The 72,089-nt window shown below is 40.2% G+C and overlaps 2 protein-coding genes, 1 long non-coding RNA gene and 1 pseudogene across 4 annotated transcripts; 2 read left to right on the top strand and 2 right to left on the bottom strand.

The window, feature by feature from the left end:
* The window catches only part of LOC144463848 (uncharacterized), a 1,938-nt pseudogene extending 77 nt beyond the window's left edge, over nucleotides 1–1,861 (top strand).
* A 2,265-nt stretch (nucleotides 1,862–4,126) lies between these two features.
* rell2 (RELT like 2) lies at nucleotides 4,127–14,639 on the top strand. Its single transcript, XM_033633489.2, has 6 exons — nucleotides 4,127–4,268; nucleotides 9,543–9,752; nucleotides 11,056–11,118; nucleotides 11,924–11,987; nucleotides 12,514–12,690; nucleotides 12,776–14,639. The coding sequence occupies exons 2-6, from the start codon at nucleotides 9,557–9,559 to the stop codon at nucleotides 14,496–14,498; spliced, it is 2,223 nt and encodes a 740-aa protein (XP_033489380.2). The 5' UTR covers nucleotides 4,127–4,268; nucleotides 9,543–9,556; the 3' UTR covers nucleotides 14,499–14,639.
* A 7,777-nt stretch (nucleotides 14,640–22,416) lies between these two features.
* LOC117261435 (F-BAR and double SH3 domains protein 1-like) lies at nucleotides 22,417–57,698 on the bottom strand. 2 transcript variants are annotated; one of them, XM_033633835.2, is made up of 21 exons: nucleotides 57,577–57,698; nucleotides 52,736–52,833; nucleotides 52,533–52,578; nucleotides 49,770–49,843; nucleotides 48,729–48,873; nucleotides 48,346–48,482; nucleotides 47,503–47,566; nucleotides 41,904–42,032; nucleotides 40,475–40,597; nucleotides 39,543–39,638; nucleotides 38,297–38,413; nucleotides 37,973–38,077; nucleotides 34,126–34,281; nucleotides 32,014–32,142; nucleotides 30,210–30,293; nucleotides 27,829–27,973; nucleotides 27,566–27,666; nucleotides 25,035–25,148; nucleotides 24,786–24,936; nucleotides 24,627–24,682; nucleotides 22,417–23,324 (listed from the first exon to the last, which is right to left on the bottom strand). In XM_033633835.2, the coding sequence occupies exons 1-21, from the start codon at nucleotides 57,595–57,597 to the stop codon at nucleotides 23,274–23,276; spliced, it is 2,142 nt and encodes a 713-aa protein (XP_033489726.1). In that variant the 5' UTR covers nucleotides 57,598–57,698; the 3' UTR covers nucleotides 22,417–23,273. The 2 variants fall into 2 exon arrangements, with proteins under 2 accessions (XP_033489726.1, XP_033489727.1); XM_033633836.2 differs by lacking the exon at nucleotides 24,627–24,682.
* A 3,553-nt stretch (nucleotides 57,699–61,251) lies between these two features.
* Nucleotides 61,252–64,863, bottom strand: LOC144463881 (uncharacterized). Its single transcript, XR_013491877.1, has 3 exons — nucleotides 64,813–64,863; nucleotides 63,312–63,434; nucleotides 61,252–61,611 (listed from the first exon to the last, which is right to left on the bottom strand). It is a non-coding gene; the product is annotated as an uncharacterized LOC144463881 (long non-coding RNA).
* Nucleotides 64,864–72,089: the final 7,226 nt, after the last annotated feature.

Raw genomic sequence — 72,089 nt, forward strand, 5'->3', positions numbered from 1 at the left:
AGGTACAGTGGATTATATTGATGAACAGTGGGAGCTGCATTCACATGCTCTGACTGTAATGAAAACTGAAGAGACATAGTCACAAAGTCAGCACACTTAGCACTGATGGTGCAAGAAATATGATCACTGCTGGGAGACATCTGCCTTTTGAACACGTCCCTTGTGTCGCCCCCAGTCTCCAGCACTCTGTCATAGTATCTCTACTGAACAGTGCATTTGACAATGTCCTGGCCAAATGCAGAAAAGCTGTGGGCCACTTCAAACACAGTCCAGCAAGTGCTGCAGAATTAGAACAACAAGAAATTGAACATGGACAAAAGAAGGAGTTGCTCATACAAGACATGCCAACCAGATGGAATTCGACTCTGGACATGATAAAAAGTGTCCACAGAGCAATCGGCCAAGACTGCAAGAGCAGGAAGACCAACCTGTGCAGCACTTGGATTGACTACAAGAAAGCCTACGACTCAGTGCCACACACCTGGATACTGGAATTTCTGGAACTGTATAAGATCAACAGGACACTAATAGCCTTCATAAAGAACTCCATGGGAATGTGGAAGACGACCCTAGAGGCCAACTCAAAGCCGATTGCCCGAGTCAACATCAAATGCGGCATATACCAAGGGAATGCACTGTCACCACTGCGGTTCTGAGTAGGCCTGAATCCCCTCAGTCAGATCATCAAGAAGACTGGCTATGGATACCGATTGCAAAGTGGGGCAACAATCAGCCACCTGCTCAATGACCTGGATGACATCAAGCTGTATGCCAAGAATGAGTTAGAAATCGACTCACTGATCCACTCTGCCAGGATCTACAGCATGGCCATAGGGATGTCATTTGGATTAGACAAGTGTGGCCGGATGGTAAAAAGATCAAAGAGAGGCAAGATGATCAGAACTGAGGGAGCTGACCTACCAGAGGGCAATGTAGGAGATATCCAGGACAGCTACAAGTACCTTGGGATCCTGCAGGCTAACGGAAATCATGAGGAGGCTGCGAGGAAGTCGACCACCACCAAATACCTCCAGAGAGTAAGGCAAGTCCTGAGAAGTCAGCTGAATGGTCAGAACAAGGTCAGAGCCATCAACATGTAAGCATTGCCAAGCCAGTCATCAGATACCCAGCTGGGATCATAAGCTGGCCAAATGAGGAGATTGAAGCCACAGATATCAAGACAAGAAAGCTCCTTATCATGCATGAAGGGTTCCACCCTAAGTCCAGCACCCTGAAGCTATACACTAAGCAGAAAGAGGGAGGCCGAGGATGAGTGAGCATCAGAGCCACTATCCAGGATGAAACATCTAAAATCCAGGAGTACATCAAGAAGATGGCCCCAAAGGATGAGCTGCTAAGTGAATGCCTCAGACAACAGAAACCTGATGAGAGCAAAGAGGAGGAGGTGCAAACAACATGGAGGGACAAGCCCCTACATGGTGCATACCACCGTCAGATAGAGGAAGTGGCTGATATCAAGAAGACCTACCAGTGGCTGGAGAATACTGGGCTGACAGACAGCACGGAGGCACTAATCATTGCAGCACAAGAACAGGTCCTAAGCACAAGAGCCATAGAGACTAGGATCTACCACAGCAGATCAGACCCATGACCCAAAGATGCCCCTGAGACGATTCAGCACATAGTGGCAGGGTGTAAGATCCAAGCAGGATCAGTGTACATGGAGAGGCACAATCAAGTGGCTGGGATAGTGTGCAGGAACATCTGTACCCAGTATGGTCTCGAAGTACCCAAATCCCAATGGGACACACCACCAAAGGTGGTTGAGAACAACAGGGCTAAGATCCTGTGGGACTTAAGCTTCCAGACTGACAAACAGCTGCTGGCTAACTGGACATAGTGGTGGTGGACAAACACCAGAAGAGGGCAGTGGTGGTAGATAGGCAATACCAGCTGGCAGCAACATCACCAACTGTTAGCAGTGGCGTAGAGCTGCAAGCATTAAATTTGGGGGCAGCACAAAAGCTGTAATCACCTGCAACAGGGGCAGAGAATGAGGACTGAAACAGACAGGAGACAAGGCAGTATGTCTTTACTTTGAGCATTAGTAGCAAAAAAACAAAAATGCAGCACAACACTAGAAATGAAGACAAACAAGGACACTCGGGCAGGAACTCTGTGGCAAAGTCATGCCACGTCCAGGCGTCATGTCACTCCCTCCCTCTCTCCTTGCAGTTCTTGTACTCAAACAACTGAGGTTACATCCAGTAACTACTATTACTACCAGTGAAAAACCTGGTCTGTTTTTGCAACTGTGGTAAAAGAGAAGCTGATGTTTATTGAAACTTCAGTAATATCTGCTGCCTTAGGTTGGACACACAGCACCACTCAAGGCAAAATGTGATGTTATTGGTATATTTTCCTTTTTTCTTAACATTTCATGCCTGTCTCCTAAGTCACTGAGGAGGCCTTGGGTTGTTTTGTTTTTGTATTATGCAAAATGCCCTCCATAAACCTATATTATTCATAGTAATTGGCGTAGATGTTTCCAGTCAACTCTGTCAGCTTCTCTGAATTTGCACTAAATTTATGCTATTTTGTCTATTTTGCAAGTGTTGGTTGACTTTGGACGATGGTGGCGTGTGGCTACGAGTCACTCATCAGGATGAGGAGATCAGCTCATCAGTCTGTAAACTCTCCTTCTTATGACTCCTCTTAGTTAGCCTGGTCGATATTTTTTAAATGTAAACACCAGTAAACATCAAGGGATGAAGGAAAAGCCACAGCATAGGCCTTGGAAAATAAACTGGAAGGGTTCCATGCCACATCAGTTTCCCACTGAATGTCAGGAAGTGTGGTATCCTTTGATTCACTGAAACTTGGCTAAATCAAGGCCAGAAGGAGATAAGTATGTACTTTACGCTGAATAAGGACTGGTGTGACGCTAGAAATGTGAGGTGCTATCCTGTTCCTGCTGTGGATTACTGCTGTATGCCATTCAAAGGCAACTGCAGAGCGTCGCCGGCCATATTCAGGAGGAGGGACAATGCATCTTGCTGGGGTCAGGATGTGCGGACAATTAAACTGTTTCACAACCAGAAACCATGGATCACCAGAACCATCTGAAAACAAGGAAGTTAATAAAATAGCAGCCAACAATGTAAGAAGATCCAACAAAGAACTACATTACAGTGCACAAGTAAAAGGAGCTGATGGGATCACATTGCACTGGAGTTATATGTTGTACAATTCCATATAACAAGTAAATGATTGATTGATTGATTGAATGTAATAATAATAAAAATAATAATTACTAATTATGTAACATTTATATGTAAATTAGTGCTTAGAGTTTCCAGACTTGCTGTAGTGTGTGTTTATCTTGACTGGTTCTGGTAATCCATGATTTTTGGCTGTGGGAGGACTTAACTGTTGTTTTGGGTTCAGTTGCTTCTGTTGTTTTGCAAATGAAATCCACCAGAAACTCAGAAAGAGAGTTCATTGATGTCATCGGTGACATCGACGGTGGTGTCCTGGAACGTACTATACTCTGATTGGCTCAATCTCCATTGTCACATGGGGGATGTTTCAGTTTGTTTACAAACTACGATACATCCCCCATGTGGTCTCAACAAGATGGCCAAAATAATTTATGATCATTATTACTGCACTATGAATTATCACCAAACATTTATTTGAACTGGTGATGTTTGATAATGTATGATGTTTAGCAGCGAGTGCCAATGATATCATTGCTTAACCAGCCTAAAACATTTGCTGGTATGTGTATGTATGTGTGTGTGTGTGTGTGTGTGTGTGTGTGTGTGTGTGTGTGTGTGTGTGAGAGAGGGGCGTTATTGGACGCTGATAAGCCAGCAGGAGGGCAATACTGATAAGCTGCCATAAGTTAATTCTCAGTCTGCACTGTGTGTGTATGGATGTGTATATTTACTTTTTGTAGATTCATAATTTCATGTTATATGACACATAATTATATACATATATAAATCTTTATAATATATGATGTACAGTACCTATGAGTTTTGTTGTTGTACCAGATGAGGTTCCCTTGTTTTCTCTTTTCCTTCTCACACACTGTCTCTGTGCCTCAGCATAGATAGACAGAAAGGGCGGGCCTAAGGGGAACCCTCCTGTACAAGAGGGGCTCACACTGTCCGCTCTTTTCAGCCTCTTATCCAACACACACATTTTTACATTGTTTATCAACCAAATCTCTACAGCTTGTTCTTGTATTTTTTGTTGGCACACATGTTCGGAAGCATCCACTGTTGACCAGCAGCACAATGGTAAGGACTATCTATTTGTCAGCTATCAGGGATAAAGAAAGATGCTGCAAGGTTACAGTATTTTTCAAAGCTTGCATATTTGTGTTCAGGAATAATTGTCAACTGATGCTGGGCACAAACTTTGAATTTGTTTTCTTCTTCTGTTATCTTTGCTTTCGTAAAGTGTACCAGGCCTACTGCCCTTTTTGTTTACTGTGTTATACAATATTTTGCACATATACTAGTCAATATTAATTTGCTTGAGCAATAACTGAACCTGCTGTGTTTCAGATTTTTTTTTTTTTTGTAATAGAACACAACACATTTACTTGGGAATATGCACCTTTTATTTAACGTCTTAAAATTACATTTTGACACAAAAGTTAGGAATTAACTAAGGCCTGGTCTTAGGGCCCTTATTAGTTCTGTTGCTAATGTCCTTGAGTGGTGCACATTCCCAAACACATTTGCATTTATTCAAACTGCAACAAACCAAATAACACACAGCGAACCTGGAGGTTCAGGGTTCCTGTTGGTCTGGGGCCCCCCGGGGCAGCTGCCTGCTTTGCCCTAGTTGATAATCTAGCCTTGACCACACTGTGTCTCTGATATTGCTGTGAGATGTGTTTGAGAGTCTGTCAGACATAAATAAAACTTACAGTTTCATTTATTTCATTCCACTTGGGGTGTCCTTGTTCCTCCTCTCAGCTACAGACCCCTAAATTGTTGAATCCACTGTTGTAGTATCAACTGCAGCCTTCCCAGCTGGCACTGGATGTCAGTATGACATCAGAAAGATAATTGACTCTTACACTGGACAGATGGCAAATTTGGTTGGAATGAAAATCTGGTTGACGATATCTTAAATGTCTAAGGACATTAGAATGTCATGTGTTGTCGACATTATAGGATTTTGTAGACACTGGGTTTTGTTCTCCATACGTCATGACTAAATGTCGTGCAGAAGGGCACGGATATTACAAACCTAGTTTATTCATCTACAAATAATGATAAATCTAGTTTATTTATCTACCATTTCTTTTAATTGTACTTAATGATGCTGTTTCGACAACAATGACTAAAATTATGGCAAGAGTCCTGCAGATGTTCAAATCAGGGACCGACCCCTTAAGTAACATGTTTTGGTGTTGTCAAGGTAACATATGTGCTGTCCCATTCTTTATACCATTTCGAGCCCTTGCAGCCTCTCATACTCCAGTCCATGAGGGTTCAGGGTTTAGGCCTTAGGGTGGAGATTGGGATTGGGCCTGCGACTGGAAGGAAAGGAGTTATTGCAGGGCAGGAGGGAGTGGCTTGAGTCGGATGCTGCTTGATGTTGCCAAATGGAACTCTTGAGCTCATGGTTGTGACATGGGAAGTCTTGCACACAATATGCTTAGTGTTCAAGTAGTTAAATCATGAGAACACTGCTGCAAGGCAATGGCAACATGGATGAGTCTAGAGGCCAACCGAGTAACAATTTAACAAGCTAGCAAGCAGGTTAAATAATGTAGGAACTAGGCCTGCAAAGGCATAAAGTTAGAGTCTCAGGAAATTGCAGGGTAGAATCCAAACGCAGATGCATGTGGAGGCAACCGGAACAGTTCAATGATTTATTGAAGGGATTGCTTACAAGATGAGAGTCCAAGGGTAGGCAGGAAAACATCAGTCTGGTAACTGGTGACAGGAGAACACGATAAAACACTAGGAAACTAACATTGATACTGAGAAAAAAGGCTTGAACGCTACAGTGGGGTATGAAGACGAACTGCCACAGATAAGAGGGAACACACAGACTAAAGACACAAGGCAGAAAGGGGTAATGAGGGATAGGTGAAACTAATCAGAGGAATAGGTGAAACTAAGCAGGGTTGTGTAGACAATGACATAGGCAGCATAACACACACAGACAGGAAGTAAAACAAGACATGACAGATGAGGAGAGTGACTACAAAATAACAGAGGAAACAGTGTACAAACAAGGACCCAGGATCATGACATGTAATGACAGAGGAAAAAGATGAGACTGTTGGGAATATTAACTTTTTCCTCATTCCTCGTTATCGAGAAAAACTCTACACAGCTAATTTTACAATATTAACTTACTATCCACTTGACAAATGAACTTCGATGCCCTCCACCATTTTTGAAACAGCAGCAGTTCACAACTCGTGAACTCCGAACATTTCAAAAATTTACACTTCTGGAGTTGTGAATACCACAAGAGTGGGGCATTTATATAGACTCTTTTCTTAGAACATAGTAAACATGACCCCATTTGAAGGCAGCAAGAGTTAGTGTTACGGCAGGGGTCCTGACCTTGGAATCTGGCTACTCTTCTGAGCTGACTGATCTGTCTGGCATCAAGACATAAAACAGTGTTTTATAGGTTTAAATAAAATTGACCAATGAGCGCCATGCGGGGACTATCGATTAGCTAATCAGCACAACAGGTGGGACTAACACCATTGTCATGCTGCTTTCAAGCTGCTGTTGTCAAACGTTGTCAAGGACTGCACTGGAACCAATGAGTAGTGATAACAACAATGGTAACCACTACAGAAAAAATAGATGCTGCCATTGAGGCTGTTGTAAATTGACATGTATTCTCAATATCACCCAACATCATAATTTGTTAAATATGTTTGCATGACTACACATCAGCGTGGACTTAAAATAGGTTAGATTCAGGCAGATATGTTGGTCTCCAGTGACTAGTTAGGGAAAATCAAATCCCCTTCCCTCGCAGGAATCAGAGTGGACACAATGTTAGACTGAAAATGGAAATGGAGTGTAAAGTCTTAGCAATTCTGTCTGACAGTAGGCAATGTTTGTACTATTATGTCTCATAATTGCCTGTAAACCACTGCAGTTCTGTTTTCGAGGCAAAAAAAGGCATGTTACACAAGACTTGTTCAAATGCACTGCTTTCTCTCTGACTTTCTCTTTCTTTCCCTATTTCTTTCTCTTTTTCATCTTATATAAATGTCTTTTCAAAATGAGGGGGCTTGGAACAACTTAACCTACTTACAAGGTTCATTGAAAAGGGAAGTCTGAAGAGGTCAAAACTCTGTTTGTGGCCTGGACTGGAGATGCACTAATGTTCTTATGAACTTAGTTTTAGATACAGTCAATCCCGTGTTGATTAGATTTAAATGCATGTGCCACATAATGGTTCATGTCACAAACAGCAGCACAGACAGTACTGACTATTGTCAGAGCCCCTGTGAAAGTTATAATTCATTCCCATGCATGCCGCACTTTTTTCAGCTAATTAGAAGACTGGAGTATAACATCCAAATCTGTATTAATCACTGATATCACTGATAATTAGAGCAAAAGTGTAGAATAACAAAGCTAATGCTAACCGTTCCATGTAAATGGATGGAAGACACTAAAACACTTATTAGTCTGGGAGGTATAAGTCAACAAAAAACATAAATATTGGTGGTCTACCCTAGTCTGACCCTAGTTAGCCAAGATAACTAGCAGACTATTGGGGTAGCTGATAAACTCAAAAGTTTCACAAAGAAAAGCTAATGCTAGCCATGTAATGTAAGTGACTGGAAGCTGCTAAAAAGATTATTTTGGGAGGTGTAGTCAAATAAAAACACAGAGTTGGGTGGTCTAACCTTGTTTGCTAGTTCGTCTAGTTAGTTGGGTTTTTTTTTTTTTTTTACCAAGGAGTGTCCATTGGATAGATTTGTTGAAGTTTAGTCCATGGCAGCAAAACCTTTGAATGCGAGTGTTTGAAAGGGGGGAAAAAAATGGTAGCTAATGTTACTTGAACTGTAAGGATGATCTGTAGTGTCAGATCAAGTATGATCTGATTACGCCCCCACAATCCTGAGTAATAGTTTGAGCTGCCAAATGAGCTGTTTCTGAGCTAGTTTTTACTTTTTTTAATGGTTGTGAACATTGGTGGCATGGTGGTGCAGTGGTTAGCATTGTCGCCTCACAACAAGAGGGTTCCTGGTTCAAACCCCCTGGGTTCCCCTGGACTCGAACCAGCCTACATGTTCTCCCTGTGTCAGGTTTTCTCTGGGTGCCCCAGCTTCCTCCCAAAATCCCACAAGACATGCAGGTTAGGTTAATTGTTGACCCTAACTTGCCTGTAGGTGTGAATGTGAGCATGAATGGTTGTCTGTCTCTATAGCCCTTTTTGAACAGGAATTGTGCAACTTTGCAGGAAAGCCCAATCAGTCTTTTTTCAGCATTGGCAGTAGTAAAACAAAATCAGGGAGTGCGGCAAAATGCCGCCTACCTACTTTCGCATGAGCAAGTCACAAAACATGTAGCTCAGCATGTGACGTACTCAGAGGGAAGCCGTGGCTGGTCAGTCCTTCTGCGATTCTCTCATAAGTTGGCCCACTCTTCGCCGTCCCTGTCATCTGATGGTTAATAGCCTCCTCGTTTGCGAGGACAAGGAGGGCACGCAATTCCTTGTCTCCCCAGTTGCTCATCTTTACAGTGTCTGTCAGCTTTGTGTTTCCCTCTTGCTACTAGCTGCTCGCTAATTCCTGCTATCAGCTGTTTCCTGTTTATCCACTGCCAGTGGCTCACACGTGCAGTGTCATCAACAGCTCCTCCGTTGCAGAAGGCCGCCTCTGTCTTTTTAAACTAAAAGGGTTCCGCCAATACGTCTACACTATGAGGCGGAAAATTCAGCACCTCGATCAACTCTGTGTGTCTAAACACTCGCAGCTTGCCGGCAAAACAGCCCAACATTCGCGGAAAATCTGGCAGTGTAAAAGGGGCCTGTGTGTCAGTCCTGTGATAGTCTGACGACCTATCCAGGATGTGACCTGCCTCTCGCCCAATATCAGCTGGCGTAGGCTCCAGCACACCCGCGACCCCCAACATATAGTTCCTAAAAAAGGAAGACAAATGTAATAGGTAAGCTGAAGGCTTGAAGATGATTTGAAAAGCCTGTACATTTTTTTAACTGACACTACATTTCTGTCTCTCTTGATCGAGGTTGGGGATGGGAGGTTTTACTACAGATAAGATGGCTTTAATCCACCTTATTGTTCTTGTAAAACTCTTCATCACATTTTGTAACTTTTGTCCTCACACTGACAAAATCCTTCACAGCTCAACTGCCAGTAACATCAATAATTATTATTCTGTCACTAATGCTTGTATCTGGTGATCTTACACATTTCCCATTTTCATATCTCAGTGATTATAATGTGTTTGTAATATGTGGGTGGTATTAACTGCTGTATAATGTGAGTGGCTGTCATTCTCAACTTTTTTTTATCTTATTTTTATTACTTTCTCTCTATGACTCAGACTGAACCTACGTTATGACTGAATTAGAAGCCTCAGGGGTGGGGGAAAATCCCCCACCCTACATTATCTTTGTGGTGGTCTTCCTCTTCTTCCTCACTGGACTGTTTGGCTTCCTCATCTGCCACCTGCTGAAGAAGAAGGGCTACCGCTGCCGCACTGGAGACATGGAAGATGAAGATGAGGAGGAGAAGCTTGGAGGAAATTCCGACGGTGGGTTAAGAATATACAGGGTGGTTTACAAGAACCTAAAGGGGAACTCCACAGCATTGACGTTTAATGATTAGTTTACTAGTCTCAGGAGTGCTATTTAGCCTGTGAAAACATTTGCATAGCGTTTTCTTGGCTCTGGAGGAGCTCTGTAATGTCAAAAATATCCCCAGTCATCTCATCAGGGTTATCTTGGGCTTGTAGATCACACATTTACAGCAGAAGGTCTGTGTGGTAAAAAGAATTGGCAGTTGCCAGGCAGGGAGGGAGCATGTTACTCTAACTGCACTTACATACAAATTCGGTATTTATAAAGAAAGAAAATACTGCATTCTCTTTAATCATAGCTCCACTTAACAACCATAATTCTATATTGTCCACGATATACAGGCATTAAACATTTTCCTTCAGAATTAGAGAAAATACTACTACCTGTGTTTTTTTTAGCATTTGTGATCCTCAACATTTAGACCATTTGTTATCTTAGTGTTTCTTTCCATCTCATTCTCTCTCCCACTCGCTCTTTTTTCACCCACACCCTCCTACAGAAATACACAAACACTCACAAACCTATGTGGTCTACTTTGAGGTCTGTATCACAAGTACTCTCACACACAAAGTTATTCAAACAGACACTCACTTTGATGCATAAAACTGTCTATGCACATGTATGAGCATTCACACGCTTGTAAACACACAAACACAGATGCATATACAGCTGAAGAGTGGAACATGGACGTCTCTGAAAGGCATAAGTATTTGAAAAAAAACTTTGCCCAAATACCGTAGTACACAACACACAAATATCCATCTCACCAAAGTATACACTTGTACTCAAAGTGGACTTTTTGCAGTATAACTGTCTGTGAATGTTTAAAAAAATCACTGCATTGAAAAATTATGGTTAAAAAAAAAATAGCAGCATGTATTTCCCGATCCTGAACAGTACTATATTGGTGTGGATAATCCACTGATATCATGGTGATCAGTTTTCATTGAAGCAGCTTAATATCAAATAAATATTCTCGATGAAAATTGATGATGTTCTGTGGTTGCACCACAGTAAAAAGGACACTGTGTGTCGAAAGAAATGTTGATATTAGTCAGAACAATCTCACTACACTAATCTCTATTGTACAGGGGATATCTCATAACCTCTCATTTGTGATTGTAAATTCTGCAAACCTGAGTGAATCGTCCCTCCAACCAGTGTTGGTTGACAGACAGTTTGGGTGTGGTGTTTGGACAAAGGCACTGCAATATTTAAAAGCTGTGGGTTTGATTTGTTTGTTCTGCTTTGTTTCAGATGAGGATGAAGAAAACCAGGACACAGTGGAACAGATCCTCAAATGCATTATTGAAAATGAAGGTGACAAAAGCATTGCAAGATCAGTATTAGGCTTGGGCAGTATCTGTTTTTACTGTACATATACATTCCTGAAATTTCACCAGTGTCTTGGGTACATGACGTTATCTGTGTGCAGCGCTTATTGACTGTAAAGAGACTAAAATAGACTAAAAAGAATGGACGTAGCTACCATGACTTAACCCCTTGCTTTGTTGACATTTTGGCCATGGCCATCTTTGTTTATTTATCTCTAAGTCACGATATTTAGGTGAGAGGTTGGCAGTGAGGACACTGTTGGGAGACAGCCTGTCACTCAAAGCAGCCCAACCTTAATTATGCTTTTTTTTTTTTTTTTTGTACCAGGCTATAAACATGTTTATTTCTATTTTAACATGGGGGTCAATGGGGATTGACTGGCTTCAGAAGGCAGCCTCAAGTGGCCAATAGAGGAACTGCAGTTTTTGGCACAATACTATCACAACAACTCACTTGTTTTGCTTATTAAAGAGAGAAATACAGCCGTACACCCTCTGAATCCAAGTTTCCATCTTTCACCAAAGACTAGCTTAATTGCCCTGTTAACTCATGATAAAACACTTCATTCAATCTTGACAGAGACAAAATAAAACTCACCAAAACCATCTTAGTCTTGTAAGTCGTTTAGTTAGTGATTCCACTGTTCCAGTAATCACCAATTGTTAGGATGTCTAAACACCCTGGTATACGGTAATACTGCCCAAACCTAATCAGTATGTATCAGCAAATCCATCTACCAGTACACGGTTAGCACTACTCTTACTTGGGTTCTTCCATTTGTCACCTGTAGCTAACATGGAAGCTTTCAATGAGATGTTTGGAAACCAAAATGTCTGTGTGCGCCACGACCCCAGGTAAGCTCATTCAACAGAGTCTATATTACTGTGACAAATTATTGTTTGTTGACTGCATAAACAACATTTAAACTTTTTAGTCTTGAGCTGGACAATGTCTTTAATCCTCTGAAGTGAATGTGAACAGTGTGGTTTTACCTGTAGCTTGAATGTTACAGAACAGTCACATGACACAACAGTTTCCCATTTTTGACTTGTATATGCACATAATCAACCACTTTTAAACCAGCATTCAGAGACTTTGCATGTTCCTTCTTCCACACAATGACTAAAGTGAACAATTTGAAATTTAAAAATGAATCAAGTCTAACAATTTATTTTACCTCATTATTACCACTGTAAATAGTCTGACCAACTAAATCAATCGATTTTCTCTACATATCCGATCAACATACAAATGTTTGCCTACATGCAGCTCAGAGAAGCACAATTCCTGCTTTAGAGTACACACATCACATATTATACACACACCATGATAATGAGAATAATAGACATGATTATACTAATGATAATGTTGTTGTCCAAGATTGCGCAAGGAGTCCATTGGTGGTGTTCCTTCCCATCACCACACAGTCCACTCAGGCACCGACCACAACACCTGCCATCTCTGTGCCCAGGTCCGAGCTAAAAAGGGCAGACGACATAGTCGAACGCCACGCTTTAAACAACGACCTGGAGAGCAGACTGTCTTCTCTGTTGGCAGGTAATAATTAAACCATTCATGCACAGTGCATGTTGGGAGAGAGTAGCAGAAATATATAATCCTGAATTTATCATTATCCCTTCAGGTTCAGAGTGACCCACACAGATAAGAAGCCTCACGGAAGTCCTAATCCAATGATCAGTTCAGGGGACCAGCTGGACCAATCCCAGGACAGTGAGGAGCGGAAGGAGGGCGGGTATAATCTGAGAAGCATGTTCAAGGATGCCCGACCACCTTCAGAGGGCTCCAATGGGGTTGGCCCAAATGTGGGGAAACGCAAGAAGAGTGTAACCATATTTGGGCTGAGGCGGGGCAGCGACCCCATTGGCATTAAAGGAGCAGAGGGGACAGTCAGGGAGACTGGAGGTTTTAGATTCGCTATTCAGAAGCAACCTGTAGTGCTGGAGGAACTGTCGCAGGCAGAGAACACTAGAGTCTCTCCTGAACGTGGTACTAAACCTGGTATCAAACCTGAAACCGAGCCCTCAAAGAATCAGTCACCTTCTTCACCTCATCGTGAGGCTAAAACTTCAGGTTCCGTTAATTCTCCCTCTTCTCAAAGTAAGGATCAGGCCCGTGGCTCTAAGTCTACTCCAGAGGATGGCTCTAAAGATGGGCCCAGTCCTGAGCCACGTACGAACCTTATGATCAAACCTTCTGTTGGGACTACAGCAGCTTCTGTCCCCAGCTCTCTTCCCATTCCATCCTCTGTTTCATCTGGACAGACATTTAAAACAACAGAGAAACAAAGAGATGATAAGGTGTTAAACAATCCAGAGGCATATGATCCTGGGCCACTACAAACCTCTACACCCATTGCCCCAATGCCTGGATCCATTGCAGGTATCACTCCTGTCAGTCCTACTGGCCAACCTGAACCCTATTCTGGCTCTGGTCTTCCACTTACCCAAACCCCCTCCAACCCAAGCTCCAGCCCAGATCCAGAATCAGGCTTTGGTGCTAGCTTAGCTTTAATAAGCTTAGGTTCATCCCCTCCATCTTTAGCCTCCTCACTAAAAACTCCTATCTCACCCGTGGCAGTCACACCAAGCCCCAAACTAAGCTCAAAAAGTACACCATCAGAGTCACTCACTGCTAGCCCCAAACTTGACACCATGCCAGTATCACCACAAAACCCCTCTTCTTCTCCAGCTGACCAAAACCCGTCCTTTGGAAGTTCTCCTCTTCTGAATTTGAAGTCAGAAAGTGTGATGTCTGAAATTTCGATGACCAAAGGGGAAATGGTTTCAAGTCCATTACCTCTAAAGGAACAAGAGGTGAAAGGAGCTGGAATCATGAAGACAGAAGAAAAGACAGAAAAAGTGAGGGTGGGGATTCTCAAGAAAGCTGAACTTTCACCAGTTGAGGGAGATTCTAAAGGCTCTGCCCTTTACTCTCCCACTGATCAGCTTTCTAAAGACAGACTGAGCCATTTGCCTTTGTCACCTTCCAGTCCACTGTCCCCCTCCTCACAATTAGGGAGCAGAATAAGTAGTGTGACCATCATCAATGCCAGTCCTGAGAGCAAGAGAGAGTTCTCTGTTGTCACTATGGTGGAGGAGAAAGAACCCTCTACTTCAGTAAAAGACCAGAAAGGAGAGACTTCTGAACTCAGGGATGAATCAGAAAAAGCAGGAATTAGTCCAGCAGTTGGTCTGGGAGGAGAGGTTCAGGGTTCAGGTGTTGGACAAGCTGAAAATCAAAGTAGAGGGCCTCCTGGAGCAGAGGTTAGGCCAAGGGCGAGCCAAGACAAGGACGATATGGTGGAGATGGAAGATATTGGGGACTGCAAAGTGATGCAGGTGTAAGAAGCAGAGAGGGTGAAGGAGGAGTTGGAGAAGATGGTGAACACAAAACAGGACTAATAGGCAGAGTCTAATAGTGACATGGTCCAGAGTTCAGCTTTGATAATCCAAAGAAAGAAGTGATACCAAGGGGTACCACTTAGTGGACTATAGGAAGGGAAATGTAGTAATAATGAAATTAAGTAATTATAAACACGGCTTTGATTATGTAACCACAGCTGTGAAAATGTTGCAGTGAGACTGAACTGGCTGGTAAACTGACTAGTCAGCTGATTGATGAAAAATCATCATATATACCACTGCTAGATTGAAAGGATGATATGATAAATGATGCATGTTTTACCCTTTTAACACAAATCACTAATACTTTAGTTTACATCATGGCTAATCATTTTGCAAACGATGCCTTTGTGTTTTTTTGTTTTAAATGTTTTTTTGTACTCTTATTCCATCCAGAGTTTAGAGCCATGTTAGCGGCTCTGTGAGGCTGTATGTAGCACCATGGACATCAGTGTTTGCGCAAAATGCTAATGTCAGTATGCTAACATACCCACAATGACAATATTAACATGCTCAATTTTAAAAGATGTTTCCAGTATTGGAGAAACTGTGATTTTGGCCTGATTAGGGGGCTACATGAAAAGTCAGAGGATGACCAACACCATTACTGTTACTCCTGAAGGAAACATTACTGTCTGTACTAAACTGCATGGCAAGAGTTATGTTAGGATGAAATCCTTATTTTTTTATCCTATATTTCCCACACTTGCCTATATTTTGCAGAGGCTGAGTTTTCCTTTGACTAAATAGTTTCACATGTGACAAGCTGACTGCTTGGTTGGCTGATATATAAAGGTGCTAAGAGCTGGCAAGTTCTAATCTCATCTATTGATCCTGCTGATTGTGAATCAAGATTAACAGCACAAGCACAGGGGAGCAACAGTCGCTCTATGGGCAGCTTGGCCAACAGAGATATATCAGTTAAGTGAATTCGCAGCAAGTTCATGTAACACTGTTTCAACCCATGCTATTCTGTTAAAGTTAAAGTTCCACTGACTGTCACACACCTGAGTGTGTGAAATTTGTTCTCCGCATTTGACCCATCCCCTGAGGGAGCGGTGAGCAGCAGCGGTGCCGCGCTCGGGAAGCATGTGGTGATCTAACCCCCCAATTCTAACCCCTGATGCTGAGTGCCAAGCAGGGAGGCAATGGGTCCCATTTTTATAGTCTTTGGTATGACCCGGCCAGGGATCAAACCCACGACCTCCCAGTCTCAGGGCGGACACTCTACCACTAGACCACTGAGCTGTAAATTAACTGGCATGTAAAGTATGCTGCCAGGGGCATACAACAGTCTGTTCAGTCCAAATGTCCTCCCTTTTTCTCCAAATTTGGAATGACCATTTCTCTTATGTGAATAAAATTCTTATGGATGTTCACAAAGCCCCCCATAAACCCACCCTGGTTCCCTGTTCATGCAAGTGAGGAAATATGGACTTGATCCCTCACTGGTTTCCCACCATACAAACACTAGCAGTTGTTTTGAACATGGGTCTTGTGGTGGTGGGCAAGCTTATACTATTGTAATCAGGCACTTCCACTGGTAAATATACAACATTTCCTGTATACCAGTCACAGACTAGTTTTTTGGAATTGTGAAATTATTACATATCCAGTAAAATATTGGCCAATTTTTTTAGTCTTCTTTGTCTGTTCATGCCAGTTTGTAATATGTCCAACATAAATTGAATGCTTACCAGGAAAGTGCGAAACAACAGCAAATGATTGCCATAATGCAAAGTACAGCCATAGACTTTGTACTCTGTACTGATGATTGTATCGAGCAGTGCATATCCAGGGATGACAGTGTGGCTGCCCTACATGTGAAATAAGCTGAGACTACAGAGACCTTCCACAAACTTCCACAAAACAGCCTCTGCAGTCCTTAAAGCTGTGACATTTCAAAGTAATTTATTTGAAGGTATGCTGTGTATTTTGAAATATAATGGAGTATTTTAAAGTCTAACTTTTAAAGCTTCTACAGCAGATATGGGACATGTGATATTGTACATATATAATTGATCTCTCCATTGATTTGCCTTCTGTTCCCCTTCATGTGTTTATACAGTAGAACTCAGTAAGACATGTGACACAACATTATATGCATCATACCTGCAAAACTATTTATTTTGACGCACTTTTAAAAAAACTTAACTCCAACACTGGAGCAATCTGGTTACAGGCAGTAACAACTGTCGTTCAGTTACAGGTGTGTGATGTTACACATGGAGTATATACACAACTTCACCTTTCACCTTTACTGTGCATTATGTCTCTATAACAAAGCCATTATACACTTTGCAGCAACAATTTAAAGGTGTGGTCCAGAGTGTATCATGTGTAAAGCTGTGTCCAATTTGATGACATTTTAAGGGAAAATTACATGTTTTTACAACCTTGGTTTAATTTTGTGAGTTTGTTTATTTTTTGGAGAATGACTGAAATAACAATAAAATCTTTGGACAGGGCAATGGTATTTACACGAGATTTGGTTTTATAAGACTTTGGTTTTGTTTAAATCACTCTGACTGCTTATATAAGCACCAATCTAACCTAAGAGTGGTAGCTAAAATTACAAAAAGAAGATCCAGTTTGTAAAAAACAGAAATTTTCTTTTAAGTAGCTTTAAGGAGCTCCTTACTCTCCCGGCAGAAGAAGAGATCAGCCGCCATATAACAGTGGTGGTTAACGATTGTTATTTCCATGGTAATGCCATTGTTATTGTTTAGAAAGTGTTATTTAGATGTCACATTAGAGGCCGACGCTGTTATGTTACATGTCATGTTACTTTTCTATCTGCGATGCTGGCATGCTGTCTGACATCACACACTGAAACAACATGATGATGCTGTTGTTTAGTTCTGTGTAAAAATGCAAAGGTGGCATAAAGAAGGGACTTGGTAGCGTTCCTATAGAATATAATGGCAATGGCAATCTCTCTGTAAAATGGACTACTGAAATAATTTTGCTTCGTGGTTGGCCATGCAGATAGTTTTGATTTATATGTGCTCGGGCTGTCAGATACCTGTCCCTGAAATTTTTACCACCTAAAAAGTGAAAGTGAGTAAAATTTCCATACCAGATAGAATTAGGATTGAGTAAGAAAGTGTGTATGTGATTTATATAATTTGAGTGAACTGAACCTTTAAGACAGCAAGGCATGTTTGTCAGTAGAAACACCATGGTAACATCAAACACTAGAGGGGAATCTGAATTTGTTAAGATTTGCTGGCGTTCGTTCCAGTATACAACCGAGCCTCCTGCCCTGGAGACTCCTTCTCAAGACACCGGCTAGAACAGAAGGAGTTCATCACACACAGTTCAAAAGGTTTCAGGTCAGGGGTCAGCATCATTTCCTGGCCTTTATGGGAAAGCAACCATGGGGCCTGTAGTCTGCTGACCCACTTTCCTTCTTACTACGTGTCTTTCTTTTACCCTCGAATTTTTTTTTCAACCATCCTCTGTTTGGCTGTCTGACCTTTTTTCTTTTTTCTCAAGCTGACATGTGGACAGAATGTCTCTATCCTATAAAGACCAAGTTTCAAAGTGTGATCATGAAAGATTGTGTGTCACCCTCTGCTGGTCACCAAATGCATCACGCCCTCCCCATCAAAGTGTATTTCCATCCTCCAAACTTCACTTTTACAGTAAATATGCTCCTAAACTTCTGAGCAGTCATTGACATATTTATTCTATTAATAACAAGCTGTTACCTTTCCACACAACATGTGCTCATGTGTTAACCTGCTGGAGAATCATTTACAAGGAAAATTATTTTGTACATGACTAGGGGTATGTGTTAAGAGGACCATGTTGTTTTGTTTTTTTTACCTATGCACTATATCAGAAGCCATCTTAGCACTATAACAATTAGCTAAATGCACCATGTATGTACACTGCATTGCAAATATCGACTCATGTATATAAAAGTCTTAATAGTGCAGCAATTGGTAGCCATATTATTCAACACAGACCTATGAGAAGCTCTGCATCTCGATTTTCTCCCCTCCAATAAACTGCAGTTTAAATGTGAAACTTTTAAAAGTTGAGGTCAAAGGTCATTCCTGACAGTTTCATGCGGTCACCAAGACATGGAGTACCAACCAGGTCAAGTAATAAGGTTGTGCATGTGAAACCAAACAGGTGGTTACTGAATACCATGTTTAGTATATTTACTCTTGACAGCATAGTTTCTACCCTTCTTTTCAGTTTTCTCAAAGTATCTACATAAGACTACAAGGGCCAAGAAAAAAAATCATTTGATTGAAAAAAATGTTTGACACAAGCTGACATGCATTGGAAAGAATATCTTTAAAAGATTATCTTAACTTATTTAAAGGACGAACAAGATTTTAAGATTTTTTACAATGCTGAATATTGATGGTATTTCTAAATTCTGCATAACCTCTTGAGACCCCAGCTTTTGTTTGGTATGCATTTTTCTCTTAGCTATTTGGGATGAAAAGTACCTGATGATTATAAAACAAGTGAACAGTAAGTGGTTTTTGAAGGGAAAAAAAGTCCTCATATGGTAACAATGGGTTTATCTTCAATAGTCACACGTGCATAATAGGAGAAAACTGATTATTTCAACACCTGAACACCGTTGTGCAAAAAGAAAGTTACAAAGTGCAACATTTGTTCAGTGTTTGTCACTCTATGGGTTAGGGGACACTGTTCAAGTCTAAAACTATTCAGAAGTGTTTATTTCAACACCTGAACATAGCTGTGCAACAGCAACACTGCAAAATTCTAAGTACATTAATTTTCCCTGCTCCATAGCTCCATAGGAATGTCCTGTTTATGTGTAGGAACAGTCCGTCACACCTAATTGGCCTGTGTGAAATGCTGCAATAATAAAATAATAAAGTGCCAATGTTCTCAAACAAGTACTTCCCAATCAACAGCCTCTCGGCTTGTTACTATTGATAAAATTGTTTAAATGTGTTCACAATATCAACTACAAACAATAATTCAACCATAAAATTTGATTAGGTTTTGTACCTTGTCTACTTTGGTGTCGGGATCAAGATGGCACATAAAAGTGTCCACAAATGAGGACAACAGGTCTCAGTTAAGCAGAATAAAATATACAGTGCAGCATACCCAAAACATAATGTCCTGATATGAGGATGCAGGGGGAGGTTAAATCAAGTAGAATCAAAAAATGAACGTACACATTGTCTGGTAATTCTTGTGTGAAAAATAAGCCAGTAAATGGTTTTAGCAATAATCTGTGTCCTTTAAAAGGAACTGTGGCCTAGAAGTCAGGAGGTACTGCTGCGTACTAAATATCCTTGGAACTAATTCAGAAGTTAATTAAGTTACAAAGCAAAGTTAAAAATCCAGCAAATTTTGGGCCACTAGCTCAGCTAGTAGAGCAGGCGCTCCATGCACAAGGGTTATGTGCAGGTTTGATTTTAACCCTTGGCCCTTTGCTGCATGTCACCCCCCTCTCTCTAAAATCTCTAAAATTTGTCCCATCCAATAAAGGCAAACATGCTAATAAACAAATAATAAAAAATAAATAAACCAAAATGATCAAAAAGCTTTATGTTGAATCTCCAGAGACTGACTATGGTTATAGTATTATTTTTAAATTACATATTTGGTTAAAGATCCACACTGGGACTGTCACGCTTCTGAATGTTTCAATGTCACAATCAGCCCAAGGTTTCACACACCAGCAGCATGATGTTCAAAATGTATGAGTATTGACATTAAGGAACATGGGGCTGTTGGTTTTTTCTCCACTTTTCAATTTAGTTGTTTGTATCTTTGTTTGTACTTTAGGTTGACACAACGACATCAACACTGGTATCTTCTCGGCTCGTGAAAATACGCATTTTGTTTTTTGACAGATGGATACATATTAAACACATTTTGGTCAGTTTGTAATATATGCACCATGTTGCATGTTCCATTATAAATGCAAAAACAATGTGACAGTTCTACCAAAATGGTGAGATGTCCAACATCACACAGAGCAGCAGCTATTAAACTAATCATAATGAAGCACCACTGAAAAGTGCAAAAGCTACTCATTATTCAGCCTCATAAAATCAAGGGGTTTGTGATCTCCCTGTGGGTGTTGTTTTTAAAGATGTTCAATGTATCTATCCTCACTAGCAGGGCCTGGAACATCTGTACAGACATGTAGTGATGTGAGAGACTTGTAAATATGCAGATGTATCATAATTTACTCTAATGGAATAAATATCAGAATTTTGCTTTTCAGACCTGTGTGAGTGTGTATTTTGTCCTTGTTGAGCTTGATGACATCAGTCAAGGATCCAGGTAGCACTGAACTGTATAAAACACCAGCACGTCATATTAATAGCCGTACTATGGGTGTAATGCACAATGAGCCTCTCCAAAAAATGTGTTTAATTAAATCCATAAAACATAGAACATAAAAGGGGACACCACCTTAATTAAGAATTCCAATGTTATTTCCATGGTCTAGGAATCAGTATCAATCAGTATTTGTGAACATGAGCTACTCTCTCAAAGCCAGAAACAAGGGAGTAAGTCTCAGACTTGTGATGTCATCAAGTATAAAGTCTGAAGCTGCTCCACAGACACTCACTTAATGCACAGTTAGCCATTTAATCGGACTACTGTCTGCATTACTGAATACAAGCACAAGAGGGGAATGTATTTATTGATGGAAGTATGTCTGACTACACTGGCAATAATATGGCCCCTTTCAGCTTGTTGGTACTGGACCTTTTTCCGGTTGACCTATTACATCCCAGACCAATCAACAAACAAGTTAGCCATATATTTCAAAATATTTAACCCTTTCAGGTGACACAGCATGGATGGTCTCTCCTTGTCCATCCAAAAATGCATGGCTGTGGATGTAGATTTTGCCATGTTGTTAACAGCTTCTTCTTCCGTTACACATTTAATGCTTTTGACTTCCAGGTCAAAGCCCAGTGCGGACACTGGAGCATGCGCAGAGCACCTAGGCCAGTTTGGGTCTGATTGACTGTATATATATATATATATATATAGGGCCTTCTGTGCGGAGTTTGCATGTTCTCCCCGTGTCAGCGTGGGTTTTGTCCGGGTACTCCGGCTTCCTCCCATAGTCCAAAGACATGCAGGTTGGGGAAAGGTTAATTGGTGACTAAATTGTCCATAGGTGTGAATGTTGTCTGTCTCTACATGTGCCTCTCGCCCAATGTCAGCTGGGATAGGCTCCAGCCCTCCCGTGACCCTCAAGAGGATAAGCAGTTAGAAAATGGATGGATGGATGGATGGATGACTGTATATACACGCAGGAGTAATACGACCCCATATCATGTTATCTGGGTGTGTTAGTCTGACTTTGAGAAATTTGATTTGGTACAATTTCAGTCCAACTAACATGTTTAAATATTGTTTACTTCTTTGTGACCTTTGGCAATTGTTCTATTAGCTCTTTGGTTTAACTGTGTACTTTAGTAATGCAGGACGAGGCTGTTCAGCAGAGAGTGAGGGCTTTGTGAATATAGTTTGTGTTCAGGTCTTCATCGTGCCTTTATCCTGTGAGATTTAATTTCAAGTTGATATCATGAATAATGATCTGATCTTGAAATTAACAATTTCATTTAGTTATCTTCACAGAAATGAATGAAAGGCTAAGATTTGGCCTGCTGTGAATAATTTAAATCAGTTTTCTTAAACCCCTTAAAATCAAGAAGGACCTGTGAAGCTTTGGTGACCCCTAGCGGGGGTCAGGTCAGGATTCACAGGTTGGGGACCAGCGCTTTAGAAGCAACATTAGTAAAGCAGGTTAAATGGCAGCCAGCACAGCAGGTAAACATGAAACAGTGCAGTTCAAACTCAAAACAATATGCTTAACAATGTGTGATTTTCTTTGTAAATATTTCTTTATACTTTGTGGCTTTTAATTCATTACTAAAACACTATTCAAAAAATATTTAAAGAATACTACAGTGAAGAGAACATGTAGAACACATCAATTTACATCACAATAGTCTCATTTCTTTTACAAATAAAATATTAAAATCTGCAGGTAGTGACTTCAACAGTAAACTTGCTAACCCAAATAAACATGGTACAGTACAGTTACAGTACAATATGAGAATATATGCTATGTATGATTGTTTAAAAAAAAGCACAATACAGACAGAGAGTTGTAGAAAAAAGTTACTAAAAATATCAGGAAAACAGGAAGCAGTACTCTGGGGAAATAATCTGCTCTGCTTAACACAAACTGCAGTTATTATGTTCACTATTTGGGTTCATTGTACAGTTTATTAGTTGCTCTGCACTGTTGCTAAGCGTTGAATATTATATGAAATTAAATATATCACTTAGTCAAGGGTCATCATCAGTTTACTCAATGATAGAGCTCAGTTGCATGTAAAGAGACAGCTACACGCCACTTGACTTTTCATATGCTACAATTATAAATATTCATTATTTGTTTCCCAATATGAGATGTTTTAGAAATTAATTAGAATTCTGATTAAATGTAAAAGTGTCACATGGAGGGTGGTTCAACGGATCTGAAGTAAAGTGACTGATTATGCTACTTGCTGTAAATTCACATCACCTTATAACTTATAAGCTGACTAATGGGAAAAACCTAACAAATACTGACAAACAAATACAAGTTGTTTATTTAACACTACAACAAAAGGCACAACAGTCATGTCTGAGTCATGTATTCTTCAATGTAATCTCAGTGACTCCAGTCTTACGTCAAGGCTGAGGTGAAGGCTTCTGTGTTGGAGGAGGAGGAGGTGCTCGACACTAAAACAGTACAGAGGGAGGAGAGAGATGTGTTGATTATCACTGATCCCTGTCAGTAAAAAGATCATTTCTACAATTACCTGTATATTTAGCATTTACCAGTCTTCATTTATCCATTTTAGGGATGCACTGATTGCAAAATTCTGGGCCATACCAATGATTTTTGAATAACATTTTGGCTGATGGCCAGTACTGTCAACACAGATTTGTGGTTCACAATGTAGCATTATCAGGTAAATAATAGGGTGTGTCCCCTGACGTGCTGATGCTGAGTTTACTGTGTCCCTTGTCCCGATGGCATCCCAGGAAAGATCTCTGTTCATCCCAAATATGTTTGCTATTGTCCCCTGGATGATGGGATGTTGTTAGTCTCAAGTTCTGCTTTCTAGCCTGTGCAAAATTGATGTGACACAACAGAATAATATCGCCCACTGCCATTGGTGAATGCCATCTTATCTACCAGACAGGCCGATGACAGTCAACTCAACTCAACTCAACTCAACTCAACTTTATTTATATAGCACTTTAAAACAGCCACAGCTGAAACAAAGTGCTGTACATAAATAGACAAAGCAACACAGGGACATAAATCAATTAACAGGAAATGAATACTAAAATAATTGTTTATTGTTTTTAAAACAATTTAAAAACAATAAAACAATTTAAAAACAATAAAACAATAAATAAAACAAACCGTAAAACACTAAAACAGAGGCAGAGTCTCATGCGGAGTTGAAAGCCAAGGAATAAAAATGGGTTTTTAGACGAGTTTTAAAAATGGACAGTGAGGAGGCTTGTCTAATGTGGAGGGGTAGGTCGTTCCACAATTTAGGTGTGGCAACGGAAAAAACTCTGTCCCCTCTGAGCTTCCGTTTGGACCTCGGTACCTCCAGAAGCAGCAGATCGGCTGACCTGAGGCACCGAGCAGGAGCGTAGGGGTGAAGAAGCTCAGAGAGGTAAGGTGGGGCCAGACCATTTAAAGATTTAAAAACTAATAAAAGAATCTTAAAATGGACTCTAAAGTGCACAGGCAGCCAGTGGACAGAGGCCAGGATGGGAGTTATATGCTCCCTCTTATGTACTCCAGTTAACAGGCCTGCAGCTGCGTTTTGCATCAACTGGAGACGTACAAGGGAGGACTGGCTGACTGAAAATAAAGTGCATAATACGGGTGATACTGATACGGGTGTGTGGCCGATAAATCAGTGCATCCCTAACCATTTTGTTATCGAGGGCATTCTATGATATGCCCAAAACTATTCATAAATATACCGAATATTATTTTGTTGAAAGGGCACATACCGGTCTTAGTCGACCGCTAGAGAGATCTGGAGAATTGTGGTTGCTGCCTGCAGACTCTAATGGGACAACACACACACACTTAGCTATCTCATGTCGGAAATAGTGGCATTAGAATGCAAAAGGAGGATGAGACAAAAACTCTGCTTTGACATTACTCACCTACTGAGTTGTCTGTGAGCTTTGGAGGAAAGACCTGCTGTTTATCCTCCGCACAGCCAGGGGGGGTAGCACTGAGTGCTGAACTACAGCCAGGGTCAGGAGAGGTTGGGATGGGGGGAGAGAAGGGAGGCATGGTTGGGGTGGGGAGAGGCTGGGTTGGGCAGAAGTCAGAGGGTAAGTGAGATAAAGCTTTGCTTTTAGTGTCATGTAATATTTTATTCATGAACCATTAAGGGAATACAGTCTCACCTCCTCGTCTTCCCTTTCCTCCTCCTCCCCTTCATCATGGACGAGCTCCACCACCAATGATGGGAAGACACCGATCCGTCCATTCAGCTCTCCCTCCCAAAAGCCGTCATCCACCTGTCAAGCAAAACATTCACACAGGTATTGCAGTGGGATACATGAAATGAAAAGGTAACAACAGAAAAGATGGTGTGACAATAACCAAGTCCAGCACTACCTCATGAATCCATTTATGCCTTCCACAAAATAATCTAAACTCAAGGTCCACTTACTAGCTTTTTTTTTCCAGAGCTTTCATCCACACCTCATGGCCTTCATCACAGAATAAAGTTTACTCAGTTGTAATCGTTCTGTCATGTGATGACAACTGAATTCCATCACAACTGGGAGCATACTTCGCTTGTAAAGACATTGAGATGTGGCTGAAAGCTCATTTTAATACTAGAGCCAGTAAAAACTATGAGAGAATATTTCAATACAAATAATCACAATGAGCACGAAGTCATGCTGAGACTGATAAAAGTGGAGCCTGGTCTACAAACAGCAATAGATAGCTGAAGTAAACCCAAGCTGTGTTCCAAAAGTAACAAAACCATATTCAAAATTTCAATGATATTTGTAATTAAATAAATAACTTAAAAGCCTTGCTCAACAGTATGTTGTGTGGTTAACAATCTATAGCATGTCGTCTAAAGTGCATGGCACAAGTGCATGTAAGGCGTGTCCAACTCCACTTTTGCTGGCTAAATGGAGCATAATCTGGGTGCAATGTAAGACACAAGGGGCAAAGGGTTATATTTACCGCATTACTGTCTGCTGAGAGTAATGCAGTAAGAGCAGTAATGGTACTGCAGCAAATATGGTGGGACATTTGAGCACCAAAAATAAAAACTGCAGTCATAAACTTGAAAGAGGAAACAGAACTAAACTGTAGCTTCAGAAATTATCAGCAAAGCTATGCTGCTCCTTCTGCATAAATGTGCAGTGTCTCTCTCAATGAGGAGTCTGACAGCAGCTCTGCAGCTCTGCTCTCTGCTGCGTTCACATTTTCCTCATTAATGATGTATTATTTCACCCACCTGCAACCCATCCCCTCCCTGTGTGTGTAACAAGCAGAGTGAACACGTGTTGTGAACCTATGTAGGCACATCTTATTATCTGAATAATGTGCCCTTTAAAAAATAGGAAAAAACTGTGTCATTCTGACTTTAGACCAGGTTTTTGTTGGTAAGCTGCTCAATCGCTTTCTGCTGCCTCGATATAGCAATATGCCAACAATATGCCTGACTACACCTCATTTAAGACCTACACACCCATGGCCACATTGCCTGCTTGGGTGCTGGCTGTGAAAATGTACCTGCATCGGTCAGAAAACTAGCAATGACAACTCTCTGTGCTGTGCACCGCTTTGCACTGGGTGTAAGATAAGATCCATATGTTTAGATAAGTAAGTTCTTTAAAACAAAATCTAATATTGTTGTTTATTCAGACTTTCTTATTTCGGAGGCCACTTCCAAACAGCATTTCCCATAAGCCCTAGCCATTGTTGGTAAAATGTTAAAACTCGACTAAAGAGGAAAATCCATCTGACACTGTCTGTTACAGCAGGACAGATAGGACTGAACAGTTTAGAGGTTTTCAGAGGAGCTGGTGAGTTTTCTGGATATGGACAAAACCAAGTTGTGATGACGTTAAGTGTTGCTATTTTTATGGGAGCTGCAGTTTTTTGCATGCCAAAAAAAAATCTATCATTATTTTACTTTGTTAAATTCCCAAAGATTTTAACTTCAAAAAGCACACCTCACACTTCACATGAACTCACTTCATATTGTGAGACAGACCCGATGAAAGAGATGCTGAGTGAGAGATTCAGTTGAGTTACAGAAGCTAGTGGAGCAGAAACGACCCTGAATGTAATCTATATGAGCAGATATTTGCATATGTATGCAGAATCTGTGGGCAATAGGACGAGCTTATGATATCAGAAGAGCTGGTTTCTGTTTGCAGTCCAAGTAGTACTGACCAATCATGTTTGAGCGAGCTTTAAACAGTCTGTGTGGAGAGGTGGAACACATTGGCTGAAATGCAATATTAGAACCCATCAACTATTTACTGAGGAAAATTTAGCTTTATACCTTTTTTTAAATTCTTCTGCATTCATATACAGAAATCTGTTCGTAAACAATGAGAGCAGGAAACAATGACCAGCACAGAGAAGAGGGAGTCTTGGCCCAGTGGCTACACCACATCTCCAAAAATATGAGCTGTTACCACCTGAGGCTAAATTGTTGTCAGACCAGGAGCCATTGGGTTCTGAGATTTGCCCGGATGTGACACCATGACTTCAGCTCTCTATAAGCCTGACAGCTGAATCTGACGTGTCAGTGTAGCTTGATAAATCATTTTATAACTTTACAATTAAGTGGAGCATGATGGATTGTGAGCATGAGGGATTTGTTGTGTCCTCTTAGTTTAGGCAGCAGAAGACTGCATTTCTCTGATTCAGCCCTTACATTGGCATAGATAACACACACCTCTGCATGTCGACAGCGGATCAGGTGAATCAGTGCCCCCTCCTGGAAGGACAGCTCCTCTGCACTCTGGGCCTGGTAGGAGTACAGAGCTCTGGCTACACCTGACAAGGGATTCAAATCAAACTGGATTGTTAACAAACACACTCACATGACATCATCAGCTTATTATGAATCATTTGTGCATACACATTACATGTTTACATGTGACTTTGTATCAAATACAACATATAATTGATATATTCAGCTGTAACATACACACTGACCTCTGCTCCCTCCCCTGTCTTTATTCCCAGTAGATGACGTGGAGCTGAAAGAACTGTCCAGTTGAGCAGCATCCTCTGCTGGCAGACACAGAAACTGCACATAACGCTCAGGAACATACCCCACCTGACCACATGAGTTACACACCTGGACAGAGACAGGAACAGGTATTATAGAGACACAGGTGAGTCACTGGAAAATGTGCAAATAGACTACTGCACATCCAAAATAATTTCAAAATAAAGAAATATGTTTTCTTTTTCTTTAAAGCTGATAATGTCCTGATAAGTCAACAAACAGCAGAGCCGCCATACTGAGACTATCTCTCCACTCCATTACACATTATATATATCTGGAGGATGACTGTTTGTGCTTCTTGTGAGCTTATGCACTCAGTGAGTCCGGTGCTTGGCACAGATATGGAAAGTCAGCAAACAGTGGTTGAGACCATTTGTAGACATCCTGGACCTGAAAGCTGTTCACCTCGCACTCTACCTGCTTCTGCCAGGATTGAGAGTTCACAATGCCATTGTCAGGACCAACAGCACAGTGACAGCAGCCTTCAATTCCTAGCTCCCCCATCTTATGCAAACTAGCATCTGCATATGCTATATCATAGGCAACTGGACTTGCTTGCGTTTCTTGAAGACATTTCACCTCTCATCCAAGAAGCTTCTTCAGTTCAGTGGATGAGAGGTGAAACTTCTTCAAGAAACGTAAGCAAGTCCAGTTGCCTACGATATAGCACTTACGATTACCATGACTTGGATGACCGAGAATCTTCACTGACTAGCATCTGCATAGATCTGTGGTGGTGGGCTCAACCCCTCTTCTGCTTACTCAGAGCTGTGCATGTGCCAGAGCAGATCTTTGACAGAGGTGGTTGCTCCCACTATGGAGGGACTGCCTGTTTCAGGCAAGTGGGATCTTGTTCCAACCTTTCTTGTCAGGGCTGGCTCACATTGGTGGCCTAGCTCCTAAAAGGAACAGACTCCCAGTTTTAGGCTTACAGAACCTGAAGTCAGGACTATGCAAGAGGCTCTGGTACCTTCCACTTGAGCTGCCTACTGGTATCACTGGGAGTGTTGACTGCACTGTGTGGGGCTCATCAGGTGGACCCCCCCCCCTTACAGAACTGGACATCCTATCATTTCTGCAGATCCAGCTGGAAGCAGGGAATCAGCTGCTGCGAGGGATGGTGGCAGCAATTGAGGCAGTTTGTGGTCACTTTCCTCTCCTGAAAGAGGACAGGGGGTCGAGCAGCTCGGTCCATGCTGTGTCCTATCAGGGCCTTAACACTCCCTCCTTCAGCGAGCGATTGCTGGGTGTGGCTCATTGATAGAGGACTTGACCATGTGAGGTACATGCTCATTCACCACTATTTTAACAGTCAGCTTAGAGACTTGTGGGCTGACCTAAGTTGCCACTCTGTTGACAGATTTGGGCTTTGTGTCTTGCTGGGCCTTTATCTCCTTGGGTCAGTCTTGCGTCTTACAGACTAAATTTAGCCTTCGCTTCAGTGGGGCCTTGATCTGGTTGATGTGTAACTAGTGTGCATACTTTGTTACTTGTTGTTTTGTGAACTCTGCTTGTGGGCTACACTGTCTCTTCACAGAGTGTCTTAAAGAGCTAGCACGTGCCAGTGGAACATGTAACAGAGAGAGAGAGATATGATAGAGAGTCTGGTTAAACTGTTACCTTGGTTCTTTTCGAAAGGAGACTCTCCGGCTTCCAGGCCGCCCTGAGACATTTTCCAAACAAACAATCAGTGATCTCACACTAGCACGGGTTTCTTATAGGTAAATTGTAGGGCATGGCGAAGCACCCACATACCCTGACAGCAGGGGCTTCATTCCCCGTACATGTGGAACATGTAACAGAGCAGGCTGTTCTCATGTACTGTTGGTAAGTTTTCCTGTGAAAAGTAATGCACCATATTCCAAATGATGCACCAGTAATTTGTGCATATTCCATGTATTTTGGCAGGCCGCGATCACGTGACAAATGCCCTGAGAGGAGTGATGATGGAAACTATCCCAAATGGTCCAAGTGGAGGCAGGTTGGGACGTGGATGGGTCACAAAACACAAGACTTTCCCCTGGAAACTGGTGTTCAGAGCCGTATGAACTTTGAGTGAACTCATTTTAAGGTACATCCTCACCATGTTTCTTTTCCTGAACCTAACCACAGTAACTTTACTTGCCTAAACCTAACCTCCGTAACTTTACATTAAATAAGCAACTTTATGCAAAGGATGTAACGTCATTTGTGTGGTGCTAATTCGTAGGATATGATATGAAATGTTGTATAAGAATACACTAAGCAAGTGGAGAGATAGTCCCTTCACTCAGAGAACTATGGTTACATTATAACCAGACTTTACCTTCAGCCAGTCCTCCATGTCTCCATCTTCAATCACTTGAAGCTCCTCCCCTTCCATGATTGACAGCTCATCTGACTGGCTAGCCTACGGGAAGAAACATGTTTTTGCCATTATGAATTCTTCAAACATTATCCAACTGCAGTACTAAATATACACAGGAAATGACACTATCCATTGCCTTATGTAAGATCTGCTGATCTCTGTATAAACTATATCTGATGTTGTTAAAAATGTAGAAAGTCATGCTAATCCTACTATGCACAGTTTTGACCTTATGTGAGATCCACTGATAACACAAACTGTGCATAGTAGGATTAGCATGACTTTCTACATTTTTAACAACATCAGATATAGTTTATATAGTCATTCTCTTCATATCTACTTAGACCCTGAGTTTTCAATAGGGGGTCCACAATCCCTAGGGGTCCTCAGAGTGACTGCAGAGAGGCTGCCAAATTATTGTTTGATAATTTAATTTAAGTTTTAACGTATTTTTTTTGTTTTGTTTTTTTGTTTTGTTTGTTTTCAAAAATACAAACATCAACATGAATCCAACATATTATTAGCAAACATAAATTCGCCTATTTATTTAAAAATGATAATAATCATTTACAGTACACAACATTAATGATAGGCTAACTGTTACCCATTGATCCTCATGCAGTCATGTGAGCTAGCTAATGCTAAATCACTGTGCTGCAGTTATGCATAAAGGCGAAGTGAACTAGTTAGCTAGCATATATGTACCACTGAAACATTTTGGCCAAGCTAGCTTTAGCTTTATTATTATTATTAGCTTTATTATTATTCCAAGTGGGGATGGCACGGTGGTGTGGTGGTTAGCACTCTCGCCTCACAGCAAGAGGGTTGCTGGTTCGATCCCGGGCGTGGGAGCCCTTCTGTGCGGAGTTTGCATGTTCTCCCCATGTCAGCATGGGTTCTCTCCGGGCACTCCGGTTTCCTCCCACAGTCCAAAGACATGCAGATTGGGGACTAGGTTAATTGGTGACTCTAAATTGTCCATAGGTGTGAATGTGAGCGTGAATGGTTGTTTGTCTCTATGTGTCAGCCCTGCGATAGTCTGGCGACCTGTCCAGGGTGTACCCTGCCTCTCGCCCGATGTCAGCTGGGATAGGCTCCAGCCCCCCCCCGCAACCCTCAAGAGGATGAAGCGGTTAGAAGATGAATGAATGAAGTGTATTCTTATGAGCCACAGAAGACTCTCAGTCTCGAATGTAACTTTTTGAGCTAACACATCTAGCCATGCTACATGTCAGCAGCAGGCAAGAGCAAATAAGAGAAGACTGGGAAATATTTAGAGAATTATTTCAAGTGCAATTCAACTGTATGCACTGGTTGTAGTACGAGCTCCCTGCTCTGCCTCTTTTTGAGCTAAGGGGCCCTTGGCCTAAAAAAACATTGAAGACCCCTGATTTAGAGAGATCAAACTACCAAACAGGACTTTAAAACTGCTTGCAGATGCTGATTTCAACACCTTCCTCTTACACCTTGTTGATTTTTCAGTGTGTGTTTCTCAACATTTTCTGTCCTGTCACTTAACTTTACTTCTCCAAATTGTCATAACCACTGCAATGAGACAGTTGTCAAGTTTTCATGTTGACATTTTTGGGAATTGCGCTGTTTTTTTTTTTGTTTTGTTTTTTCTTTTTCAAGCATGGAGGAAGTTCTAGTTGGGACTATGTGAAGCCCTCACCTCAAGATAAGAGAAGGTTTGCTGTAGTACATTTTCAGATGAAATAAATCTAACCTGTACGAGTACACATTTCATTAATGTGATGTCTACCTGATAGCTATAGATGACTCTGCAGGCGGCAGGGTAAATACACACTCCAGATGCTGACACTGGATCTGCAAAGATGTCTCCGTTCTCATCATCATAGTCCTCAAAGTCAGTCAGCTCAAACTCATCCTCCTAAAAAACACACAATAAACATATCAGTGTGACATGAGTAGGCAAGGTATCTCACATATTTGTCTCAATACGGTTGATCCTCCAAATGTTACCCTGCTTTGTTCATTTTCTTTTATTAGGGGCTCACAGCCCATCTCGCTGGGCAATGTAAGTTAGAATCTGATTTTGGACAGGATTTTGTTCTTTTAAATCTTTCAAGTTGTGAAGAAGACCTCATTTATCCTGAGGTGTAATGAAGGCTCCATTTTTAAGATAGTGTACATGTCAAGAAGAAATAAACTTCATAACTACATAATTTACTTTCAATACTTATGTACTTTTGATACTTACTCAAGTAATATTCTAACAATAAACCTTAACTTCTACCAAAGTCATTTTCTCTTAAGATATCTGTGTACCTCATCCACCACTGCTGTCCTGCTGTCACAAATACTCCCTTGAGCACCAAAGGTGGATTAATTCACCCATGAAAATAGTCTCCAATAAATACACTATTTTTTGCTGTTTGAATAGCATTTACTAATAACTTTTTTAGGAAGTCACTGAGCCTTTCTTTAAAAAATGAAGCTATATATTTGTGAACCATGATTAAAGAGTCATAACTTTAGTAGGAACCAATCTGAATACTTTTATTGACAGTAAGATAAATACAGAATATTGTCAAGTGTATCAATTAAGTGCTCCTTTAAATCTATAAATCACAATATTAACAGACTATAATACATATTTCTCTGAATATATGCCTTCATGTCTCTTACTGGCCTGAGAATTAAGATCAAAGTCGACAGGCAGGAGAACACTTTCCTGCTGAGCTCCTCATCTAAACTCCCATGTACAATTAGGGGAGTTATGTACAACATACATGTACAGCTGTGCAGGGCAACCATTAGTCTGGCAGGAAAAATGGGATCCCATGTGACCATATGATGATGATGATGATGATGATGGTGTTAAACAATGAAACCACCATTTTCATGACTTTGGCTTTCGACTACATTATCAGATTGCCATCTATGCCAGTTAGAGTGATTGCCATTCATTTAATACACTTGCAGTTGGTTTAAGAGAATAAACTGCAATAAACTCAACCTAACCAAAACCAATTGAGAAACAAATATCAAAAATGACATTGCTATGAGCCTAAAATTTGTTATTTGCCTGTTTTCCAACAATAAAGAGTGGTCGCACCATGTCACTTTCTATTATTATTCCTGGTGTCATTATTATATGAAAATGTGGGTGTATTTGGCTTTGTATGTTGTCTGGTTAAGAAGTTATAAAAATCTGCATTTTTTTGCCACTCATAGATCAGTTAAAGATGGCCGCCAAAAGAGCCCCATAGGCCACAAGTTGACCTTTGCAACATGAAAAAATTCTAACAAGACATCATTAGTGTCCTAAAAAACAGGTTAGCCATGTTACCCCCATTACCCATTTCTTTTGCTGGACTACATGTAGGGCTGAGCAATACATCATTATTTTATTAACACTGTGAGGCCAGATCTCGTCTAAGATTTTGGATATCGTAATATTTTAAGTATTGTCTTTTCCTGGTTTTAAAGGCTGCATTACAAGTGATGTGATTTCCTGAACTTATCAGACTGTTCTGGCTATTCTATTTTTCACCCTTACCCATTTAGTCACTATATCTACATTACTGATGATTATTTATCATAAATCTCATTGTGTATTTTTTTTATGAAAGCACCAATATTCAATCCTGCAATATCAATATTAAGGTAAAAAACACTGTGATATTATCATATATTATATGATTTTCTCCATATCGCCCAGCCCTACAGCCATGTCACACTGGTGGTATGGGATGTGAAAAAATGTCCCAGGCCCTGATAGGTCAACCTCAGACCACTGAGGCACCAGAGCTCCCTAACGGCTCTCCATCTTTTCACTAAGAAACTCAAGGAGGTTAGTTTTGTGTGTGTGTGTGTGTGTGTGTGTGTGTGTGTGTGTGTGTTTGCATACTGAATAGTCCTCAGTGGACTTCCTCTGTTCACTGAGGCGCCTCTCTCTCTCCAGCTCCTCCTCTGCCTGGTTCATGGCATTGTGAAGCCACAGTTCAGTTCCTGTGACACTGTCTGACAACAGAGCCAGACGGGCCTCTGCCTTCACCCTGCTAAGCTGAGACAGGAAGAAAACAAGACACTTGTTCTTACATTTTGACATGTCAACTTAGCACCTGGTCCAGCATTACAGTATATGAACCCTTTACTTTTCTCCATTTTGGTGATGAGGGTCTTTTCCAACTGTCCCCTCTCTGCTTTAGGGAAACATCACTGCAGTCTATTTGTATCCAATTTTTATGTGAACTTTTATTCAGCTGAATAAAACCAAATAAATTAGTATGGTTACATTTAGCCTCTGTTTTTACCACCAATTCCATTGGTTTAAGTCCCATTAATTCAGTGTGATTTACACTTCGGGTGATCTCTCTCTGAATTATCATAAATGTCTATAAGAAATCATAAAAAAAGAAGTTCCTTTTGACTGAAGTTAAATATAACAATAAAACTAAAAAATAACTGCACTGATGGATTAGGAGCTGTCACGACTCCCCCACGACTGTCACAAAGTGGAAGCCACCATAAATTATTGACTTCAGAACACTTATTCAGGATATTTCCTTGCAGAAGTCAAAGAAAGTGACATTCTGTTTATGGTGAGTGGTTCAATGTTTTTTTTTATTCCTGCTTGTACTTTTTCTGACTGCCTGGGTACCATGTTAATGTGCACTTCAACTTCTTAACAACATCTACACTCTGCTCTGCTTTGAACTTTGACAGTTGATGTCTAAACTCTATGTGATGATGTAGTTTACTGGTATATATGAAACAACTGCAAACAGATTTAAAAGAAACATCTTGGTTAATTTCTCCTTGTGTCGGATCATAATCCTGCTGAAATATGGAAACATGTTGGTTTAGAAGCATGTATTGGTCATTTTTCATGGTTGAAAGTGTTTCTATACTCTTAACAGTCATGCCCCAGTTGCAAGTACTCCGCGATCATACATGTGGCTACATGCTAATGTCAGGAAAACATGTAATCTTGGTTGCCGATGTTGTTAATTTCTCCCTGATTTTGGATTATATTTCTGCTGGAAAATATCTGGTTATGTTTAGAAGCTTTTATAGGTAATTTTTGATTGATGATTAGAAAGTGCCACGATTTTCCATTATAGTCATTTCCCCAGGAATGAGGCCTAAATGAGTTAACGTTTTACCACGCACGGTTCCCTTGTCTTAAAGTCAATGGGTTTTTGTTAGATGCCTGAAATAAGGTCTGTGGTTAACACACTTAAAAGAGTTTCATGTTTTGTCCTACAAGATAAAAGACGTCATACAAAAAGTGGTTCCTAACAAGCGGCTAATTGAGACTCCAGGATGTTATTCCATCAAACGCTTTATAGCCTTGTTGCGGTGGTGACGTAGTTTGTTTAAAGCCTGATGTTAGCTTTTTACTTTTGTTGATTGCATTTAAGCTTCATAAATGATAAAAGTGGTGTTAGGTTGTGAGTAAAACATGTAAGTATTGCCAATGTTTGTTTGCCATACTACTGGAAAAATCCCACAGGCTTTTTGACGATGTGACTAGGACAACACTTAGGACTACATCTGCCTACAGAAAAACGTCATCCCTGGAGCACTCTATGACAGTGAGGTCATCATGTACCACTATGAAGTAATCAAGTACCATTCTGTGGTCATCATGTTCCATTCTGAGGTCATCAAGTTCCATTCTGAGGTCATCAAGTTCCATTCTGAGGTCATCAAATACCATTCTGAAGTCATCAAGTACCATTCTGAAGTCATCAAGTATCATTCTAGGTCATCATGTTCCATTCTGATGTCATCAAGTACCATTCTGAAGTCATCAAGTATCATTCTAAGTCATCATGTTCCATTCTGACGTCATCAAGTACCATTCTGAAGTCATCAAGTACCATTCTGAGGTCATCAAAGACCATTCTGAGGTCATCAAGTACCATTCTGAAGTCATCAAGTACCATTCAGAGGTCATCAAGTACCATTCTGGGGTCATCATGTACCATTCTGAAGTCATCATGTTCCATTCTGAGGTCATCAAGTACCATTCTGAGGTCATCATGTACCATTCTGAAGTCATCATGTTCAATTCTGAGGTCATCAAGTACCATTCTAAGGTCATCAAGTACCATTCTGAAGTCATCAAGTACCATTTTGAGGTCATCAAGTACCATTCTGAAGTCATCAAGTACCATTCTGAGGTCATCAAGTTCCATTCTGAGGTCATCAAGTACCATTCTGAAGTCATCAAGTACCATTCTGAGGTCATCAAGTACCATTCTGAAGTCATCAAGTACCATTTTGAGGTCATCAAGGACCATTCTGAGGTCATCAATTACCATTCTGAAGTCATCAAGTACCATTCTGAAGTCATCAAGTACCATTCTGGGGTCATCATGTACCATTCTGAAGTCATCATGTTACATTCTGAGGCCATCAAGTACCATTCTGAGGTCATCAAGTACCATTCTGGGGTCATCATGTACCATTCTGAAGTCATCAAGTTCCATTCTGAGGTCATCAAGTACCATTCTAAGGTCATCAAGTACCATTCTGAGGTCATCAAGTTCCATTCTGAAGTCATCAAGTACCATTCTGAAGTAATCAAGTTCCATTCTGAAGTCATCAAGTACCATTCTGAGGTCATCAAGTTCCATTCTGAGGTCATCAAGTACCATTCTGAAGTCATCAAGTACCATTCTGAAGTCATCAAGTACCATTCTGAGGTCATCAAGTACCATTCTGAAGTCATCAAGTACCATTCTGAGGTTATCAAGTTCCATTCTGAAGACATCAAGTACCATTCTTAAGTCATCAAGTTCCATTCTGAGGTCATCAAGTTCCATTCTGAGGTCATCAATTACCATTCTGAAGTCATCAAGTACCATTCTGAGGTCATCAAGTACCATTCTGAGATCATGAGTGCAGTGACATCAAGATACGAAAGAACTTCAAATGCTGACCAATCACAGCAGACTGGGCTTTTTCTGAAGGGGGGCTTAAGACAGAGGGTGAATACAGGTGTCAGTTTGAGGAAATGAGGAAAAAGGAAGTTTCTCATTGTGCTACGGTCAGACATCAGTTATTTTTGTATCATTTTCCATTTCCTTCTTGTATATTTTCCACCTCTATGAAAGAACACCTGAAAATACATATTGTATGACCTTTGACATACAATTTTTAGTGGCAGCTGTTATAGTGCGCAGAACCTCAAAGCAACCTGTAAGTAAACAATGACAAATGTTATCTGATCATTTAGTGCATGAAGAAGAGCCACAAATCCTTAATACATATTCCCAGTCGTCCTTTTGTACTGTCTGTCTCTCTTTGTTTGACTTGCTACACTGATACTGTAAGTCACTTTCTCAAAGATAATTGGTATTGTTCATTTGATAAAATGTTGCTGTGTTAATTATGCACAAAAACTATTTATTTTCTTCATTACATTTATATGATTGGCTAATTTAAGTAATTTTTCCTCAGTATTGAGCTGTGAAACGTTATCAGCTGTTCAATTAAGCTCACAAATGATTTTATAATTTTGCTTTTTGGAGATATTCTGTTTCTGTTTTATGTGTTTTATGAGTTTAAGTGCTGTCTTCTCTGAATGAAATGTGAGAGCAGAATGGTGACAAAATCACTTTTAGAAGAGGAGTAATGGCTAACTCACGTCTGATGTTTTTTTTGTTGGAAAGAAGAAGAAGAAGAACAACAACAAGATTAAAAAGAAGAACAAGAACAAAAACAAGAACACGACCAAGTAGTACCTTGGCTTTCCTGACACTGTCCTGCACCTCTGCTATCTTCTGCTCCACACTAAGCCCCGTCTCCCCCGACAGCAGCTTCAACCGACTCTCCAACATCTGTAGAGCCTGACAGAAAGAGACATAGGGATATACAATACATTCCTTTTATATTGCCTGCCGGAAATTCATAAATTCAGTGATAATAATAATGAAATAACTATTGGAGAAAGCAATATCTCAAGAAGAGGAAACTCTGAATAAAAGAAAAAATGATTGCTATACTGCTACAAGCATTCATTAGTTGAGGAGTATCTTGGCTTTCCAGCTTTGAGATCAAAAATTCACCCTCTCTCCATGGGTGATGATCTTATAGTCCTTAGCAGCTTTTGTAGCCCATTTCTTGGCCTCTTTAACCAGACAGCCTTCTGCTTCTGAAGCACAAACCTCCTGTAGAGTCGACACCTGCACAAAAGACATACATCATTGCTGTGTATACATCAGCATCAACAATACAACAGCCTTTTGTGAAGATCCTCAGTACCATGTGCATTTTTTAATGTCGCAGGCGTTGTTACACTGACCTGCATGAGGGTTATACTATAAACTACAAAAAGTTTTTATGTCCATCCCTGTACATTAGGAGTGTAACAATTTATTGATCTCAATCATTATATCGATTCAATTATCAATGATCAAGTATCATCCATGCAAAGTGAAAACATCGATCAATATCATCATCTTTAAGATACACCTTTATTTTGAATTTTTCATAGCATGTCTGTGTCAATGTCAAACAGCACCTGGCAGATAATGGCAAGCAGCCAAGAAGACGACGATGAGTATATTTACTCCCATCTCTAGAATAAATCTAGCCATGTGGAAACATTTTGGATTTTGTAGAAAAGACAGGTAAACAAACAAAGCGTCTGCCATATGCAATAACGGTAGTTACAATGGGCCCCAGTGCACTAATATGACAGGCCTATATATTGTATTTACCAACAGTGTGTCTTACTGATGCTTTTATGTTAAATCCATTTGCAGATGTGTCCAGCCTGCTAGTCTTGAGAGCTTTTGCACCTTAACTAGCTACTGTAAATAGTAATTTCTCATTCCTTGATTAAACAGAGACTTGATATTAAACGACATCAACATTACCCAGCAATCATCATTACATATCTGTATGTGACCAAAACTACAAAAGAAAATAGGAAATAATTAGTTTAACTGAATTGTTTTTATAGTTTAATTATCAGGTTTTTTAATAGTTTATGTAGAATGAGCATATAAATTTCCTCTAGACTTATACTATTTTACAGTTACAGAAAAACCATGATAAAAATGGGTTTGCTTTTGTGAGGGCATATAAAATCGCATCATATTTGATCTAACATGAGTTCTTCTTTGAACACGAGCGCATTTCCAGGTGGCAATTGGGCCCCACCACCCCACGGGCCCCAACTGCACTGCCTGCACTTTCTTACACTCCTGGAAGTGTGCAAACTAAGCCAATAATACTCAGGAAACATGACAAACAAAAAGTATAACTTCTACACCTCTGAAGCTCACATACACAAACATGCAAACACACCTTGTCACGTGGAGCTGGCTGGAAGGTGAATTCAGGAATTTTGCTGAAGGAGACAGATTCTTGAAGAAACTGCAGAACGTTTTTCTCTCTGGTCACCTGACAATACAGCAACCAATCAATGTTAACCAGGAGCAAACAAAACAATACCTCCTACCCTTGAATTTATCAGAAAGGATTGGAAACATAGGCTCTGATAAATAAAGGAGAGGTCTGTACCTTGATGCACCTTAATGAATGCTAATGCAGGAATAGTTTCAAGCCAAAATTGCACTAAGTTGTTGAGGTGTGGGTGGATTTCTTTGAGCAATCCCAGCGTTTTCATTTGTAACATCCTTGTAACATCACAGCAATGAAGACCTAGGGGGTTAAAATACTTTCTACTCACTCGAAGGGAACAGCCTACCTCAGAGTTCACACAGTAGCTACATTAGTTCAGACATTTTGTGTATGTGTTGAATTTCCCTTGTACAACTTAAACTCAGTTGTAGAAAGATTCTTAGCTTTTTCTTGAACATTAAAAAAAACATTTCTCTACTAGTATCTTCCACCTTTTCTTGCATATCTGTTCTTACTTTCAACCATGGTCTTATTTGCCTTTTTCCCTCCCATGTTTAACTTGTGTCTTCATTTCCACCTTTCTGCATTCCTGTTTTTTTTCCCTGTCTGTGAACCTGTCTGTAACCTCTCTGCCCCCACCTCCATCTTTTCAAGAGACAAGGTGAGAAATGTCTTATGTCTGGTTTCTCTGGAGCCACTGTGGGATACCTTGCATGTGTGAAACTCAGACAGCAAAAGGTTTGGAGAAACGTAAACCAGAATACCTTTGAATTGAGAACCTCCAATATGGCTGTCAGCTGTTTGGTTATTGAAACTGTTGGTTACAATAAACTATACAGAACACAAAAACACTGTATGCACATACACACACATACCTTAGCAACACACTCCCATATTGTGCCGTACTGTTTGTGTGTGGTCAGACAGGTATCCATCTCTGTCCCACACAGCACAGTAAAATGGCTTCTCAAATCATCATAAACATCACCGTCCATTTGCTGATGAGGGAAAGAGAGTGCAGAAGTCAGTTTGCATTATTTCAAATGGTTTTATCATTATTCAACACTACAGCTATTGTTGTTGTTGTTGTTGTTGTTGTGAGACTTCAGTAACAAATTCACTATGACTTGCAAGTTCCTCTCAAGCACAGTACACAGACAGTTCATTCCAGTACAGGTCTAATAACAACTTGAAAGCCTAGAAAAAGTGCATCATTAAATTATTGTATGGCCTTTGTGTGAGCAGGGAGAGCAAAAGTAAATAAACTGGCCAGCAGTCTTGGATGTGCATGGTCTTATCCGGCTCAGCTAGAAAAGAACTCTAGATTACCATCTCTAGGGGCCACAAATTGGAAAACGTATACACTCACTGAGCAACTTTCATTGGAATTAATGGGCTCCATTTTAAAATTTGGTATAGGGTTCTTTTTAATACATCCACCACTTCCTCATACCCACAGAAATGCAAAAAACAACTGATGTTCTGATGCTAAAATTATACTGCCTGTCCCCAGGTCTTCTGTGTTCTCAGTTCATTTGTGGTAAGTTGATGAACAAGATATCTTTGCTTGGACTGATGACAGGGTGGGCCTGTCAAGTGACACATGAGTATGAGGTGATCAGGCCAGCGGAAGACAGATTTGGAGTCATTGCATAGCAAATACAGCACACATCAGGGGCTACTGGGAGTATCATTGCCAGAGGAAGCCATGGCAAAGGAGTACCCACACAAGAAAGAGGAATTCACAAAAGGTATGTGGACCAAGTTGTAATGTTTTGGCTTATCACGTTGTAACTGATAAGACACGATAGGGAAGCGAACGCGAGTGTGTGTGTGTTATCGTTATCAAATGTCTCAGTTTCCGCTCATTCATACTAAAATGCAGCCTTGGAGCTTTCAAACTAAAACAAGGTCAGCAGCATTTTGAAAGGTCTCCTTTTCAGGGGTAGTTTGATGTAGGCGTAAACGTAGCATGTGGATGTAGCCCTAGTTAATGGGCGACAGTATATGAGGATAGGGTGAGATCTTTTTTTTGTTTGCAAACTTTACATCAAGAAGGAAAAGATGAAGCCACCAATTAGATTTTTGCAACACAAATGTACAGTTTGAGTGAATAAAGGTAGAGTAGGATGTGTTTCATACACTGTGCAGAGCAGACTCAGACCAGCAGCCTGCAAGCATCAGGAAATGATGTGGTTATAGTGTCATATCAGATGGTTTCCTTTTTGCATGTGGCAGGTTGTATGTGTGTGTGTGTGTGTGTGTGTTTGTGTGTGTGTGTGTGCGTGTGCGCAGGTGTTTTACCTCCATAATTTGTGGTAAGTCATTAGTATAGTAGTGTTGGTAATGGCCGTTGACTGCTGATAATGCCAGCAGATACTCATTACGAACTTCAGTCAAACGATCTTCACACTCTCTCAACCTGGCACTGAGCTGCAAGGACACACAAAATTATATTTTGTGGTAAGTAAAACCTGCAGGAAACATCTCCAAATTTACTATGAAAACAATAAAGGCCTATGGTACTTTGTTAAACTAAAGGTCTCAGTGTTGTTTTACGATGATATTTGATTAAAAAATGGATGAAACTCAGTGTGTAGTATGATAAACTGCCACATCACTGAACATATCTGGTTCTGACAATGTGCCTCTTTTAGCTTACTGTTTTGTCTTAAAGACCTGGACACACCAGGATTTCACATTCCAATAGAATCAGCATGATCTGAGGATCTGCCTGAGGAGGCCAAATTAATCCACATAAATTTGCTGCACTGACCAATAGCAAACTGTTTCAGAGATGAGAGAGCGCTTTTCAGCTGTGTGGCATCATTCACGCTTTTCTCATCTGTCAGGGTGAAAACTGCTCCACACAAAAGAGCGGTTTGCAGACTAATAATACAGAGTCAGTGATACAAATATGGCTTCTGAAAAAACTGGACTTCAGCTGAAAACACACCAGTGCCGCCCGTGGCCGGATTACCCAATGGGCTTTATGAGCACAGGCCCAGGGGCCCATGCGCAGACAGGGCCCAGCCATGGGCCCAGCCAGAATGGGAGAAAACAACTGTATAACGTTTTTCCCCTAAATCCCTCCTGTTCAAATTTCAAATAAATGACACCATTTATACAACAGTTAGTTCCGACCGAGTAATTTGGAGAGGCATTCCATGAGTGCTGATATAGAGTATAACATCACTGGAACTTGTAACAGTAAAATCACTCCGCTCACGTGTTATAAATATAAATACAACCGTTAATTTACCAACTGTCACACTCGCTTCATTGACGCAAACTGACAGTATAGCGTTACACCAAGAATATGGATATTATTATTACTGAGGATGAGGGAGAGTGGAAGCTGAATCCGGCCGTTCCAACATCCAGGTTTGCCAACGCTTCATCAGCCGAACTGGACGAAGTTACACAGCTGCAGATCAATGTAAATACAAAGTAGCTGTGAGTTCCTGGTGTGTGTGCTGCGTTGCCTGGCAACAGACTGGGGGAACTGTTTTTTTTTCGCGGAGCTACATAATATACTTAAATAATTTATTTCATCACCTTTTGTTAACATTTCCTTACTCAGCATTGCTATTTAAGCTGTTGTTGAACTGTTGTATAAAAGCAATATCACAGGAGAGGGAGTGGTGTTGTACTGTAGCCTATATCGTCATGGTTGTAATTGTCTTCGATTACCGATAGTACATCACTCCCTCTCGTGTGATATTGCTTAGGTATAACCAATAAAAATCATGCTGATTTTTTTTTTTACCTAAATAGAATGATTTAATCCACCTTATTTTTCACGGAAACACGGAGGCAAAACAGAACGCAGCCAGCTTCCGTTTTTTTGTGCGACACTTCCGGTCCAGCACTCTTACCACTGTGTAAATGGGAATCGCCTTGTTGTTTACCTTGCTGAGTTTAGCTATATATATGTATATATCACATTTTTCACGTCACTATATCACCGTTTAGACTAATCTGATGTTTGTAAAGTCTATAAACACAATGACTGAACAAACATTAGTATTTTCTCTGTGTGTAATTAATAACATGGTTATCGTAGATTAGCTGGGCTAACCGTTAGCTGTTAGCCGTGTCTGTAATAACTCACTAAACTCACAAAGTGGCCTGTGAAAAAAATATTTTCTCCAGCAGATGTCTTAGTTACAACATGATTGAGCTAATTGGAGTAGTTTCATGTCGTATCCAACAACGGGAGGCTTTTAACGGATGACGATCCTGATGTTAGCTTTGCTGCTAGTGTTAACGTTAGCTGTCCCTGTCAGCTGCAGCCACTGATGCTTTCTAGACATCGTGATTTCCCAAAACTGAATAAATACCACACATAGCAATACAAAACTGCTTTGCTAGCTCGATCATGTTGTAATGGCTGGATGGTTGATACATACATGCTGATTCAGGTGCTATCAGAGCTGATCCGCACATCACTATGGCTTAACGATCAACTCAATTAAAACAACCCGTCCTGTGTTAGAAGTGTATGTCGCTGACAGAAAGAAAGAAAGAAAGAAAAGGGAAAAAAGATAGAAAAGCAGCGTACACCTCACATATTTATTTCTCACAGGTGCGCACACGTGTGGCTGACATGCAGAAGCACCGTCTGCTGCTTCTGCAGCTTCAGCTGCTCACGTAGAGAGGCTGTGTAGCCCGGTGTGTTTTTTCGCTGATTCGGTTCTGCAGGTTCTCTGCTGGTACACTGGAGACGGGGATCAAGCAGTTTGTCTCACTCGGGATAGATTGTGCTTTTTTGGTTCATAGTTTATGATTGACGTGCGATTTATTCACGTTTAGAGAGAATAAATTTCCGTTATAACGGAAACGTGGGCACAGTTATCTAACGTTATACAAAATACGCAGACTAACTAACTAACTAACTAACTAACTAACTGATTGACTAAACAACTGAAAATTGAAAAAAAAATTAGCTTGCACTGTTAGCTCCGGTAAGGGAAAGCATGAGGGAAAGTGGCTGACCAGAAGTCACGCACAAAAAAACGGAAGTTGATCACTATTTACTTCCATGTTTGAAAATAAGGTGGATTGGTCAAGTGCAAGTGTGGAAACCATGGTAACAGGCCGCTCCGCCTCTGCCCCTACGCGACTGAGACTGTCCTCAGCGATAGCAGTGATAGAGAATGAAAGATGAGCGAAACAAGTGGTTGTACTAAATGTAAGCGGAGAAAAGAAAAGGAGGAGAGGGAGGCAATTTTTTTTTTAAAACGTGTTCCTTCCATCCAAACTTTCATCCTCAAACGGAGCCAGGAGAATCACTGGGAAGAAGATGCTTTGGAGTTGGAGAACACTGTGCAAGCTAAGCTAGCTAACCGGGAGCCGGAGCCGGAGGAAGATGCCACCGGAAGCCCGCCACAACCTGTAACGTTAGCTAGCTGCAGTCACAGCACCGGCAGCTCTCAGTGGATGTGCGAAGTGTCGGACCCGGCGTTGTGGGTTGAAGTGAGTGAAAACGCGCGAGCTGTTCTTATTGATCGTGGACCTGCAGCCTTCCATAACTGCACAAGCAGATACCCAGCATCAACTCGTGATGGCGGCTTGGGCGGTAAAGTGTGCTCCTTCACTAACGATCTGCTGTACAGCCGTCTACAAAATGGAGAAAACGTTTCCCGTGACTGGATCCCCTATACCAACCACAGGTAATATTTTTTGCTTTGCTTGCATGCTATTTTCAACGAAGAAAACCCAGTTTGTTAGTGGCTACTCTGAATGGAAACACCCCAAACGTCTGCGGGATCGCGGGATCGCGAGAAAAGCACAAAGCACTGTAGCTGCATGCTGGCGTTGTTTGGGCGCTCATCTGTCACGGGGCCCGGGACTGTGAATTCGCAACTAGTGCAACAGCTGGAGGGAGAGAAGCGGTACTGGCGGGAGGTGTTGAAGCGTGTCGTGGCCGTCATTTAATTCCTAAGTGAAATAAGGTTCCCTTTCCGTGGCGATGATGAAGTTCTTGGATCACCACACATCACCTGTAGCCTACAGGTGTTCGTGTGTGTGCGTGTGGGCGTGCGTGCGTGCCTGTGTGTGTGTGTGTGTGTGTGTGTGTGTCTGTGTCTGTGTGTGCCCTCTTAATCCGGGCCTGGTGCCGCCGAGGCACGGCATGTCAGGTGACATGCGTCAAGTGCTGTCCCCAGCACATGCCGGACGCGTTGCGCTGCAGTTCATCAACAGACGACCACACAGAGTTTTCTCTTCCGTCTATGCCTTTCCCTAAAACCATGCATAGACACCCACTAATTCAAGTTGATTTCTCACCTGAAGAGCCAATCTCCAGAACTATGATGCGCCAGGAGGTATCTTTTTGGCCATTGTCTTTATAATGACAAGATTGTAAGTTGTTTAGCTCGGGATCTTTTTCAACCTCAACAACAAGCCTTTCCTCATCCAGTCTTCGTCACACACAAGTCACAGCAACAGCGACAGGGTTCTCTTGACACATCCATGGTGAGGAGAGCAGTCAAGCTGCCATAGGAGCAGAGAAAAAGAGCTGCCATGAGCCGGTATGTTCAAGTATGTTCAGGCAGAGAGCAAGTGGGGGAAAAAGGGTATTTAATCCTGGGGGTGGCAAGGCTGGAAATAGGACAGTGGCGTAGGGTGGCACGTCCAGGAATATACATTGAAGATGATAGGGGCATATTTTTTTGACGAGTGTCATTTGCCACCAGTGTGTTTTGGCCTTTATTTTCTGATTTGTGACAAAGCTAAGCTAACGAGCTAATGTGTTTGCTGACAATTAGCAAGCACACAGAGTTCCATCCAGAATGAGTCCTAAAACCCAAAAATGAGTTAGCATTTCTGCAGTCACAGGTTCCCTGTCTTGAAGTCGATGGGCTTTGGTTAGATGCCTGAACAAAGGTCTGTGGTTAACACAATTCAAGAGACTTTCCCATTTTGTTCTATGACCTAAAATACATTAATAAATACCCCACTTGTGAATTTTGAAGCCTTAATGTTTCTTAAAAAAAGGTAGTCGCTGACAAGTGACTAAATGAGACTACAGAACGTCACACACCGAGCAAAGCTTTACAGCCTTGCTGTAGTAGGGATATTAAATCATGCTAGTGTAGTTTGTTTATGGCAATTACATTCAGGGTTCAAAAATCATAAAAGTGGTGTTCATTTGTGAAGATGATCTTGCTGAGCAAAATGTGTAAGTATCATAAACGTTTGTTTGACACAGAACTTATTTTCTGCAATAATCCAAAAATCCAAAGGAAAAATCCCGTTGGCTTTTTGCAGGCTGACACTAACTTCCTTATCAGCCTACAGAAAAACGTCATCCCTGAAGCACTCTATCAGCTCAGAGTTATTTTTCCCTCTTCAGTACCTTTTTCTTCTCAGCGAAATGGTATGCAATTGCGAACAAAATGTAGAGAGCTATCGAGACTGAGCTAACAGTTAGCTAGCAGCTGAAATCAGTTCACCATTATCCCTGCAATGAGTCACTGTCACCAAGCTTCTGCGTCCTACCCATTTCATGTGGGCAAGAGAATGTCACTTTGTAGTGAAAGACAGGCAGCTGGAGAACATAGTAAAGCATTTAGCAGCTAAAGAGACAGATGTTTGTCTCAGGAGTTGGTGGAGACCAAAAACAGAGCTAAAAGAGATTAAAGATTGGACTTAGATTTATCAGGTGGACACAAACACGACTCTAACACAACTGACAAATGAATTCTAATGTGGCACTGATGCTGCAGGATAAATAGGCAGCTGTCTGCTAGCACGTTAAAGGCTGAAAATATTTGGTGATCATCAGTTTGTTTTGATGGTTTTCTACCCTTCAAGCTTTTAGTTAGCTTGTTTATATATTGTTATGTAGGAACTACATACACAGTCTAGTTTAACATGGTCAGTTTCTAAGTCATACCTTGGCGGTCATCTTTTGTAGTCCAGTTTTAAAGTGGAAAATTCCATGTTCACTCTTTCTGGCTCTAGAAGACAGAGTTAAAACTTATCTTAATATATAAGACATTAAAAAAATTACACAACAACAAAAGACATAAATACTGTTGCTACACATTATCTGAAATATTCATCTGAAACACTGTTCTATATGTAAACTTAATGTTTGACTGAGATAGCATTTAATTTACCAGTTAGTGTTACAACAACCGACTTGGTATGAAGAGTGAGAAAGTCCATGTAAGGCAGTGTTCTGACGTTACGTAATTTGCATATGGTCATCATGCACTGACGTGGCTCACATGAAATATATACCTCATGTTACATACAAATGTACTTATTTTAAACCAAGACATGGTCCTTTTACGAAGCCTAACTAAGTCGTTTTTTTTTCTTAAACCTAACCGCAACCGTTTCACAACACTAACCATGTGTAACAATGTGTTTCAGTTGTGCATTACATAGAGACGCAAAAGGGTGCCCTGTTCGTCACTATGATATGCCTAGGGGCATGACAAAGCGCCAGTAATGGATGACATAGGAATGAGAACAGGCTGTCTATCCACACACAAAGCTGGACTTTTACCAAAATTACTATATCTCTGATCTCAGAGCTGCATATGAAATAATTTACGGCTCAAGATCTACAGACCTCTTTGATTCTCCCTTAAATTTTTTTTAGCAGAAATCACTGGCTCATAGTGTTTGTAGATACAAACCATTCTTGATAAAGCCACTGATCTTTGTCATGGGTTAGTGTCATCGCTTTTGTTTCTATGTTTGTTTTGCTTCTGCCACACACAGTAACCTGCTCTGTGCATCGGCTGCTTTCTCTCTGGCAACACTGGCGATGTGACTGAGTTGGTGGTAGCTCTTCTTGATCCTGTGCAGCTCCCGCAGAGCATCCACCACTTCCCCTTGCACCTTCTGGAGCTGCTCTAGGCCCTAACACACACACACACACACACACACACACACACACACACACACACACACAGAGCGAAACGATCCATTCAGCCATCAGTGGAAGATATTTACAGTAATGGTCATTGCATAGTGTGGTGCAGTGATGAAAATGCACCCAGTATGCACCCCCCTCCTATAAGAGTTATAAGTATTTGAGCACTGTGTGTATGTGTGTGTGTGTGCCTGCGTGCGTGCGTGTGTGTACACGGTGTGCAGCTCTCTTACTCTCTTAGCTCGGATGTCCTTTGCATTGCGAAGACTCCTGGAGGCGTGTCCAATCAGTTGGCGGTATTCCTCTGCAGCAGCTAGTCGTGATGCGGCGGACTGAGCTGTGGCATCTACAACTGACCTCCACACACCAAACACACTCCTGAAAACACACACACAGAGACCAATGGGCCAACAACCATTGATTAAGTGCACTTTACACGTCTCTCTTAAAGCAGTGTCACATCTACCACCTCTCTGTAAATATGTGTGAAACAGATCGTAATCAACATAATACTAATATGTGCCATGAAGACTCAACCTTGTGTTATGTTCTCAGTATATTATAATGTAAATAGCCACAATGCACATTTGGACATATTTCTGCTCATATACTGTACTTATATTTGTAGGCCTCATAATTTGAAACAAGCACTGGTAAATTTGTCAATGAAGAGGACCCTGCTGCAATTTTAATACTAACAGACAAATCAGACACATGTTTAATGATAAGGGTTTCATCTAAATTACTTCAGTTTGTTCTCTATGTGAGGGTAGCACGGTGGTGTAGTGGTTAGTACTGTTGCCTCAAAGCAAAAGGATCCCAGGAGGGAGCCCTGCTGTGTGTTATAGTTGTGACCTGTAAGTGTTTAAGACACGCAAGTTTATGTTCAATCATTAAACACATCCCTTTCTGCTGTTTATTTCCTATGTAAAACTCAGATTTGACAATGTCCTCCAAGGGGTCCAAATATAGAAAAACTTCTTGACTCAGTGCCATGGAGTTGAAGTTTGTCCCTGTCTAATGGAATCTAATGGAATCACCTTCAGCCATTGTATTTGCATAAATAACATGTAATCTCAGCATCAACCATCGTTGTTGGAAAACCTGCCATACTAACTGTACTAGATAACTTTACGTACTTTTACTGAAAATGATGTCAGAGCAGATACATATACCATACTATTGGAGATGGTTTCGGAAAATAAAGTCACCCTCAGAAGAGTGAAACAGAAAACAGGATGATAAGGCTGTGTGTGGTATGTATGTGTAGTTACCCAGAAGTGATAGCATCTGTATTTCCTCTTTGCCAGTCTCTTTTCTGGTACTGGACAGCTAACCTCTGAAGAGCCTGGGAAAAAAAACAATTGAACACCGCATCACAACCCCAAGAAACAAAATGTAGTTTATTAAAGACACAGTGACGATGCTTTAACTGAGAATCAGGCGGGCCGTCTTTGGTAAATGCATTCCTTCACTATCATTCACACAGTTTAATAACTAATGCTACAAACAACATATACATTGGGCTCTTTATGAAAGGTGTTCATTGAGCTCTTGATTAGGAGATGTGAAGCACCTACAATGCCTTGCATTTTTTTTTTTTTTTACATTATTTTCTTTCTTACCTCTTTGTCTCTAAACTTGCATTAGGCTGTTTGCATCATGCTATTAGTTTTTTATTGTATTATTTGTGACCTCTTTGACTTGCTGTTGTCATAATTACATTGCCCTTGTTTTTGCTTTAATATGAAGCTACACATTTTTGTGGCTACACACCATCATCAGGTAATACGTAATTAGCTAAAGCACAACAACGCCAAAGTACAGCCTCATAGAAACATTAGCATGGCAATAGACTGGCTTTAAAGTACCTTCCATTTTTTAAAATATATTTTGTCTCATGGCTCTAGCAGCTTGAGTGGATATTTGTCAGTGTAAACGACTTAAAGTGTCAGACATTTTCATGAATCAATTACAATAGCTTAGCATGGATTTGCACACACTAAAGCCATTTCACACCGAGCACAGATTTTGTTAGAATATTTTGCATTGACAATTAAAAAAAACAGATTTTTGGGCTTCTTGTGAATACCTGCACACCCCTGGGGAGCATTTGTCCAGGGAAAATTTTCTTTTATTTTTTTTTGACCAATGACATTCTTTGTTTCAACTGATGTCATAACTTCAGGTCATAGCTAGCTAACTGCCAAAACAAGCCCACGGGAACAGCACCAGGCTTTGGGGCCAATTTTACTAGGGCTGTACCCACATATTCGGATATTCGAATATTCGTTTCTATGGGTAGGTATTCGTTATGAAAATTTGGTATTTGATATTCGTTTTGTTTTTTTTTTTCTTTTTTTTTTAAACATATTTTTTTGGTGCTAAATGTAGTCTTTTTGTTGTTGGTAAATGTAGGTTATCAATAAAAATCAAAACTTTTAAATTGCATTGTTAAAAATGTAAAAATATAGTATAGCCTACCAACTGAGCTTGTGCGCACAGCACGCTTGAGCGCATCCGCCTGAGGCTGTTGATCAATGCCAAGTTTTACCACTTTATCACTATTCCCTCTAACTTGTAGCTGTTTTTTCGTTATCTTTTGAATTTAATATGAATTATGGACCTGTTTTTGTCAATGTTTGTTTCCCCCGTTTTGTACAATAAATTATTGTTTAAAGTTTCAACAAGTTTCTTTTGGAGTGCGTGACACAAGTGTGTTTTGAAAATGACCGCGGACTGTCACCTGCTCAACGCATCAGTACCTTCGGATGCCATGACAGTAATAGCCAATAATGTCAAAATATCATTTACAGACCGATTTAACAGACGATCACTGCTGCCCGACCCGCAGGTCCATTTGCGGGTCCTGCGGGTTACGGGTCGACCCGCGCATCACTACTCAGCTCAGTCTATAAGGCTGTACACAACAGTAAGGCTGTAGACATTATATTTTATTCAGGCCGGCAGAACCAGCAGCACATCAGCTCTACAGTGCACGGCACTGCTGATTAACCATTTTATTGCAGCACAGAGTGTCTGCCAGCAACCAGTTACTTGCAGAGGCTTCCTACAACTTGTTTCAACGGTTCCGATTTAATCAGAAGACAAATTAAACAGGATGACTAGCCAATGTGAAAATCAAAAGAAAGCACAGAATAATGTACTGAAGGAGACTGTTGTGCCATCACATTTTTTTGTGGTTTGAGGGCAAAGATCTGGTTGCCGCTGTGCAAAACTCCGCAATACAATTAGGTCCGAAAAAACCCTGGAGGCAGACCGGGGAGGCAAGGAATTTTGAGCCCCCAGCCCCAATGCTGCTTCCAGGTCTCATTATACATCCATGTGCCAAAACAGGGAAACCTCTAAAACAATAAAGGCCTGTGGCTTGAGAACACCAATCAGCTGAGATATGAAAATGTAATGTTGCTGATATGCTCTTGCTGACATATGTTGGTCATCGAATGGGACTATCCACAACAGCTAGTGTTGGCATCAGATGTGTGTAGTTCATGTTAGCCTCTTAGTCATTCTCTGTCTGGATAGTTTTGTAGGTTTTTTTTGTTTTTGTTTTTTTGCAAAAATGGAACATGGCACTGGACCTGGGGTGCAATGTTGTCATGCTAGAATTCCCCACACAGATTTTCTATATTCCACCTCCGCATTTTTGCATCATGCTGATGGGAAAAGGTTTTAAGTGTGGATACACACATATATGACACATTCTCCACCATGGTGCGAACAACACATGAAGCACTCTCCAGAGTTTTCCAGAGAAGAATCTTGGAACATCTAGTGAGAGCTTTCATTTATCAAACGAAAAGGGAGGGAAAAATTTAGGGAGGCATAACCCTGTGTTGAAACAAATTGACACACACAAACTGTACACACAGAATCACAAGAGACAATGAACAACAACACAGCACTCACGTACTGATATGGGACCTGAAATCAATAAATGATGCATATTTCCAGTAAAAACCAGAAAGGTTCCAGTAATAGGACTAACAGTGGACTAGAATAGCTCGTGCACTCACCTGACCATATTCTTTCTCTATAGCGGCTCGTTGCTTACTGAAGGTCCTTGGGGAACACAGAATAACACAACACAAATCAACAGACATGTCAAGATGCTCTCACTGTCCCTTTTAGTATTGATCTCTCTTCCTATCACCCTCTGTCTTACTTGATTCAATGAGAGGATTTCATACAGACATCCCCAGTCTGGTGAGTTTCGTACCTGATCTCCTCCAGCAGTTCAGTGTCTTGGTGTTGTTTGGTCTGCAATCTGCTGAGCTGCTCTGAGAACACCAATTTCACCTGCTGGCTCTCCTTTACCTGTACACACACACACACACACACACACAACGTACATAACGTACATTTACTCAAGATACTCTACTTAGTAAAATTTTGAGGTAATTGTACTTACTGCACTACATTTAGTTGATAACTTTATTTACTTTTCAGATTCAGATCAATATTACAAAACGCAATTAATAAATAACTTACAATGTATTAATATATGTTAAGATAAGACTTGATCCTGGGGGGAAATTCACATCCTACCCATTAAGTAATTACAATGAGCTCTACCTTTACCAACGACAACTTTTAACTGATGAGCATATTACAGTAATGCATCAATAATTGTATTACAATAACATAACATACATTATTTCAAAAATGACTTATCCTAATTATTACTTATATTTGGTATTTTAAGTATATTTTGATAGTCAAACTGATGTACTTTTACATAAGTATAATTTTGGATGCATGAACTCTGTCTTTGCTGTGGGGGGACTAGGGATGTAACAATATGGAAAATTTGATATCTCAATTATAGTGACCAAATTATCACGGTAAACGATAATATTGCAATATTTTTTTAAGCGCTGTAAAACGTCCAAAAAATAGATACCTTGAAATAACTTCACTAAATCTTGTAACTTCCTTATCATACTAAAATGTTAACAGCCAAAATCTTATATTAAAATACAACTTTCACATTAAAGGGGCAAGGGATTGGCACAGCAACAGAAAATGTTATTTTAAATTAAGAAAATATGTAAACACATTACAGGAGCAAAGCTTATTTGTCTGGTGCATTTTAACAGTCAGCAAAATATGTAAACAATTTTTATATTAATTATTTATTTATTAGCAAGAGAGGAAAAATATATATAAAACAGAGCAATGCAAGAGTAGAACAAAAGACATACAATATATAGAATAGATATCACAAATGTGCAGGAGAAACCAAAAAACCCCTAAGGGCAATGGTCATCATTACACAGAATAATTCACACATTAGAAGTGTGCATGTGAGTCAGAGGATTACCTGTATGAGAAAAGGAGTGCATGCTCTCAGTCAAAGGTTAACACGGCAGCGTTTTATGTTGTTTCCTTGAGCTTATGTCGAGAAAGCATAACTGGCCGTCTATATCGATTCTAGCTCGCCATACAATAACCATAATCATAGTGATTCAATCATAGTTGATCTCAATTAGCGTTACGTCGGTTTATATTCTGTCGGCTCCGCTCAGTGTTTTCAGCTCCGTTTCGTTTTGAAACACTTAACGTTAGCAACATAGCTGCTAATACGGCTATTAGCTAATCAGCTAGTATTAGCTCCTAAGTGTCTTAAATGAAAACGGAAAACCTAGTCACCATTTAGGAGGACAGATACGGCTCAAATGTCTCGTATACGTCGAGAGTTACACATTATGACAATCTTAGTAAAACCGAAGTCCCTCACACAATAACTTGCATTGGCTGTAAAGCTGTGGATGATGGTCACTGAGATGAGCCAGTAGATTTGTAGTGTTGCTACCCTTCGCAGCAACTTTCTTTCTGCATGTTCTGCACACAGGATAGTTGTCCTCCACCAGCTGTCCCTGGGCGTTCTTCAGAAACCCAAAGTATGACCAGACCTCAGACTTTGTGCGTTTAGTTGGGGAGGGGGGGAAATGTCCTGAGTGCCGCTTCTGCCATGTTTTCATTCTTTGTGTTTACACATGCTACGCACTCACACAGCGCCTGCATCGCGAGACTTGAATGAGGCTGTTATTACATATCCTGATAATCCACTGCGATAATGCAATTAATTTAAACATAAACAGTAATTCTTACTGTGTAAAAATTAACCGAAATTTACCGTAATATCGGTAATCGTTACATCCCTAGGGGGGACCTAGTATGCTCATTTGCAGGTTCATACTTTTGGGTTTCTACTAGAACATGTTTGCATGCTTTAATGTTTCTATAATGCTTTGTTTCACAGTCATACAGTCGGTGCTGGAACACTGCAATCAGGGAGAAATGAACAACAACAGCAACCAAGATTGCATGTCTCCCTAACATTAGTATGTAGCTACATGTAGCAGTGTTTGCAGCTAGCAAATGACTTTGTCTGAGTATAGTGGCACTTTCTACCATGAAAAATCACAAATGAAAGTTTTTAAACCAACATTAGCTGGACATGTTCCAGAAGAAATATGATTTGAAATGTGGGAGAAGATAACAACATCAGCAACCAAGATTTCGTATTTCCCTGATGTTAGCATGTTGCTACATGTAGCAGTGTAGGCTACATATTGTTAACACTTGTAGTGACTATCTGGATGACCATGTATAAGGAATTCATCACAAGCTGACATTAGCTTGTCTTCAAAGTGGGAAAAACATTGGAAACAGATTATTCAGACAGGTCTGAGGCCGTAAATTTTTGCTCAGAAGGATTATGTTTGCATGGGTTACATTTACTCCATAATTTGAAACAATGTTTAATATGAGCATCACTCAATGCAACTTTGGTTATATCAACACAACAGTGAACTGGCTGTCCAGTCACCAATCTGTTTTACGGTTTCACAGTCAATCTCAATAAGTGTTCTGTAGTTAGGAAAATAAATGATAGAATTTCATACAAAACACTGTGTCTCTCTGTCTACTATGGAAATAGCAGTCTGCCTTACAGGACATAGACGATGGATATAAAGCCTGCCATTAGTCACACTCAGACAGCAAGACTGTAGTCGAGACAAATTTAAATAAGGGCAATAAAGTCCAAGACCAGGTTTAGTCGAGACCAAGTCAAGACAGAGTTCAAAGAAATCTGAGTTCTGTTCAAATCATAAAAGGCAATAGTGTCTTTCCAATAGTGATTAAGGATGGACAGAATAATCTATATACTGGAAACAAATCTAAAATGTCTATAAAATAAATTATATTGCTGACATCACAATACCGAGTAAAGTTTAGAATGAAGAACACAGTCAGTTAGACCACTGACATATACATAGATGCCGCTGATTTGACCTGTTGCCACAATACGTGTTTGTAACAATTCCTTATTAGCCAAGCTAGCATGCTGTGCTTGTGCAAAACACAGTGGCGGTGGATGAGAGTGCAGACAGAGCCGACTGAAATGGCCCAAGACCAAGACAATTGTGAGTGAGTCCAACAAAGTATCAGACCAAGACAAATGCAAGACTTCAAAAAGTGGTCTTGAGAGCGGACTTAAGGCTGAGGCTGGGCTCTGATACTATATAATCTTTGAAACCAGTCTAAGCCAGACCTCCTGCTACTATTTTTGCAAGAGCACCGTCACAGCATCCTGGGCTCAGTGCTGCCCAAGACAACTGTGAAATAAAAACAAATAAGCAAGAGTGTTTTATTCCTTAGTGCAAAATTATGATGCGTTCAGCCTGACCCTTCTCCAGCGTTGGCACAACATCAGATAGGTCTGGCTACTAATCCTAGACTACGGAGATAGTTTCTGTGCCCAGCTTAGCTCAAATACTCAAAGCACGTAGCCTACAGCAAAAGTGACAAAACAGGCAACCCATCCAGGAAGCTAGTAAAAACATAATTGTAGAGTGATGAGAAGTTGTTACAAGAGACAATGTTTTACCACCCATCTATGAAGACAGAACTTGTACAATGCTGGGCAGTGCCTCTATGAAGGGTAAGCTAAGTAATGACAGTGTCTCATTTTTTATTTCAGACGTGTCACTAAATGCACAGTATTTAGTCCTGAACAAGTAAATAAGATATTTTTTTAATGACTGTGGACATGCTAACATTCTTTAGGCAGGCTACACATAAACTTCGAGAATGCTAATGTCAACACACCATTTTGCCAGATGTCATGTAATTGTCAGCAAGTTAACTTTCAGCCATTTCTAACTGATGATATTCTGGCATATTACTACATAAATGTTAGCATGTTAAGACAGAAATGAAGGCCTCACACGTACAGTTACCTAACTTCCTAGCTACATTACAGACTAGTTCTTATCACTAGCTAGCAGCAAGTTGACTGGCTAGCAGGCTCACTATGTCCTGTAGAGCATGAGAGAGGAAGACTTAAGGTTTTTGAAAATCTGTAGTGCTGATGGATTTGTTGAAACTTTCTTACCTGACTAAAATTGGTCACCAGTAACACAGCCAAGTGGAATACCAACTTCATGCACTTTGCTGCTTAATGGCAAATGTTTCCAATCTTAAATTGTAAAATGAATTATGGACTGCAGGATAAACAGAAAAAAATATTTGCTCTTAAGAGAAGGATATTAAGGCCAACTCTGACTGGAGTGCAACACATAACTTCTCAATGGTCTGTAAGGTCTCAAATACCATATGACATATGTACTGAGTGAGTCTCAACATTTAATGTACTGTTAATTTATTTAGAGCATTTAATAGATACCTTGAAGAGTTAGCACATGTTGGCATTCACACGATTGACCATTATATGTTTTCAATACTTGCAGACAGATGCTTTCACAGGAAATGCATTCACTATCCAAAACAAAATGTCATAATATTAACCACATAAACATATGTCTCTCTCTGGGAGTATATACTAAGTAAAATGCACTTATTGTGGCATAAATATTCTCATTGTTATGCTCTGCAAAGTCTTATTGTGGAAAATGTATTAACTTAAGAGGATGTCGAACAAGAGGGACAGAAATGAAAGTAGTAGAGACACAAAGTTTGTGTAAGCAGTCAGCACTCTACATGAATACAACTCACATTAACTGTATTAATATGAAGACTACTGTAGCTTACCTTTCTAGGTGGTGGCTGCATAGCTGGATGCTGATAGTGTCCGTTATGTCTCTGTTATTATATTGCGTGACTGCTGCTTCCTCTATATTTTCACACACTGCATGCACGTCTACAACACTCTTCCTCTCTTTCCTCTCTCTCTCTCTCTCTCTCTCTCTCTCTCTCTCTCTCTCTCTCTCTCTCTCTCGCTCTCTCTCGCTCTTTCTCTCTCTCACTGTGGTGCTAGCCTATAGGGGGCAGCAGTGGCTACATCATTAAACGGGACACCATGTCGCCTTCAACAGAACACAGCGCTGGTTCACATTTTTTCATGTGTCTCCTAAAGCAATTCTTACATGCCCATGTGAATATTGAAAGAGTTTTTGTCCAGTGTAGTTGTTTCCTTTGGCCATCAAGGAGGACTGTGGATTTTATACAGTCCTTCTTCAAAGTAAAAAAAGGTTCAGCAAGGCCTCAACAGTGTGACAGTGGGTTTCTCCAGAAGTTACAGTTTGAAAAGTTAATAAGTTACTTTGGGATACCAGATTTCCTCTTTGTGTCAGTTTCACTGTGGGCATATGAGGATTATATTAAGATAGACTTTAAAACGTGAATCCATCCTTTGATGTACCACCTTTCCTTAGAGCAGTCCCAGTTGCAAGTCTTCAGTATCAACAGCACATGGAGGGATTTTTATTTGCACTCTAGTGAAAACTATAATAACATCCTTTTAAACCCCAGAACTAACAAGCGACACCTCTACAGACACCACAGATTTCCAGATGGCAAAACTGATCCGTACCAGTCACTGTTTGCTCATTTATCTTACTATATAATGACGAAAACTCTGTCTGTGCAAGTGTCTGTGTGTCTGTTCCACGTTTTTCTCCTCACTGACTTGATCAATCCATGTGAAATTTGGCACAGTGGTAGAGGGTCATGGAGGATGGGAATGAAGCAATATTACATCAATTGGCCAAAGGGGGGCGCTATAGCAACCGATTGAAATTTCAAACTTTGAATGGGCATATCTCATGCCCCATATGTCCTAGAGACATGAAACTTTGCACAGAGATGCCTCTCCTCATGAGGAACAAATTTGCCTCAAGAACCCATAACTTCCGGTTATATTGATTTTCCGCCATTTTGAATTTTTTGAAAAACACTTCAAATCAATCTCTTCCTAGGAAGTTTGACCGATCTGGATGAAACTCGGTGAACATAATCTAGGGACCAATATCTAAAGTTCCCTCTTGGCAAAAGTTGGAAAACTTACTAAAACTGAGGTTCTATAAGGCAATGAATATTGCGGAGGGCGTGGCTCATCACATAAAGGTGTATAACATCTCAAGGGTTTCACCGATCACCACGCAACTTTGTAGGCATATGACCACACATAATCTGAGGGGACCCCTCCATTATTGACCCCATCAAACAAAATGGGGGCGCTAGAGAGCTAATTTCTTATCTAGGCCCAACCACCATTTTGATTTTTACTAAACTTGGTAGATATGTAGAACAGGACGCCTCAAGGTGACTGGAGAAATTTAACTCTAATTGGCAACTGGGTGGCGCTATAACAACAGAAAAATGCTTAAAAATGGCTAAAATGTGACCGATCGCTGTGGCTTCCCCTGTGGCCCAATGTTGTTGTTTTTTTTTCTAATTTTTGGTATGACTAAGTCATGGTATGGTATGCTGTACTCAATGGGTATGGACTAGTTATCTGTAATTAAGCAAATTGCTGAAAGAATTGGTGTGATTTGTTCCTTTTGTATTGTCACACAGTGCAGAATTTGCTCTCAAACTCACAAGTTTTTATTTTATTGTCAAATACCAATGTGTACAATTTTTAAACACTATGAAAGAGATACATTATCACAAATCTACCCCCAACCTACACACGTATACCATCAGAATAATAATTATTCAAATATTATCATAAATTATTGCATAAAAATGTATACATAAGAATATACTTAATGTGAGAGCCAAATATGTCCTTTCACTTACCAGGCATTAATTGTGTTTACCATGTGTGTACAATGGGTAGCACTGTGCTGGTATTTTGAGCTTAGTGATAAAAGGTAGGACGGACATTGTTGCCATTAGGAGTTTGACCCCGGAAGGGCAGATGGTTTTTTTTACCGTTGTGGCATGGAAGTGTTCGTCATGCTAAAATTTGTGTTCAGTTTTGGTTGAAAAATGAGGACATGTACATTTATTCAACCTTATGCATGCTGGTATGAATAAATATGATGATTGTTCTGCAGCTGGAGCCTGGAGGTCATTTTCTGAACACAACACAACCAAGGAAAGTTGTGGCATCAACCAAAGCAAGCACGTCAGCCAGGTCAGGCCAGGTTAAATAGCTCAGTAGTTGCAAGTAGTAGACTTACAACTTTTTTGTGCTAGATCGGGATTGTTTTCTCAGATTTTTTTCCCTCCCTCAAAATGGTGACGTCAATCACTGCATTTTGTGATCGGCTTTAAAAGTCTCCTTTAACATATAAATGCTGGGTAAGAAGCAAACTGACAAACTGCATTAATGATAATAACAGTTTTATTGAAGTGGCACTATAAGAGTTGAAAAAGTGATTCACAAAATATGAGAAAAGAAACAACAGTAAGGTTACATGAGAGCCCAGGAGAATGAACAAGGACATGGTCACTTGGGTGGGATGGTAACAATCTGATAACATGGATCTTTGTCCATTACTGTGCAGTCTTCATACATGGGAATAATTTATCATAATACATTTAACTGTTGTTTTTCCACACCCACATGGAGACAAATAATAATGACTAGCTAAATCAGTTGACATGTATCTTTAACACAATCATAAATTAATAATAAATAAAATAAATAGGTGTAAAACAATACATTTGCAAACATACATCATTTTTCATTTTCAGCATCAATATTGTCATGAACAAATGGGTTGTAATCCACAAAAGCACTGCTGCCATACATCAAAATATTAAACACGCATCACATTAAGAGATAGTGGAACTGGGAAGAGATAGATTTCACTCTTTTTTGGGTCTCAATAATTACTGACTGATCTGACAGATGTATGTGGTGATTAATAAATACTGTGCATCCACTTGTGACTGATTGTTGATCAAAGATATGATGTATGTTCGTGAGCAGAATTAATTGTGATATGCTATCTGGTTGTTTCTTTAGTACCTATTTCTGCAGATAATTCATGTATTAATTTATTCATTTAATTTGACTCAGTATGTGACTGTGTTCAGGTGTAGCCATGGCTTAGACTATTTTGTTTGTCTCGCTTTTGAGGCATAAATATGATACCTCTGCTGGGCTTGAAGGGCCACCAGCATTTTGACTATTCATGCTTTTTCTTTCCTGAGGAATTCTACACAGATGTCCAATTCAGTTCCAAACTATGTATGACACTAAAATATGAAGACAGTTCTCGTTATTACCATGGAAACAGTGATTTGACACAATGTCTCCCATTTAATCTTATGGTAAAAAGCCCCAGGAAAAAGCTGGTAAATGGACCGCAAGTTATAATTTTCATTTATTTGTTTGTTTAGCAATTGTTTAATCTCATTCTAATCCATTTTAACAACCGACTAAAGGCTGGAAGTCAATTATATGTCAAGGAGGTGCAAATCAGTTGCATGTAACTACTGTCAGAGCTGTCTTGAGAAGTTTTTCTGGCTTCTGTTTTTAAAGTGAATGTAAATCCAGTAAAAGTATTGTCCTGTATTATTCCAAATGATGTCTAATGAATTGTGAGAACAGCTTCCTGAATGGTGATGCTGCAGCAACCAGCTACATTTGAAAACACTGAAAAGAAATCAGACAAATGTGCTTTGAAACATACAGTGATCACACTGAACATTACAAAGTATCTGTCGTCGCTGAATGTAAATGAGGATAACTGAAGAGACAGTTTCACAGGTCACCACTGATAACTGAGATTATTGAACCGAGTTGATCGGCTGTACCAGGTCTTCCAGTTTCTCATGGAGGCTTTTTGCAGAAACCTTCACAGGTGGTGAACAGAAGTTCTTCTTTCCCTAAAGGGAAAAGCACATGGATATTAATGACCCTGTAGAAAACAGGACAACACAACTCCTCACAGGTTTTTAGCCTCTTGTAGCTCATAGTTTTGGTTTTAGTGGATTGAGGCAACTGTTACCCAACACACTAGCTATTACAAGTCAATAAAGCCCTAATATGTTAAGGCTGTCTGTTTGTATGTCACATAATACTGCTCTTTGCTGACCTATGTCCTAATGTTAGTGTCGTTAAGACAAGTTCAAATGCTGACCTGTGCCTGTTCATTAGTTTAGAGATGAGGCAGATCCAAACTACCATCTGAAGGCAAGAACACTTTGATTTAAAGCACACACTCTCAATTTTTGTCTGTCTTGAAACAATAGTTATAGCCTGTATTTACACTGAAGCGGCTTTTACTGGCTGTAGTCGTTCCTCCTGTTCATATTGTCCGCATCACATCTGAAAGTCTGAACAAAGGTCCAGACTGAGTTATTCCTTAAAGCAACTACAATACTCATTTAACATGACAATAGCCTGCAAGACACTCCAATAATTTAGTCTGGGGAAGGCTTCACACCTGTAATTTTGGTTTAGATCAAACTGAAAAGTCAGAAAGTCTGGACCAAAAGAGGTAGGTGTAAAGGGCTCATAGAGATCCCCTCATAATGTGCTTCTAATGTCAGTGATGGGGGACAAAATCCTCAGTCTAAATCTTAAAGTTTACCAAAGCTCAAATGATGCCTCACATTGGCTTCAACTAAACTTAACAGCCTCACACAACATAATGAGGAATGTGGATTATGTCAAATGTCACAAACACTAAAAGCACATAGAGGATTGTTTTTACTGGCCAGTATGAACAGGAGGAACGATTAGAGCAAGAAAAATGTGGGAAAATGTGCACCTCTCCTTTAAAGCATAAATTGGATGTCTCACCTCAATTTGTCCAAATCTGTTTGGACCCTGACACCTAGTGGTATAAGGGTGATATTTGACTGGAAATCTGTCACTGATGGGTCTTTGATGCCAGAAGATATAGTATTACAGTAGTACATCTGTCTCAGATCTGCTCTCATTCAGATGCCAAGCCTGAGTATCTGTGTACACATGGTACCAGGATTCAGTTGCTAGTGTCATTGAAAGTCTATAAAAAGCTATTTGGTCGAGTTGAATGATTTTACAGCTATTTTTCCATATTTGAAAATATTTAAATCATACTAAAGAATTTAGATTGTATACCTTTAGATTTTACATTGCACCATATGTTTCTGTAGTACCTACTCAACAGGCATTTTTCCTGTGTGGTATCAATATAATACAGCTATTGCTTAAAGTGTGTGATACTATTTTTCTTGCTTTCAACTGCAACTTATTTCATTATTAGTTGTTGCCTCCTGTCAGAGACTCTTCAAACTGCAGGGAAAAGTATTTCTAGACTGATTTGAACACAGTTAATTAGATATTTCATAGTACACCCACAATGACTGTGATGGTTATGAACTGAAGTAAAGACATAGCACTACAGCATTATCAGCCAAATGCCACAGTATGTTAATCATATTAGATTTTGTTTAATACATCTAAAACTGTTTTTAACAAATGAATAACCACAGCCTCCTTGAGTCTCTGATATAGCGAGTCAGCTGCAGTGCAATGCTAACATTGTAGTGTTGTTATATTTACACACAAACATAAATCATCAACCATGGTCACTTACACTGAGACACTTTGGGATCGTTCTATTCAGTGCTTTGATCATGTGTTTGACGGATATGTGACTGGAAAAGCTGGTGTCCAGGGACTGCAGGCCTTTAATGAAATATCCAGTAGAGGCACATTCCTGTCCAGAAGACAGACATGGCAGCGTTAGTATACAGTTGCTATGACATATATATAGCAACCTCTGCATTGTAGTAATCTCACATATATTTGATTAATCATTGTTTTATTTAAAAAGAAACATCGAGCAATGTTAAGCGCTCGAGTGTCTGCTACTTAACAGGGCTATGGCAACCGCTGGAGATATTAGGTCATAATTCAACACATTCAAATTGGACTGTTTTGGCCCCAAAAAAGAACAAAAACTTTTGATCAATTTCAGGCTTAAAAGAACAACTTCTGGTTCAGTCCCACCCATTGCCAGTTTAAGCCACACCCACTTCTGGTTAAACACCACCCATTCTGAGTACAGGTACAGATACCGATAATTTTGTTGGTTGAATAGATCCAGATGCAGATACAGATACAGATAATGATGTACTCACTCATCCCTAGTAAAAAGGAATATAATTTCAGTTATATAACAAAAATATGTGAGGATGGGGCTTTTAGCTTTGCACAAAGATCTCAAAAGTTACAAATCTTTGCCGGATAGCAACTCTGAGGTTTTTCTTCATTCTTGAGTTCAGAAGCAGTTAAGGAAATAATCTAAACTCTTTGTCCGTGAGCTAGCCACTGCTAAATCACTGTGTGGCACCTTGTTAGGCAGTGACATCTAGTGGCCATAGTAATTATTATGGGAGCAAAGGAGGAATTCAGATAGCATAGTATAAAGAGCAACAAAACCCGCTTAGGGTGACTGATCAAACAAATACTGGACCAGGAGAGAGGTGTTCGTATCCCGTGTGAAACCAGAAATCAACGCAGAGTTATTTTAACAATGAAAAACAGGATATCAATGTATGCCATATGACGCGTGTTACATGAGTGATTTCATGTGAGATATATGACGTGCAATTTTAAGCGTTAAAAATCAGCCCTCATACAGTTGTCTTGAATGGAGAAACTAACTATAGAGACCAAAGAGGTTTTTTGTACAAGACTGTAAACATGTTTATGTTGTTTAACTTGGGCATTTTAACATGGGAGTATATGGAGACTGACTCCTTTTGGAGCCAGCTTGAAGTGGCCATTAGAGGAACTGCAGTTTTTGGCACTTTGCATTGGCTTCATTTTTCAGCCCCAGAAGTTGCTGCTTGCTCATGGCCTACATCTGTGCTGGATGCTCAGAGATGAAAATATTCCATCTTCTCATCTGAGTTTTTTTGGAAAATGTTTCCATATGTCAAAATGATTGACACATGGGAAACAAACTCTGAGCGGCACACATTTAAAATATCTGTATCAGGATATTCATCACTTACAATTATTCATCTCCCATTACGTTATTCATGATAATCATCTCTCTGTTTCAACACACACACACACACACAGCTTACCTCTTGTGTTACGTTGAGGTTAAAACACGTGCATCTTCTATCCTGAGGAGACTGTGGAGATTATGTTAAAAGGTCATCAAAAATGAAGTCCGCCATGTCTGAGATGTCTTTTTTTGTTACAGTCAGTTCCTTTTGTTTTATGGAGCAGATTCTAAAATAGCTATAACATATGTTATTTTTATACAATGAAAATAATTAAATTGGATATTTTGCCTCTGTAGGCAGTTGGAAGATGAAAGCGAAGCATTATTTGGCTCTGACACAAATGTGTGGAAAAAGGAGGTGATAGGAAAATAATGCATCTACCAATCAACATAGCTGTGCACAAGCAACAGAAATTGGTTCAGATGAGATAACAGCGAAGCAAAGAGGAAGTGGTAAGATGTCGTGGTGCTGAAGCTGTGTATGCGCACTGACGAAAAGAACAGTCTGACATGCATCATACAGAGCACGACTGAACATGTCTGCAGTGTAAACCAGCTACTCATAATCTTTCTTGTGTTTTCATAGACAAATTACATTACCTTTATTTTCGTATGGTATTTGTGGGCATACATTAACATTTAAATCAGAAAACTATATTTGCCCTGTTCCCACTATGTCATGGAATGACACTGGGATTACAACACAATGGAAGAATTCAGATTTGTGATACTTTAAGAGAATACACAAAGCATTTTCAACCCTGCTAGACATTGTGCATTAAGTTAATATTTTCTCACAATATAAATTTCCCTTACATCCTATCCAGAATTAGAAATGGACAGCTTTGTTTCATTCTCCGAGAGTATGATATTGAATTCATAGCATGGCATTATTGTTTACAGTGGCAGGTCACAAGTGCTAGTGCTCTGTATATGAGTTTAATGTCATTAAATAAGCAACGTCTCTCAAAAGAAACCGCAACTGAATTTCAGGTTACTTAATCAGAAAACAGTTTAAAGACTTATGACGGAGAGAAAAAAAGTGACGAAGCAAAGAGGAAGAGCTGGGGCCATGAAGTCAAAGTTAGAGCAACAGGAGATGTCAAAGGTCACATCATGGTAGACTTACAGTGATATGAACTGAGCTGCAGTTGTCAGAACAGTTGTAATGCTGTCAATCCAAACGAGAAACAAAGTTAAAAAAATCTCAGCATCAGCATTAGCTAGTCAACAGAGTCCCTGCAGTAAAAACTCATGGGCTGCAATCACACGGTAAATCTATGTAACACTTCACCCACACATCATCTGTTTTTCTTGTTGGCTTTTACAACAAGTGGAAAGGGTGCATGTAACATGCCAGTCATCAGGGTTTGTCAGTGATATTACAAAGTCACACTTGTCACACACACATATACACACTAGACCAAGCTTTACCCTGGACATAGTTAAACACAGCTTATTATATCTATAATGCTATACTGCACTATCGCTTTAATTCATAAACTGAAGATCATAATATCTTATCCGCAATGTCAAAATAAATTACCACCACATTTAATGACTGTCAATACAATTCTCTGGCCTGCAACACACTATTTATGTGATACAAGCTACTTAATATACAACATATGATGAGAATGATGCCACATTACCTTCACTCTCGCTCCAAAGTCTTTCACATTGCGGGTGAACTCGGACATGTCTCCACACAAGTTTGCAGAGGATGATGGCTGAAAAGAGATGAAAAGAAGCAGCAGCAGTAGAGGCAGCATCCTTGGAGGGGAGGTAGAGGACCCAATTATATATATTAGGATTACTACAGAGGTTCTAGCTCACAATGAGAATGCCTATATTTGAATTCTTGTCTTGTCGAGAATAGGTAAGGTCCGCCCAAACCTGTATTAAGGTTCTAAGTCTTGTTGCCTGTAGTACACAGCTCAACCTTCTCCTGAGGCTTTGTCAATGGATGGGCAACAGGTTTGCAGCTTATAAGACATCAGGATGTGACATTTCCAAACTATTGGGGAATCCCTGCACTTTATTGTCCATGGTTAAATTAATTAATTTTGTTGTCTAGATGCTCCCACACAGTTCATCTTTACTCACCAGGACCTATGGTAAAAGTGATACAGCATGTGTGATATCGCTAGCCACATATCAGTGAGATCTGACTGCTTATGACTGTTGCGGCATTTCCTCACATCTGTGAAGACCTGGCCGCCACTGCACAGAGGAAATCAAGCCAGATACTTTCTCCTCTGCAGTTTAAAGATGGTGGATAGAACTGAAGCCATGTTTTCATACAGCCAGTGTACCAATGGAAGGGTATCTGCGCTAGCTGTGTGTTAGGTAACACATAGCAAGTGCTATCCTATGTAACTATTGTGGCCCCTTATCCACCTTATTCCTCACCCCCCTCAAGATGTATGGAAGTGTGAAAGAAAATTTTCCTAATAGGACAAATAAACTAATCTAATCTAGTCTAATACCTTGCGTGAATTATGGGCACGAATCCCAGCGCCAAACCAGAGAACCGTGTTTTTCCCAGTGGTAACAATATGTAACAGTACGCTGATCCTCTTTTCTAGAGTGTTTGGAAAATAAAACATGCAACAGACCACCTGTTCAACCTCAGACAGGATAACGTGATATTACCTCTGTCATCTCTGACAGCCATCTCAAAGCACTGGTTGTTTTTCTTTTTAACCAAGCGTGTTAGCAATTAGCTTGCCTTGCTACATTAGCATATTGTTAAATTTAATAGTGCCCAAGCTAGCTTACGGTAAACAACTACTCCAAAAACATGGTTAATGATGTCTTACCACTCACGACTTCCGATTTCTACACTAACACATTCGGCAAACATTTAACATAATTCTGTATTAATTTTAACTCCATGTAAAGTGAATAAACGTGATGTTTTCAAGCTAATGCCCCGCTTGTCTAGCTTAATGATGCGCTTTACACATTTTTATAACTGGTGATTTGTTAAATCGGAGTTCTGCTATTACTTTCAGAAAGAACCACCGCTGGTTAGCCACCAAGATTCACTACTGAGACTAACCATAGAAGGTCAATGCGGCCAACTACTTCCGCTATCTCACTGGAAATTTTACCTATAATCATTTCCACAGAAGTGCCCTCGGGAATAAGGTGGACAGGTTTCTTGTAAGTGAAGTGAAGTCAGGCCAGATTAGATAAGATTTTTACAGTCATACCTTTATGATGGGTGCAGATGCTGCCCCAAGATTTGAAGAATTTCAATCAGAGATACGTTACACTGAGGAAATGGCATTTTGTACTGACTGACTGATTATGAGACTATGAGCCCCTGAGCACAAGCATGTTAAAGGTCTCCCATCCCCCCTACATAGGAGCAAGACACCCAGACTGAAGACAAAAACATGTATTTCTATGCACTGCATCATTTGCAGATGTTTTGCATTTCTTTGTAGCCAGCATACATCTTTGTGTGATCGTTTTGCATGTCTGTGTTTGATTGATTTTCCAACAAGAAAAGTTAAAAGTCACTTCAAGCAGAGACTCAGCAGGCCTGTCCAGAAATCATCTCCATTCTTCTGCAAATGGTTATACAGTTAGATCAGCCCTTTGAGGGAACTCTTTAAGTTAATTTAAGTTTAATATGAGTAATTGAATAATGCCCACGATATATGAAAGATGTGAAGCATTGTAAGGTTTGAGTGGAGTTTCTAGTTGAAAGAAGACTTTAAAAGTTCCTTTACAAGCATGTGTGTGTGTGTGTGTGTGTGTGTGTGTGTGTGTGTCAAACTGCACTAACTGGCTCATCTCAGTCACCTATGTCTGTCTGGCTGCAATCAAAGGTTGCCATGGTGATAATAATTGCTAAATGACTCCTGGGTCAGACAGTTGACTTCATAGGGACTGAGCCAAGGCGCACTTCTCATACTCCTGCTTCCTAGTCAAAAAACCTTGACTCCCATCACTTGTATTTTATACCATGAGAGAGGACACCCTGATGAAGATAGTGTGTGAAACTTGTGTGTGTAAAGTCAAAAATGTGAGTGGCAGCCATTTCTGGTCTCAGTCTCTGCGCAGTAATTGCTGGGCGTTCCAGTCACTTTCCGGCTCACATGGACAAATGTGTGAGTCTGTTTTCTTTCAGAGAAAAAACAGTATGAGTGAGCACAAGTTTTCCCACATTTTGCCCTAAAATTATGTATGGAGTGGAGCTCTGATCAGGCCCAAAAACCCAGGCCAGACTCTCTCTCTCTTTCTCTTCACCTTATACCACTTTAGAATTTTTCAGCTAAACAGTATTGTAACAGGGTCAATATCACCATAATGTGCCTTTCAGATGTCCTGCAGAAACTGTAGAAATGCTGCTAGACCCTAGATCAATCATAGAGTGATAATAGAGTCAATTTTACACAATGGCATCAGTTCTAATCTAAAGCCCAGATCCTCAGTTCAGGCAAGGTGGCAGGGAAGATAATGGGAGGGGCCACACCCCTCTCCCCCCAGGATCTTTTTGAGAAATCCAGCATTAGGCCAATATGATTTCATTAGACACTTTTAATGTTTTGAATTCTGAATATGTACTAATGACCTCTGGGTGGGGGTACAGGACCCCTCTGTGTAAACACAGTCAGTACAAACACTCATTTATTTCTCTGTCAGTCAGACTCATTCATGGGCAAATGGAGGACACACAGAAATGTAGGAGGCCCCTGAGGGCTGCTGTAAGTAGTTGATTTAATTTGTGGTTGGAGGTTTGAAGTAGTACGCAGTAGTACACTATTAAAGTATGAATGAGAATGTGTGGGTTTGTAAGTATGCAAGTGAATATGTGTCTGAATACCTGGGCAGTATTAATACGCCCTGTAATTGTAATTTGCAGTTCCTAATTTGCACAGTGTTTTACCACAGGCAAATGTTTTGCACATGTGATTGACTTAATATTTAATGTCTTTACTGTGTGGTTTCTATTTATTGTTTTGTATTGTAAACATTTTAAATTTCTGAAAAGGTTTAATATTAATTAAAATGTCACTATGACAGTGTGGACATGTTAAGTTGACAACATCCAACTGTAAATACAATATGATGAAATGAAGAAATATAAGTATAGACATATATACTGTACTTACAGCAGGTGTGTCAACTGTCCATTGAAGAAAGACAAAATTGTGGTGGTGATGTCACTGATTACATCAGCCGGTTCCTTAAAGAGGCAGTTACCCCATAATGTCAGGATGGACAGCAATTTCAGGGACACATGCAAAATGTTTAATATTGTTATAAAAATAGAATATAAATGATCAAAATAAGTCCTTTTATCAAATAATCTGTTGAAGACAATGACAAGATATAAAAAATATTCATAATTTGTGTCATTCAACCACTTACTGTAGTCTGTACCTTAGTCACCCTTTGTTCAGTGGGTTCAGGTTGCTATTGGCCAATATGCAGGACAAATAGATTTATGAAGTTACTTGTCCCTGCTGCTCTTCTGTTGAATAACGTTATGTTATTCAGTGTGGTTGTTATGTTTTTTTCATGTCGATTGTTTGAGTCCTGATTGGTGTGATGTCTAAAATTACTGCTGGCTGTGACCCTCTGGGATAATAAAGATTACCCTAACCTTTAAACAGATACACAGCAAGAACCAATAAAACAGTTATGTGATGAGTACACAAGGACGCACATGCACTTTAAGTGCATTATTCCAGTGATCAAGAGATGGCAGTTGTACCCCTACATATGCTGCAGTGTGCCAGGAAAGGCAAAGAAGACGAAGTAAAGCCGCTCACTAGTGAACATAGATGTAACAAGTGCATGATTTAATACTTTGAAAAATAAGTTTATGTTTTATGAGGAAGAAAATGCAATCAACACATTTGTGGGACCTCAAGGATAAACACAATGTGTCGGGGTGAGTAAACAGTTTTTTTTACACCAGAAAATAAACTAAAAATACAGACTATTCTATAGACCTTTCACACCAAAGTTGACACGTAGATTTCCATTCTGTATGTTCCACCTCAAATTAAATGTTTGCATCATCAAACAATCATCAGTTCATAGCTGTCTTTACTATAATAAACCCATTCAACTCTACACACTGGAAACTCATTAATCTCAGTGTGCTGCTGTGCAAAACAGTTATAATGTGGTCGCATCTCCTATGGGTGCATTTTTACGCAGAAAAAGCATTCCACTCCAGTGTGTGATTTAACATAGCATTCCTGCATCGCAGAACCAAGAGGCGTAATGGGCGTGACATGTAGCACAACAGCATGGGTCTTTCGTGTGACGTATAACATACGCGTCAGCAGCACTTTATAAACAATAACATGGCAATGACATGGCAATAACAATCATTTACTGTCCCTGTTAAATGGCGGCTGATGTCATCCACTGCTCGGAGGGTAAGCAGCTCCCAGACCTCATTGTTTTCCCAGTTTGTGGACATTTTCGGCAGCTGTTCCTCTTCTTGAGTTAGCTGCTAACTGCTATCAGCTGCTACTGAAATCTCCCAGAGTGGGTCACACGCATAACACTTCATCAAAATGTCACACTCATTCTGCCCATGGTCCCGTCCTGTCTACTGTCCTGTTTATATAAACAGCCCCCATTTGGCGCTGTTACTATCTCAAGTGGTGGCTTAAAAGCAAGACAAGTTTGTCCCCCCATTCCGCGGTCCTAGCTTATACAAAGACTGGCGAAGCGGCATATTCTGACCTTGAATAGTTAGTAATAGGAGCTAAAGAGGACACTATTATGTGAGATCATTATCCATATTGTTGTGTGACAGTATGAGGAGAATTATGCCTTTGACATCCCAGAAAATCTATTGACTGCATGAGCAAATGTCAGTATTCATTAGTTGGCTTGTTTTTATCTGTATCTCAAAGTTGCTGAAATCAGAACAGTATTGGGAAGAAAGCGCACTGTGGAAAACATAATTGTGCTCAAATTATGACCTAATAAAGAAATGTAACTGTGGGTGACAATAGGTTCAAACTTCATATAGAATTCCACTGACAAAGGGAAATTAATAAATGTGCTACTTTGTTTTCCACCGTAACCTTTGTTCATTGAGATCAAAAGAAAAATGGAAGAACAAAGAAAATTCCCCCCTCAAGTTGTGCCAGTTGCTACTATATGTGAAGGAAACAACAGGACTAACTCCAAAAGGTCACTTTATTTCTCAAGCTGATAATATTATTGACCACAACAGCAAATCTTACTAATTTCCACATCAGACGGCATAAACAAGGCTTTCCCCACTTACTGTTAATTGGTAACAAGCCCCAGTATTGATCCCTGTCAGAGGGAGGTTTTGAATACAGCAGTGATTTCACAGATAAT

This window comes from Epinephelus lanceolatus, chromosome 7 (assembly GCF_041903045.1).
Source record: "Epinephelus lanceolatus isolate andai-2023 chromosome 7, ASM4190304v1, whole genome shotgun sequence".
NCBI lineage: Eukaryota > Metazoa > Chordata > Actinopteri > Perciformes > Serranidae > Epinephelus > Epinephelus lanceolatus.

Excerpts from the sequence above, each read along its gene's own strand:
- rell2 (XM_033633489.2), top strand. The coding sequence starts at position 9,557 with ATGACTGAATTAGAAGCCTCAGGGGTGGGGGAAAATCCCCCACCCTAC. Across the intron at positions 11,988-12,513 it reads TGTGTGCGCCACGACCCCAG|ATTGCGCAAGGAGTCCATTG; the intron begins GTAAGCTCATTC and ends TTGTTGTCCAAG. Across the intron at positions 12,691-12,775 it reads ACTGTCTTCTCTGTTGGCAG|GTTCAGAGTGACCCACACAG; the intron begins GTAATAATTAAA and ends TTATCCCTTCAG.
- LOC117261435 (XM_033633835.2), bottom strand. The coding sequence starts at position 57,597 with ATGCAGCCACCACCTAGAAAG. Across the intron at positions 39,639-40,474 it reads TATGGGAGTGTGTTGCTAAG|GTGACCAGAGAGAAAAACGT; the intron begins GTATGTGTGTGT and ends CTGTATTGTCAG. Across the intron at positions 27,974-30,209 it reads ACATGGAGGACTGGCTGAAG|GTGTGTAACTCATGTGGTCA; the intron begins GTAAAGTCTGGT and ends GTCTCTGTCCAG.